The following is a 72089-nucleotide window of genomic DNA, read 5'->3' on the forward strand; positions in this document are numbered from 1 at the left end:
CTAATGTTAAGCTGACAAATCAACTTTTAGAGTCCTGGGAGACTTGGCAAAGCTATCAAGAGGCACAAAGGCTACTAATGCTTATGTCATACTTCTCAACTCTCACATTTTACCCAAGAGACATCACATTTTCTGGCTTAAAAAATTCTTGATTTTTTATATTCTCTTGGGCAAAATCAAAGCAGGCCCATTAATTCAATGAGCACACATATTTCTCTGCTTGATATTTTTCTCTACAAAACTCTCACTGTTCACTTTTTGAAGTAGAGAAGTATACTCTAGTTTGATACTGATGCTCTGAAGGATAAGAGTATTAGGAAACTCAGTATACAACAGGATCCCAGCCTCTGTCATTCATTGCATCACAGCATTCAGAACATGTAGAAACTCAAATGTAGGCGGAGAGACCACCATATACCACAATGCAACACTTAAAAGAAGGCTGTAGAGTATATTGCAATGAAGTGTTTCACTAATATGTATGAAATAGGCATGGCAAGTAGTGGTATAAGAACCTAGATACTATAGAATAGAGTACAGAGCAGTTTCACACTTAGGCACAAAATAATAGACAATTAGAAGTAACCCATAAAACATTTGCACTTATCTAGCAATATTCAGGTTCATCTCTTCACAGATGTTGGCATGGTCACACACACATTTGAGCAGCTCTGACATTCCATGTAGCAGAAGGCAGTCGTGTGGGAAGACAGACAGAGAGACAGATGTGACTTTATAAAAAGACACTGTACAATCATTATAAAACACTTTTCTCACAATTAGCCTAAATCTCTTCAGTCTCACAATCCTCAATTAAAGGCAAGTTGTTCAAATCTCTTGAAAACTATTGTGTTGTATTACTTGGAAAAATTAAAAGGATTTAATCATAAAGGCCTCAAACAGAGGAAGTCAGAAATGAGGGTTGCAACAACTTAAGGTTTAAAAGATGAACAAAGGAAAATGTATGGATCAGTCAGCCTAACATCAGTATCTGGTAAGATACTAGAACAAGTTATTAAACAATCAGCTTGCAAGCACCTAGAGGATAATAGGGTCATAAGGAATAGCCAGCATGGATTTGTCAAAAAACAATCATGCCAAACCAATCTAATTTCTTTCTTTGTTATGGTTACTGGTCTAGTGGAAAGGAAGAAAGCAGTAGATGTGAGAGATATTGATTTTAATAAAGCTTTTGACATAGTCCTACATGATATTCTCAAAAGCAAAGTAGACATAGGTGGCCAAGATGAAATTATTATAAAGTGGGTGCACATCTGGTTGAAAACAATAATTCAAAGAGTAGTTATCAATCATTCTCTGTCAAACTGGGCAGACTTATGTAGTGAGATACCAGAGGGGTCAGTTGTGGGTACATCACTATTCAGTATTTTCATATATTAATTAATGACCTGAATAATGGAGCAAAGAATATGCTTATAAAAATTTATGGATGACACCCACAGCTAGAAGAGGTTGCGAGCACGTTGGAGGACAGGATTAGAATTCAAAATGACCTTGACAAATTGGAGAGTTGGTCTGAAATAAAAAGACATGTGAAAAGTACTTCACTTATGGAGTAAAAATCAAATGCACGTTCAAAATGGGGAATAACTGGGTAGGTAGTTGTACTGCTGAAAAGGATCTGGGGGTTCAGTGAATCACATGTGGAACACGAGTCAATAACGTGATGTAGTTGCCAAAAGGGCTAGTATAATTCTGGGGTGTATTAACAACAGAAGTCTCATATGTAAGACACAGGAAGTAACTGTCTGCTTTTCTCGGCACTGGTGAGGTTTCAGCTGGAGTTTACTGTGTCCAGTTCTAGGCACCACACTTTAGAAAAAATGTTGACGAATTGGAAAATTCAAAGAGCAGCAAAAATATTAAAAGGTTTAAAAAACCTGAACTACGAAGAAAGATTAAAAAAACTGGATATGATTAGTCTTGAGAAAAGAAGCCTGAGGAGGGACCTGATGATAGTCTTCAAATATGTCAAAGGCTGTTATAAAGAGGACAGTGATCAATTGTTCTCCATGTCCACTGAAGGTAGGAGAAGGAATGGGCTTAATCCGCAGCAACGGAGATTTACATTAGATATTAGGAAAAGCTTTCTAACTATATACAGTAGGTCAGTGCTTCTCAAAGTTGGGCCACCACTTGTTCAGGGAAAGCCGCTGGCAGTCCAGGCCGGTTTGTTTACCTGCCGCGTCCACAGGTTCGGCTGATCGTGGCTTCCACTGGCCACGGTTCACCACTCCAGGCCAATGGGGGCTGCAGGAAGAGGCACCAGCCGAGGGATGTGCTGGCCACCGTTCCTGCAGCCCCAATTGGCTTGGAGCGGCGAACTGCGGCCAGTGGGATCTGCGACCAGCCGAACCTGCAGATGCGGCAGGTAAACAAATCAGCCTGGATCGCCAGGGGCTTTCCCTGAATAAGCATCGGACTGGCTTTGAGAAGCACTGCAGTAGGTAGTTAAGCACTGGAATAGGCTTCCAAGGGAGTCTGTGGAAACCCCATCATTGGAGGTTTTTAAGATGGATGAACCAACACCTGTCAGGGATGGTCTAGGTTTACATGGTCCTGCCTCAGTGCAGGGGCTGAACTTGATAACTTCTCGAGGTCCCTGTTAGCCTTACATTTATATGGTTTTATGAATCTATGACACACAAGACTGAGGCCAGTGATGATAAAGGATCTCACATGCATTAGTTAATAGATGGCAGAATAATGTCACACAGCCCATGCTCAATTAAAATTATATTCGAAGACACTGGTATGCAACTCCCTTTATGTGAAAAGGAGTTGTGCCTGTGCATCTGAGGGCAGAACCACCATTTCTTCTATCTATAACACATTTATGAACCAATCTGACATATCATATGTTTACATTAAATCATATTCCATAGGGCAATAATCTTGGTGCTACTTTAAGATGAGTGGTAAAGCTATGGTAGAAACATGCAACCAGTATTAAAAACTATATTCAGTTTCAAAACAAGCTATTCTTTTTTCATTCAACTTACTGATGATTTCTATAAAGAAAGAATGTAAGCCTAATACAATATTCTTTAGCAAATGCCTGAGCTGAAAATTCGAACCCAGATTCTAAGTTCAGGGATATTCAAATTCACTGTTTTCATTCACCCTCTAACAGAAATATATGTCATGTCATGTTCAGATCTGGATCCAAATTCAGTCTTTCTAAGCCTGAGACTGTTGGTTCGGTCCATGGTTTTAATTAAGATTTAACTCTAATATTACTGTAATGCAGAAAGAGGAATGATAAGAATAAGCAAGCAAGAGGAGTTGGGTTCAGATGTAAGAAAGAGCATAATTTCAAGGCTCTAGTGAAAATTTGGTGGGATGAGGAACATGAACGTCTAGGTATTTAAATACAGGAGGATGGAAATAAAATAAAGAGTTGGAATATGATATGGTGGAAAGCAATAACACACGTATCACACAGCAAATGAGAGAAGCTCAGGAAGGAATAGAATCATTACAGTGCAGTGAGAAGGGTTGTTAGTCACCTGGTTAATTGTAATCATCTATATAGGCAACCAAACATGGATGATGTATAGGAATCGGCCTTCCTTAAGGAACTAGAAAGAGCAGCTTATAAAGGGTTGGTAGCTGAAATACCATATAATTACTATTTGACTATTCAGAGACAGTAGAACAAAGGCTGGAAGGGGATTCCTTCAAATACTGGATACGAAATATTTGCATCAAATAGAAAGAGAACCAAGCAAGAAGGAAGCAATACTGATCTGAAGTCCTCCTGGAAGAAATTATTCATGACATGGCAGCAGATGCACTCTTAGGAGAAAGGGATCGCAGCGCAGAAAAATCAGTGCTGTTCAGGGGATCATGGGAATGAAAGGAGAGAGAAACTTTTTTAAAAAACATCTTTTTCAGGAAAAGAGTAAAGACAAATGCCATAGATTAGGCTTTGATTTTCAAATTGCAAGTAATAGATGAAAGATGTCAGTAGACAATTTTAAAGAGATATTCGTAAATGTCCAATAGAAATAAGTTTCTAAGTTACTGAGACCCTCTCAATTCATGTTGCCATTATAATGTTGGTACCTGTATTTCTGATTTTGTGTATTAAAAGGCATTTTCTAAACCCATTGGGTAAGTAGGCATATACAAAAGTCTTTTATGTCCTGGGGCCAGCATTTTTATAGTCTCTGGAAGGACTGTTCAGATAGAAATCTATATCTATGTGTGCCTGCTGCGTTAGTGATCATATGCTATGGCCTGTCTGTCATGGGAGATTATGGGGATACTGCAGGCAGGGGGCTACGGATCAGCCAGGATATGTACAAACTTCAAATTGCTGGCTACACCCCTGACTAAAGTCTACATAAATTATGTCCACCATGTTCTCATCATTTATTTCTTTTGTCATTCCTTCAAAGAACTCAGTCGCGTTTTGTCTGACAGGATTTATTCTTGGTAAAAACACTGCTGGTCTTTGCTTAATAACCCTTTTCTCCTATAAATACCCAGCCCTTTCATCCCTCATGATTGATTCTCATATCTTAACTTTCAGCAATATATCTGATGATAGTTATTGAAAAGCAAGTTTCATCTGCCAAAACAAGTAGGATGAATTTAGGTAGCCTTATGCTTAAAACATCTATGTATCTGTTTATCGTCTTCCAAGGTACAAACAACTCATCATTACAACAATTCCTATTGAAGAAGAAAAAGACGTTCAACAGTCAATCGATTTTAAGGGAGAATCCAGTGTCTGGAGATATCAGCTTGACTTTGTGGAACACAGAGAAAAACCTTTAGTGCAGATATTTTTCATTCATAAATCCATTTCCCACCTACCGTATCTGTGTATATAGGTACTCCAACTAACACGTATAAATGAATAATTAGCTTAAGTTATCACAGAGCTATTCTAATATTGGTTCTCAACAGCGGTTAAAATCTGCAAGATGTCCTGATTTACCTGAACTACAAGATTGCTGTTATGAACTTGAATTTAATCACTGACCTTGACATATTTTCTAGGCTTCATATTCTGTTATTTTGTCTCCTCACAGTCTAAACTATATAGCAAAATCATGACTTGGTACCTGCGGCTGATAATATACATTTGCATGCTTGTGTCTTCTCTAGAGTTGGCTAATGCAATTCCATATCAGCATTTCTTAGATCTCCCTGATGCATTGATCAGGAAACTTCAGTTAGTCTGGAATTCGGTTGCTGAAATTTTGACTGACACCATGCATGAAAATCACATTATCCTGGTTGTAAAAAACCTTCTCTGGCTACCTGTAAAGTACAGGATTATGTGTAAAGTCCTAGTTATTAACTTACAAGTTCTTAAATTGACTTGGTTTTGAATACCTCAGAGACATTCTGGAACCACACATTCCCAGTCGTTTTCTTTGGTCTCAGTCAATTGGATTAGTTCTTTTTGGCTGAAGACATTGAGCTATACGGCATTTTTAGTGTTTGCTCCCTCCTTATGGAATTCATTAACCATGGAGGTCAGACTAGCTGACTCTGTAACATGCTCTAAATCTAAACTTAATGGTACCTTTTCCAGATTGCTTACGACCATGTGTAAACTTTATATGATATGCTGTTTTTTCTTAGATTTTTGTATCAAGTATATGCATAAATGTGTAAATGTATTCTCAAATTGGGGTTTTTTTTACATATTTCAGAGTAACATTTAGTCTGGTCGTATGTTTTTGTGCTTCTTTTCCTCAGACAATGTACTGAAATTATGCTGAAAGTCAAAATCAACTTTATAATTTGCATATATTATTATGGCTACCTTTACCAACAATACTGCAAGGATCCAGAGAGAAAAAAACTTGGCAGATAAAAACTTAATGCTTAAGCAAGACATTCATAGTTTTGGAGGATATTTGACAATCTGATCTGGAGCAAAATTTCCAGGAATAAGAGCAGAGCACGTGAGAAGGAGAGAAACTAATTTTTAATCTTTCACTACAAAACTGTGGATACTCACTTTTTGAATATGTAGAGCTAAATTCTGCTCTCAGTTACATCAGTGCAAATTCAAACTAGCTCCATTAACTTCAATGAATTTACACCATAGTAAACAAGAGAATAATTTGGGTCTTAGATCAAATTAGGCTCTAATTTGAATAACTAATAAGACTGGATCAGACTATAATTATACTATACTAATAGACATACCGATGAACCCCTGTACAGCGTAATCAAGTTTACATTGATTATTCAAATTCCACAGTAGTACTGTATGCGAACACAGACCTGTCTTACTTTTACAATCTAAGAGAGTGATTGATGAAATGTACAAATCTAAAGCTATGTTGATTTGCTCCCCTTTGTCCCTACACCCCAGGCCTTGGGCAAGCGTCTAACCAGTTTGTGAGTGGGAATGATGCAATCCAGAGAAAGGCAGGAGTGCAGGTAATCCAGTCTATGGATATGTACCACCTACTGGTGTATCACAACAATACATGAATAACTCCATGTCCTGAGCTTGCATGCCAACACAGTTATGGGTATATGTCATCACTTTAAAAAAAATAAAAGCTAGTTCTATAGACTTGTAAGACATACTGATAAGTTTCCCTGGTTTGAATTAGGCTGAGTGGTTCATGATGGCGTAAGGAAGGGAAAGACATTTTAATAAAACCAGCCAAATCAAACCTCCTCTGCCAAATCAACTTTTCCCAGAATAGGTTGACAGGTCATTAAAAGCTGCACCATTGCTTTCTACATGTGACAAGGGTGCCTAGCACCTAGATTTAATGGAGCTCTAAGTAGCTATAGATAATTTATTCTAGGTATAGCTTTAAGTTCTGTTTTTCAGACAATAGAACTCCTACAAAAAAGTGGTTTTTATGCCAATCAAAACCAGCTGAAAGCTTGCCAAAGCCAAGATGTAATATAAGATGGCATTTAAGCCTCTCTCTGTCTTTTCTGTCTTTGGAGATATCATAAAATAAAAGAATTCATCAGGTAGTGTTTTCTTCATTATTCAACAGCACAATTCTGAAATGAAAAAGATAACTAGACATACAGTGCTGTCAATACATAGTTTATAAGATTTTGATTAATTAGCCATGGTAAAAGGTTTTTATATAGTCATAATTAATCTATATTTCAGGAAAAAAGGCAGACACTATACATATTTTAATATTTTTCCTGGTGATAGGTTTATCAAAATGGTTCTGGTATTTTGACGATCCTTCTGCACTTCTTTCTTTTAGGGACACCTTTCAAAGTGTCAAAGGGAGATCTAATAGCACAACTACCATTGACTTTACACCCAGCTAACACACCTCACACTGGGATCTCCTGCACCTCTGTTCCTGGTCCTTTCTAACAGCATCCTTCTGTTTTCAGTAACACTAGCCCTTATCCTTAAGACTCAGACTCAGACCCAAGGCAAAAACTATCACACACAGAATAATTTCACTGTCTAGGGATTTGTGAAACTGAGCAGATTACTCATTTGTGCTTGGGTGGGAGAAACAAATGTCCATCAGACACAGTGCAGCTTCTGTATACGCATTTTAATTATTAGTTTTCAAAGTGGTTCAACTCACTGATGATGCCACCTCATGCGACCTTATCTAATGCCCACTGAAGTCAGTAGGAGTCTTTCCATTGACTTCAATGTGTTCTGGGTCAGCCCTTTGATAATATTCTGGTGACACTGCAGACAGGACAATTATAAAGTGTGTCAAAAACCTGCTTCTTCTCTTGTTTTGACAGAAGCCATAGCAATAAACACTAGCTAAAGAAAATTGTTAAACCGCAGGATCCTAAATAATACCCATTTAATTTCTGTTTAAGCATATTGGCTGTAGCACTGCACAGAATGGTTTGGAGCTCTGAAAAATTCTACAATAGTTAAGATTCCTGAATAAATAATATCAATTAAGTGTTAGCATCTAATTATGTTAACTTATAGTAATTACCGATGCAATTATGAAATTGAAGATTAACCTGGAAATGTAGACTGGCTAATTTATTTTTATGATAGCTATACAGTAATAGCATGTGTAGAAGGACTTCTACAGACACAAGCACGGTAAGGGTTACTTTAACTCATATTTAGGAAGCAAGATAATTTTGCAACACTGAGAATATCTGGCTAGATTGCACCAGCATGCACATCTATCTCCAAACACCATGTTTAATTTTATTTTTTCATATTCTCATGTATCCTGCACAGAAATATTGGACAAAATGCAGAGACACCTTTGAGTATGCCATTTTTTATTAATCTTTAGTTTTTTCTTCCAAATGTTTAATCCTTTTTCTTTTACCTGCAGAAGCCAATTTCATTTTAAGTGACAAAAGAGAACATCTTTACTCTATTTTTATCACAGGCTGAAGCGGCGATGTTTTGATTTTGGCTTGGCAAAACCAAAGCTAGAGATAGTTTGCTTTCTGGCTGTATTTTATGTGAACCTTCAAAGTTCGAGGGTAGGGCCAATAAAAGATTCAATGTTTTGGACTCTCTCTGATTCTCATGAGAGATGGCTACAGTAAAAAGCAAAAATAGGGGCAAAACTCTTCTCTCAATTACCCTGGTGTAAATCAGGATTTCCTCCCAGGTTTACACTGTTGTAACAAAGAACAAAGTTTAGCCATGGAGCTCTGTTGTAAGTCATATGATGCATAAATAAGGGTCCAGTCCTGCAATTCTTACTCACGCAAGTAGTCTCATTGAAGTCAACATCAGTTAAGGCTTAAAGTATCTTTTATTTATAGTGCTACTTAAAATGAATATGATCCATTGAAATCTAACAAAAATAATAAATTATAGTTGTGCTGGGTTCATGAACATATCCAAGAAGTGACAAAGCAGTAAAGATTACCTCACATAGATAGATTATATATTATTTTTGTGTCACTTCCACTACTCTTTCTTTTACAACCAAAAGTATAAAAACCATGTGATTAGCCATGACACTTTGTGTTAGCTTTTACCCAGATAAATGTCAGATTTAGATAATCCTATGGGATCTACGCTGCAAACACTAAGTAACATGACTCTCTGAAGTTAAAAAAAAATATTATTGAGTTTCGATTTCCAAATTGTACACTGATGCAAGGATCGTGTGAAGGTGTGAGTTTGGCAACCCCCTCCATACATTTACTTTCTGAATCACTGAAGATCAAGTATGTGGTAAAGCTGATTGCATTATTCATTAAGCAAAGGATGCTGAGTGTACCTCTCTTACCCCTCTTTCTCTGTGATAGTATATTAACGACTCCAGTCTCATAGGAAAACATATTTGAAACCCATTGAATGATAAATATTGGATGCATGGCTGGCAAAGGAGAGGATTGATTTGGAAAGAGACATAGATACAATTTCTGGTCCCAACATGTGGGTTATTTAAATGACTGATTAATTATATTTATGAACTTAAGTATGTGTATCATGATTGTGAAATACCTAAAACATTTTCTATTGTAAAGATGAATCACTACAACTATATTGTCCACTAAGTCAAATTGTCAGTGCTCCAAATTTTGCCTTCATTTGTACCCAGGGAAGTCAAATATTTATAATGGCCTCTTAAGCCTGAATGTCCTTGGAAAGTGAAGAATCGCAAGCAGGTTTTTTTTTACTTCTCAGGGACCCAATATCCTTTTCAAAAAGAAGATTGCCTCTTCTGGAGTTAGATTTTGCCTTTAAGGCACAGCCTGTAGCAAGAGGTGGTGTTACACAACCCCCGAGGCTGGTCTGAGAGACACTGAGGAGCACCCCAGTGTTCAGAGAGGATAAGCACACTGCTATACCTTTCTGTGGGCTGGTGGCTCCTATGTCCTCACTCCACACTATGTTGCTGCAAACGGACCAGGCAGATTCTGGCCTCTGGCAATTTGGTTCTTTGGCTTTCAGTCCTGATCAGAACCAGGAACTAAACAGGTGCTAATAAATGAAAAATAATGAAATAAATTAAGAGAAATTGTCTAAACTCCACAAAAATGACTCATTTGAGCTTTGGGTGAAATCAGGTTGATTATTATTTAATTTGTACTGGATAGCCTATCCCTACATATAAAGGGCCTCAATATCATTATATCATACATCCTCATGAGCATCAAGTATTGTAATCATTCTCTGTTATTTGGCTGTTTAACCTGAATGTTTGAAATATGCATAACAAAAGGAGGCAGGCTTTCTAACTTGAAACAGAATCTGATGCTGGGAGAGAGAAGGTGTGGACAGAGGAGTGAGAACAGCAAATCGAGCCCAAGTACTATATTACCATGCCACTTCTCCCCCACCCATTCAATAACTGTGGGTCATTGATACTGAAATCTGGCTGTTGCTGTTGGTTAACTAACAAATGCAAAAATCATACACTTGCCTGCAAAATATTTACAGCTGCATGTTTGTTGCTGCTGATCCAACCATCTGCAGAATATACCAGCCAGTGAAAAAAGAAATCCACAGCATGGTTAAGAAACAACATTTTAATTTGCTGAGTTTTGTGCTACAACTAAGAACAGGCATTTGTTTTCAGGGCTGTTGGGAGAGAATACTGCTCTTTTGACCAACAGCTATGAACTCAAACTGGGACCCCCAACTGATTTTAGCATGCCTAAGATCCAAAAGGATTCTGACTCAAAGGCCTGAGCCCAATTCAATGAGTTTTGGATCAGGCTCCAAAAGAGAGAGAGGTTGAAAACAGCTAAATTGAAATATACCCACTATGCAGCTGTGGGCATCAAGTGGCATTCTGCACATTGTTCTGTTTTTATATTCCCTTTTGCTTTAGTGTGAGGGATTTTTACTGCCTTTTTTCCCATTTTTAATTTCTACATTGCAGTTTCCAAGGCTTCTCAGTTTTGCAAACTTTTTTTCAATGTAAACTTGCTCACCAATTTGATTTTCAAATTTCTCACAGCTCTCATGACACTGTGACCAAATGCTCGACCGGCGCCAGTGTTTTTGGCGCCCTAGGTGCACGGCCATTTCGCTGCCCTGCGCGCTGGTCCCTTGGCTCCAGTGGAGCTGCCGCAGGCTTGCCTGCGGAGGGTCCGCTGGTCCCGTGGCTCCGGTGGAACTGCCACAGGCGTGCCTGCGGGAGGTCCACAGGAGCCGCGGGTTACCATCGGACCCTCCGCAGGCACGCCTGTGGCAGGTCAACTGGAGCCACCTGCCGCCCCCCTGGCAAAATGCCACCCTCAATAATCCTGGTGCCCTAGGTGATTGCCTAGGTCGCCTAAATGGAAGCGCCGGCCCTGACCAAATGCACTCAGCATGCACACTCTACATGCTACTGTAATAATCTTTGTATGAAATACACCTAGTGAGGTGCCATTTGAAAGCTAATAACTCACTGGTCAATAATATCAGGGTGAAATGTACGTAGAAACATTATGTGTAATGTTATGAGATCTCCCCTATATGATGTTAAAGGCACATATTCAAACTCACTGTAGCCTCCATTCGGGAGAACTGGTCAAGCAGACCTGTCTTAAACAAAGGGATGTGTGTTTACCTCAATGTGCATATAAGCTGTAAACTGAGTTCTCAGGAAAATGCTTTTCAAAGGATGATTGAACTATAAAGGTGAGGAGCAAAAGCACCCAGGTTCTCTTCCTGTCCATCTCTCTCTTTTCAACTAAGAAGACAAAAGAAACAGCCATTGGACATTGGGAGCAGATCCTGACCTGAAACTTGGTTAGCAATGCTACTGAAAACCTGCGGTAAGAATTTCATCTTGAACCAAGTCTAGTTTAAGTTTAGTACTAGGAAGCATTTTATCTTTATTTTTCTTGTAACCATTTCTGACTTTAATGCCTTAATACTTGTACTCACTTAAAGCCTATCTCCTGGTAATTAAATAAACTTGTTTTATTCTTTTATCAAAACTAATCCAACAGGCCTAATATACCTGGTCTGTCCAGGTGAGGACTGGGCAGTGCAGAAAATATATATTTTTTTTGGGGGGGGGGAATCTGGGACTGGGAGTGTGTTGGGGTCACCCTGCATGTAGTAATCAAGGCTGCTGGATGACAGAGTGGCTGGGGTTTGCTGACTGGCCGCCGGGGTCAGAATTGCTGGACCAGAGCTGTGGGTGTGACCTACCTGCTGTTTGGCTGTTTGTGAGAAGCCCAGGTTGGGAGTCACAGCAGGAAGGCATTGTGAGTCATGCTAGGTTGCAGGGCAGGTGGTGACTCTTCATGGGTCTGGACTGCACCCCGGAATTCAGTCACCCTATTGGGCCTTATTATCAAGCTCTGAAGACTGTACATTTAACCTGCATCATTCAGATATCATTATAAAATATGGGATGGGGGGAAATATGATGTAACTATGAAAAATATGTAACCAGGTGCAGCAGAATTTTAGGGTGGAATTTTCAGAAGCACTCAGAGCTGACCTAGCAATGGTAAAACTCCCATTGACTTCAATGGGAGCAGAGATAATCCAATACTGAGAACTTCTGAAGATCCCAACTATTAAAAAGGAGAAAAAATGAGTATTTTAGATATTTATAATTCAAATAACTGAGGGTTCTTAAAGGGTGAGGAGAGAGATGTATCACTTCACCTCTCACAAACCGTATTCCTCCACTGAAAAACAAATCGGTCTAAGGGCCTGCGAAATGGAGGAAAAATAAATCAAATTAACTACAGGTGTTAATTTCAAATGGATTACTTAAACCACCTTGAAGCCCTGTGTGGATGCTCTTATTCAGAATTTAATTGGCCTCAATTTGATTTAGCTTTATTCACTTTGGAAGTTAAATTATGATGACCAGGATGGCACTCATTTCACCTTCTAGCCAGAAATAAAGGAAATATTTTCTAAAAGGCCTTTCAATTTATATCCATAAATTCTGCATATTCATCCAATTCCACACACAAAACCTACATTTTCATGTGCAAATTATCTAATTGCACATGGAAATTTGTGATTTGCATGACTAAAATTAGTGTGCGTGTGCAAGTGTAGCTCTTTCAAATGCAAATGGCTGCACATGTAAAATTAATAGGCGTAATTGTAAAGGCCCATTCAAAAAATTGAAGCCTAGCATATATGGCCTTCTATCAGAGGGTCACGCACAACTGTGGATGTGAATAGGGTGAATGGTCATTTCTCATGCAACTTTTTCATTGATAGGACTTGATCTGAATTGGCATGAAGTGGCACAGCCAGAACATAATACAGAATTGCTCCCTCATCTCTTTACACTAATTTCTGAAATGTCTTCATGCCACCACCACCCCACAACATGTCCCAAAGTTTCTAATGTACTAGCAAAGAAGATTAACAATTGCTCTACATTAACAGAGCTAGTCAGAAAATGATCACTTTTGTCACCTTTGTCCAGCTTGTCCTTGTTCGTCCCTCCTCAAACGCATGTCAACACCATACGATTCTATTTTGTTGCAAGCAGTTCTTTCCATTTTTGGCTAAAGAGTTTTGTCATGGGATCGGCCCAGAGCGTTTTCAGTCTGCCCAGTGGTTGCCTGTGGTCTCTGGGGATCCAGTCACTGATGTGGGTTGTCCACCTATTGTCTTGTCTGCGGACTACACGACCCACCCATCTTTGCTTTGCGTCGCACATTGCCTGCACTACACTGATCACCTCTGTATGCCTTCTGATCTCCTCATTCAGTATATGACCACAGAGCAATATCTTACACATTCACCTTTCCATTGCTCTCTGGGTGACAGAGAATTTTTCTTCCTCCGCTTTCGTCATTGACCAGCTTTCTGCTCCGTATATCATTGCTGGTAGAACAGTGGAGTTAAACAGCTCTTTCCTTTTCTTCGTGGGCAGTTCATCATTGATTAGAGACATCTTTATTTTGCTGTAACTTGCCCACCCAGCCTTTTGCCTTCTACTGCATTCCCCTTCAAATGAGTTGTCTCTGCTCAGCTGCTGACTCAAGTAAATATATTTGTCAACCTCCTCAATTTCATTCCCGTTTACAGTGATGATTCCTTCTGCGCAATGCTCATTCTACATCCACTTCATCTTCAGCGTGTTCACTTCCAGCGAAAGTGTTTGCAGTTGCTGTAGTTTGTTCTCTGCAAGCCACACAAAGCAGAAAATGATACTTTCTGCAAAAATTTCAAATGAAATGAAAAGAAATCATTTTCTGGAAAATTTCACAGGTATTTTCTGCAAAAATGTTCATTTAAAAAAAACAAAATATTTCAACCAGCTCTATCTATCAATGTAGTCTCAGCAGGATCTCACCTTCACTGCAACAAATGTACATATAAAGTGAATTGATCTACGTGTATAGCATCTATTATCTCAAATGATCTCTATGTGCTTTACAAATTTAACAAACAAGATCACTGCATCTGCTGCTGAAATTCAGCCATCTCTTTCTGAAACCTCAGTGCCTAACAACGCTACACAAATGTTTAGGACAAGAAGTGAAGAATCAGTGATCCAATCAAGTAGAATTAAGATAAGCAAAGTATAAATACTTAAATTGGAATTTGGGCAGGACACTGAGACTAGAAAACCTACTCTTATTATTAACATCACCATGCACTCTTTAATGGCCAGTATCCTTCTGCAGCACCATGCTTCACTGGATCAGTACTGATTCAGAATGAAAAATGCCACATAATGAATAATCAATATCACTTCCTTCAGTTTCTTGGTATTCCTAAGAGGTCTCTTGTCCAAGTGCTGACATAAAACTGTCCCTTCATACTATCAGAGGGGTAGCCGTGTTAGTTTGGATCTGTAAAAGCAGCAAAGAATCCTGTGGCACCTTATAGACTAATAGACGTTTAGGAGCATGACAGAGACTAACACCTACAAAATCTCCACCAAGCATTCTCAAAACTACAATACCCGCACGAGGAAATAAGGAAACAGATCAACAGAGCCAGACGTGTACCCAGAAGCCTCCTACTGCAAGACAAACCCAAGAAAGAAACCAACAGGACTCCACTGACCATCACATACAGCCCCCAGCTAAAACCCCTCCAATGCATCATCAAGGATCTACAACCCATCCTGGACAATGATCCCACACTTTCACAGGCCTTGGGTGGCAGGCCAGTCCTTGCCCACAGAAAACCTGCCAACCTGAAATATATTCTCACCAGTAACTGCACACCGCACCATAATAATTCTAGCTCAGGAACCAATCCATGCAACAAACCTCGATGCCAACTCTGCCCACATATCTACACCAGCGACACCATCACAGGACCTAACCAGATCAGCCACACCATCACTGGTTCATTCATCTGCACATCCACCAATGTAATATACGCCATCATATGCCAGCAATGCCCCTCTGCTATGTACATCGGCCAAATTGGACAGTCTCTACGGAAAAGGATAAATGGACACAAATCAGACATTAGGAATGGCAATATACAAAAACCTGTAGGAGAGCACTTCAACCTCCCTGGCCACACTATAGCAGACCTTAAGGTGGCCATCCTGCAGCAAAAAACTTCAGGACCAGACTTCAAAGAGAAACTGCTGAGCTTCAGTTCATCTGCAAATTTGACACCATCAGCTCAGGATTGAACAAAGACTGTGAATGGCTTGCCAACTACAGAACCAGTTTCTCCTCTCTTGGTTTTCACACCTCAACTACTAGAACAGGGCCTTATCCTCCCTGATTGAATTGACCTCGTTATCTCTAGCTTGCTTGCTAGCATATATATACCTGCCCCTGGATATTTCCACCACATGCATCTGAAGAAGTGGGTATTCATCCACGAAAGCTCATGCTCCAAAACGTTTGTTAGTCTATAAGGTGCCACAGGATTCTTTGCTGTCCCTTCATAGGTTGTGAAACAATTCTCTGCTGCACATAATATCCACTAGGTGCAGCAAAAGTGGAGACCTTCAAAGGAATCAGGTGCAGGTCCCCACTCCTGAGGGCAGTACGGGGCTGGTTCAGCTGCAGCATAGTTTGAGCAGCACTGAAGTTACTCCAAAAGATGCCCTCAATGCATTAGCCCTAAGGGGGTCATCCACAAGCTGGGGATGGTGTGCTAACCATGCCTCCTACACTCCTTGGCATGATCCCTGGGCTGGGGGCTAAAACGGAATTGGTGCAGGGCTGGCTATCAGTGATTTCCCTATAATAAGGAAATCTCCAGTTATCTGTTTTAAGCCCTCCATATGGCCCCTTTGAACAACCGGAGCATAACAAAGATGCCGTAACAGGACTCAGGCTTGCGCCCCGAATGTAAACACAACACAAGATTGTACAGCTGGAGGTTGTAGTATGTAGTGACATGCTTCAGCATTTTTGTTTTATTCAACTAGAAATTGTGTTTAGCCCTCCTGGTTACAGAAGAGCAAATGAAAGTTCCTGGATTGTTCCAAAAATGTAAAGCAGGATCAGCTGTAAAAGATGTTAAAGCAGCAGCATTTTCCTGAGAAGCAGCCAACTTAGAAGTGGAATATGGATCAGTGTCATCAAGAGCCGCAGCAAAAGCCGCGGAGGCAGCCTATGATGGGGCACTTCCCTTTTTCAACATTCTGAGACTGTATAGCACAGTCACATAGAAAATTTCTGTAGAAATATTTTCCCAGTTTTGTCCAGCTCTACAATACAGATTTACCCTCTCTAGTTGTTCCAGAGCTCAAGTTGCAGAATGAGAATGGGTGGATATAATATACAGAAGGTGTAATTTGATTTGCCTAAAATATAAAAAGAAATTATTCCCCCATTACTATATACAGAATATTGGTGGTGACAATCAGGATGTATTTATGTACGTTCAGATTTGTATATAGAGCAGACTGTAGTATTTACACAGTTACTATGATTACCTGAATAGTCTCATCCATAAGCTAACATGTTAGAATGCATTTATACAGAACTGTAAAAAAATGCGTATTTTTTTCCTTTTACTCTGTAATTATTACTGCAAAAGTTCATAGCTTCTTTCCAAGATCAAGGAGTTACATTTCTTCCTTTTAATTTACATGATGTAGACCAAGGTTTTAATTACATACATGGATTCTTGATATTCACTATCTCTTCAGGAATGTGCTTATTCTAAAAAAAGTTAAATAATCCAAATGTATTCCTTATACAGAAATAAAGCTTTTTTCTCCTTCTGTAAGAGAATTGCTGCTTTAAATAGTCTCTCAAGTTAGGAACAGAATGATTCTTTTATGTCTGTATTCAATTCATACTGATTAAGTATTTCATCCTCCTGCAATGTCACAAGAAATAAGGCCAACATTTTAAAACTGGAGTGTCTACAGTTAGGTTCCTAAATCCATACTGGACAGCTAAACAGGTTTCCTGATTTTCAGAAGTGCTAAGCGAGCACCTATTGATCTCAGTTACTCAAACTATTTTAATGGATTAAAGGGGTATTTTTTTAAAGACATACGTGGGAGTCAGGTACTCAACTGCTAATTAACTTTCAAAAAGAGTTAGGAAGCTATCTGTTCATTGAGTCTATGAAAACTCCCTCTAACATTAGGCACCAAAGTTTCAAAAATTTGGCCGTCTTTAAGCATCAGAAGGGCTGCAATCTTCATCGAGTTTTCTCTGGATGTGTAATCAATACAAAGAATAAAGCCTGTTCCCACCTTAGTGTTTCCCTCTGAGTAATACCATTTCTTATAACATATGGCAATTACCCATTCTTAGTACCATTTTTCAAACAACAATGAATAATCATTCGGTAGATATGTGCTCTTCTCTTATAATTAAAAAGCAATAGCCCTCTGAACAATTTTAAAATGTACTCTCAGGAATGGATTTAGCTAAACCCCACACAGAAACTGGTGCACAGTCCATATTTTGAGTGTTTCATTCCCTATACACACTGTAATAATACATAGCCATTGCATTTGGCAACTGCACACTTTTCTGGTGTTTAAACTTGAGCCATTTTGTGTCTGTATAAACCAAGATAAAGAAGAGCAAGGATCAAATTTACTCCTTTCATGGGATCAATGTGAATATCAATTTATTATTGCTATAAGACCATCATAGTGCATGACACTTTAGAGGCCACAGCCCTGAGGAACTGCCAGATGTTGGGACCAGACAAAAGGGGATGGATCACTTGATGATTGCCCTGTTCTGTTCATTCCTTTTAAAGCATCTGGAATTGGTCACTGTTGGAAGACAGGATATTGGGCTATATGGACCACTAGTCTGACCCAATATGGTCATTCTTATGTTCTTAGGGAAATTACATACATTCTCCTGTAGTTTTAACAGGATAGGTTTATCTTCCATCAGACTCTGCCCCCTATCAAACTGCACTCTCTCTATGGCTATAATCAAAGAACAGCCACCTGTCCACTGGGGAAGAGTTTAATACATGTCTACATGGATAATTTGTATTCTACATTTTTTAAGCAAAATACACAAAAATCCAATGTAATTCATTTTAAGAGTATATAACAATTAGGCCTTAACAGTTAGCTAACCCATTTTGTTCTAAAATTCAACAAACTCCAAGAGAATCTCTTTTTATACAATCTTTTGGATATGTCATTTGCCATTTATATTTGATGGCCTTAAGGAAAAAAGTTATAAAAAGGTATTAATGCAAGTAGATAATAAAGCGGCATTCTATAAATCTATAGCAGCTTACAGTAATCATTAAAGCATGCAAAACTCTTTCATCTATTCAAAAATATGCAGTGCACAGAATGCCTGCTAAGGTGCATGACAAGTCAGAGTTAAATATATATTAATAAATGAATTAGCTTCATAAATAATAGCCATAATGACATTTTAGGAGACAATAAGTCTGAGGATTGTCAGAAAATGGTTGATGTATGAGCTTCACGTCTCAGTGATTCTTCAAAATGAATAGGCTTTGCGAGATAGTTCAGATCCACGACCAGCCTATTTCCTTGAATAATTTACTTGTTGTCAATTTGTACAGCCACATTACACATGCAAATTGTGCTGCCTGTGCAAACACCACTTGGAGATGATAAAAACAAATTTACGAAGGCTATAGAGGAAGGATTTATTTCACTTTCTCGCCCAGGTCAAGCAATACATGTATCTGACGATTGTGTGTACCCAATTTTGTTGTAATTATATCAGCAAATTATTCTTTATAATCTTATTATTTTTAGCAGTCTCCTTGTGCTTGGGATAATTAGCTTTCTTCACTCAGTGTAAAAACAATTCAACTTGCCAGCTAGGCAGGGCACAGCTCCATTATCTGTTTTGGGTTTAAATTTATTCCCTATATTCTTGGACACTTTGTGTAAATTAAAAATTTCATAGTCCCTAATACTGTACACGCTGTTCATTCAGTGATGAATTAAGGTCCCTAAACCTCTACGTTTGCTATTAGATATCTCACCCACTTTATATGTTAATCTGTGCTAATGAATTCCACAACCCCTAGCCACAGCAAGATGACTAAAATTATTACCACTTACAGAGATATGCCTTTTTCATTTAAAGTTCAATTCAAATGGCTCCCATAAACAGTCTGCCACACAAAGATACCTCCTTTAAAGGAGAGTTACTTACCTGTAAGTAGAGTTCTCTGAAGGTAGTATTATCTTTGGCTACACATTCCTAAGTTACATGACCTCTGGTTTGTGGCACATGGAGAGTGGATTCATAGCTTGATAGTTGAGACTTTTTCTTCCAGACACTTCATTAGCTCTGCATCTTGTGTGCCTCCAAAGTTATTCATACCACACCCTGTCACATAACTGCTCATTCCTTTTAGAGGTAGGCTCTAAACCAAGCAGTTACAGCAAACAGGCTCCTAAAGGAGAGGAGTTTGGATTGACTGAACACCTATAAATTGTATTGCATTGAATGACTTACGGTTAAGTATTCTTTCTCTGAAGGCAAATATCTATGGAACAACACTCCTGGATACTTAAAACAAACACCGCACACAGAAGGGCAACTAGCAAAACAAACGTATTACTACATGTTGTAACATACCCATGGCCACATCTGGATGTCAGGTTGCTTATAGCATGGCTACTGGGAACTTCATAGTGAGAGTGGGGATAGAACTCCTGATTCTGATCCTAAAGGACAATAATCTTCTACAGTCTTCCCTACTAAAGGAGAATCTAGTTAGCAGTACAGGATCTCAGCTGGGCAACTGTGATCCCAACCAGCAGAGGGCACTGGTACACACAGAGACTGAACAGGTTCATTAAACTATCTTGAAAAACCCACTGTTATTTGTACAAGTGAAATCATGGCAGCACATTTTTGAGATACTTTATAAGTATCAAACTTGGCCCAGAAAACTGAATGTAGAACAAAAATAATGCTAACAAGATCAAGCTTCTAGTAATAATGCTTTCCACTTATACAGCTCCTTATATTTTCAAAGTGCAGTACAAACATTAATTAATTTCACATAACACCACTGGAAGGTAGCTAAAATAGTATTATTTGTTTCACAATCTGAAATAGAGAGAGGTTAAGTCACTTGCCCAACCTCCACATTATCAGTCTCAGATCCAGGAATTCTTGGTTGCCAGTCCCTCTATTTTCTCCTCTAAACTATGCTGATTAATATACAAGGAAAAACTCTTCTATAAAAGGTTAAGAAAACTACTCTCTGCCTCTTCCTCTGTAAAAACAATCTAAGATTATTATTATTTCATATAGTGACAGAGTTGGCTACTGGTAGAAGTCACCTTACCTTCTACTGCAAGAGTGGACAAAGTGCCTCCCAGACCCAAATAGGGTCTATGGACTCATGGCTCTAACAACCAACATATCAATTAATGGATCTACACTTAAGATTTTTAAAAAGGTATTTGAAATGTTATCATTTGTCTTACAATAACTGAACAGTCTCACATTTAATGTCATAGGGCCAATTTTTCACAGGGATTTAGATGTCCGAAGATGCCAATAGATGCCTACTGGGATTTACAAAAGCGCCTAAATAAATCAGGCACCTAATTCCCATTGAAAGTCATAGGAGTTACACAACTCACCAACTTTGATTCTTTTGAAAAGCCACCTAGATGTCTATCTGCAACTTGAGACACCTAAATATATTTGAAAAGCTAGCCTATACAGCCCTGTAAGATTAACTAACCTAATTAGATTATTATTGTTACTCATCATTTGTGTTACATGTGCACCTAAGGCTCCAATTGCAATCACAGTGTCATTGCGTTAGGTGCTGTATTAATACGTGGTCAGAGACAGCTTCTGACCCAAACAGCTTGCACTCGAAACAGACAAAAGAATTGCTAAACTAATTTTACAGATAGGGAACTAAGGTAAAAAGAGATTAAATAACTTGTTCAAGTCACACAGGAAGTCTGTGGCAAAGATGATAATTATGCATACGATTTAGTCACAGCAAAATTCACAGAATAATCATGGTAAAAATGTACAAAATTAGGGTATGATCATGGTGGGGCTGGCTGCCTGAGCCCTACCACCTGAGGCTGAAGCCGAAGGCCGAGAGGGGCTGAAGTCGAAGCCAAAGAAGTCACAGAGTTCTGTTGAAATCACAGAATCCATGACCTCTATGACCAAATCATATCCTTAATGATAACTGAATCTAGATATCTCAGTCCAGTGTTTAACCACAAAATCATTCTTTCTTTCTGGGTGTTAATAGTGCGCTACTAATTTTGAGAGGCCTGTTTATTCAGGACTGGATAAAACAATCTTACTCAAGTACCACTTCTTAAAAACACAGATGATAGGGAGAGAATGAACAATAAAATACAAGTTTCTGATACATACATATTACACAAGTACATATTAAATGAAGATATGGATAATCTTCTCCACAAAGATTGAAGGCTTGATACTGAACAGCTCAGTTGCAGAGTGCTTTGAGAATAAGCACAAGTGACAAAGTGATTAACAGAACAGAGTGCCTAAGCAAACCTGATCCTGAATTATACAGACCTCTACTAAGTGTATGTCTACACTACGAGATTATTCCAATTTTACATAAACCGGTTTTGTAAAACAGATTGTATAAAATCAAGTGCACACGGCCACACTAAGCACATTACTTTGGCGGTGTGCGTCCATGTACCGAGGCTAGCATTGATTTCCGGAGCGTTGCACTGTGGATAGCTATCCCGTAGCTATCCCATAGTTCCCGCAGTATCCCCCGCCCATTGGAATTCTGGGTTGAGATCCCAACGCATGATGGTGCAAAAACAGTGTCACGGGTGATTCTGGGTAAATGTCATCACTCATTCCTTCCTCCGTGAAAGCAACGGCAGACAAGCATTTCACACCCTTTTTCCCTGGGTTGCCATGGCAGACGCCATAGCATGGCAACCGTGGAGCCCGTTTTGCCTTTTGTCACTGTCACTGTATGTGTACTGGATGCCGCTGACAGAGGCGGTACTGCAGTGCTACACAGCAGCATTCATTTGCCATTGCAAAGTAGCAGAGACAGTTACCAGTCGTTCTGTACCGTCTGCTGTGCCATTGTAAATTGGCGATGAGATGACGGTTATCAGTCATTCTGTACCGTCTCCTGCTGTCATGGGTGCTCCTGGCTGGCCTCGCTGAGGTTGGCCGGGGGCGCAAAGACAAAAATGGGATTGACTCCTCGTGTCATTCCCTCCTTTATATTTTGTCTAAAAGTAGAGTCAGTCCTGCCTAGAATATGGAGCAAGTGTACTAGAGAACCAGTGTATCAGAAAGCACAGCTGCTCCGTGTCAGATGCTGCAGAAATGATGAGCTGCATGCCATTCTAGGGGGTGCCCCTGCAACAACCCCACCCGTTGCTTCCCTCCTCCCCCAACCTTCCTGGGCTACCATGGCAGTGTCCCCTCATTTGTGTGATGAAGTAATAAAGAGTGCAGGAATAAGAAATACTGAGTTTTTAGTGAGATAAAATGAGGGGGAGGCAGCCTCCAGCTGCTATGATAGTCCAAGCAGGACATTAAACGGTGTGCGGGAAAGGGGCCCAGCATCCTGCTGCTATGATAATCCAGGCAGTACAGAATCTTTTCTTTAGACATGAAAGGGGTGGGGCTGATGGAACTCATCCCCCAGTTGCTGTGATGAGGACGGTTACCAGCCGTTCTGTACCATCTACCAGGAATGACTGGGAGTCATTCCTATTTTTACCCAGGCGTCCCCGGCCGACCTCTCCTGAGGCCAGCCAGGAGCACTCACAGGATGATGAGGACAGCTATCAGTCCTTTTGTATGGTACCATCTGCCACCGGGGAGGGGAGGGGAGGGGATGCTGCTATTCATTGTCGCAGCACCGCGTCTACCAGCAGCATGCAGTAGACATAGGGTGACATATAAAAAAGTCAAGAAATGATTTTTTTTTCCCTTTTCTTTCACGGGGGGGGGGGAGGAGGGGTGGTAAATTGACGACATATACCCTGAACCACCCGGGAAAATGTTTTTGACCCTTCAGGCATTGGGAGCTCAGCCAAGAATGCAAATACTTTTTGAAGACTGCGGGAACTGTGGGATAGCTGGAGTCCTCAGTACCCCCTCCCTCCCTCCATGAGCGTCCATTTGATTCTTTGGCTTTCCGTTACGCTTGTCACACAGCACTGTGGTGTGGACTCTGTCTATCATAGCCTGGAGATTTTTTCATATGCTTTCTCATTTCGTCTTCTGTAACGGAGCTCTGATAGAACAGATTTGTCTCCCCATACAGTGATCAGATCCAGTATCTCCCGTACGGTCCATGCTGGAGCTCTTTTTGGATTTGGGACTGCATCACCACCCGCGCTGATCAGAGCTCCATGCTGGGCAAACAGGAAATAAAATTCAAAAGTTCACGAGGCTTTTCCTGTCTACCTGGCCAGTGCATCCAAGTTCGGATTGCTGTCCTGAGCAGTCACAATGGTGCACTGTGGGATACCGCCCAGAGGCCAATACCATCAATTTGCGGCCACACTAACCCTAATCCGATATGCTAATACGGATTTCAGCGCTACTTCTCTCGTCGGGGAGGAGTACAGAAATCGGTTTAAAGAGCCCTTTATATCGCTATAAAGGGCCTTGTTGTGTGGATGGGTGCAGCGTTAAATCGGTTTAACGCTGCTAAAATCGGTTTAAACGTGTAATGTAGACCAGGCCTAAGAGGCCACAAAAGTTACTCTTGCCAAGTAGTGAGAGTAAGTGCTTCTTCTTAGCGTATGCTCAACGTGCCTCAGGTGGCATATGATCAGAATTTATCACTGAATTTGGTCTGCTGGTTAGAGTTGCCAGGTGTCCGGTTTTTGACTGGAATGCCTCGTCAAAAAGGGACCCTGGCAGCTCCAGTCAGCACTGCCAACCAGGCCATTAAAAGTCTGGTCAGCAGTGCTGCAGGACTAAGGCAGGCTAGTCCTTACCTGTCCTGGCACCACGCTGCACCCCAGAAGTGGCCAGCAGGTCTGGCTCCTAGGCAGGGGACCACGGAGCTCCATGTGCTGTCCCTGCCTCAAGCACCGGCTCCACACTCCCATTGGCTGGGAACCAATGGGAGCCGGGGGGGGCAGTGCTTATGTGTGATTGCAGTGCATGGAGCCTCCTGACCCCCTTGCCTAGGAGCTGGACCTGCTGGCCACTTCTGGAGTGCAGCGTGGAGCCAGGACAGGCAGGGAGCCTGCCTTAGCCCTGCTGTGCCACTGGCCGGGAGTTGCCCGAGGTAAGCCCATGTCCAACCTCCTGCCCCAGCCCAGAGCCCCCTCCCACACCCTCAAGCCCTCATCCCAGAGCCCGCACCCCCAACCCAGAGCCCATACCTCCTCCTGCATCCCTACCCCCTGCCTCAACCCGCAGCTCCCTCCCACACGCCGAATCCCTCAGCCTCACTGCACAGCTTGGAGCCCCCTCCTGCACCCCAAACCCCTCATCCCCAGCCCCAACCCAGAGCCTGCACCCACAACCAGAGCCCTCACCCCCTCCCAAACCCCAACCCCCTCCTCCAGCCCAGTGGAAGTGAGTGAGAGTGGGGGAGAGTGAGCCACCAAGGGAAGGGGAGTGTAGAGAGGGGGCGGTGCCTTGGGGAAGGGGTGAGATTAGGGTGTTTGGTTTTGTGCAATTAGAAAGTTAGCAACCCTACTATTGGTTGGATCATTCACTTCTCTGGCCCAGGTTAGGTGCTGACTGGGAGCGTGACGTGAACGCTGATCCATGCTCCCTAAGGGCTAAAAGCACATAGCAAAGCATCTCATGCTGTATGCTGAGGATTATATTTAAGAGCATGTTTTCACAGAATGCCTGTTCTCTCTTATATCACTCCTTTTTCGCCCTAAGTCTTTGAGAAGATGGGAGCAGGCATGCAAGGGGATTTAGACTGACTTGCTTTTGTTCAGTGCAAAAGACAGTGTCTAGTGCATAATTTAATTGCAACCACATGTAATCGTGGCACACACTTGTGCTGGAGGGCAACAACCTTGTGTTCACTACCACACACTATGGCCCTAATCTAAAACTCTCTGAAAACCATGGGAGTCTTTCCATTGACTTCTACAGCTTTAGACCAGGACCCATGCAAGGGTTTGCAGGATCAAAGCCTTACTATCAGTGCTGTAGAGAGGACTCACATTACAAGACATCATTATTATTAGAAAATATATTATCCAATATTTACTCTGATGTGCTATTTTTGTGAGATTTCCATTTATTGTCCCTATGAAGTTTCCTAGGGTCTTTGTTTAGCAAGAATTGGATTTTGTTTCTTATATGGCTCTGTATGTTAAAAAAACCTGTGATCCCTTTTCACTGCTTTTAAATGCCTATTTGAGTGTAACTATTTTAAAGAATTAACAAAAAGTTTTTAAAAAGCTGTGTATATAGAAAAAGTGCAGAAAAAATTAGAAGTCATTTCACTGACTTTGCATCTTTCTTTAAAATCAAACTACTATTACTTTTGACAGTATTTTATTTATTAAAAAATAATCATGTTAGAAAATTTCCCATTAGGTCAACAAAAATAAATACAAGGTAAATACTATATTCTCACAATGACTGTGATCTGTTAATACAATAGGGTCTCTTCACAATACGTTTAAACAAAAATTCAGTTCTTGATCATTTCAATTTATTTGCAATATACTGTCTACAAAGGAGAAAATGTACTATGTTTTCATATTTGTGAAAAGTTTCTTAGGTCCATTCCCCATTTCCTATTGTCATCAACAACAGCTAGTAATATGTAATTTATATTATACATACACCTTTTTTGTATATATAATTAACTATCTTTTGTGGAAATAAGTGCATATGTGATCAGTCAGGAACATTTACTTCCATACAACTCTACGCACCTCTTGTAAAACAATCAAAACAACTTGGCTATATCTTTATGACCATAAAAATATTTCCCTGCAAATGGACTCTTAATGAATTTTTCAAATAATTTACAAAAATAATATTGCCCCAATGCTAATAAACCCTCTTATCATGTTATTACTGTTTCGAGCAAATGTTTAAGAAAAGAGCGTGACAGTTATTGCTGTCCCATGCAGTTTCTTTGGGGACCATATTATATTGGGTTTGTATGTCATCATGGGCCACAGACTGTGTGCAGCTACTGCAGGAAGGGTTGCCTCAGCTCCTCTAGGAATTAATAATAGTGGGAGGAGATTAAGGTGAATCACTCAGATTGTAAACACCTTCAGAGAGGTACCACCCAGTACACACGCAGCCCATCAGGGTAATCTGTTGGCGGGCCGCAAGACAGTGTCTACATTGACTGTCCACAGGCATGGCCACCTACAGCTCCCAGCGGCCGCGGTTCACAGTTCCCAGCCAATGGGAGCTGCAGGAAGCAGTGCGGGCAACAGAGCTGGTATGCAATTCCACCTATGTTATATCTGAAGCAACACAAATGGCATTTTGAACTACAAACTGGACATCTATACGAATAATCCATCCTGGTAGGGTGTAGGTATGTAAATAGGGTTTTAAAATAGTAACCTTTTAACTGATTAAAATTCTATTGGTTAAACAGTTAACCATTAAGGAGTTCACATAGGCAGGGAATTAGGAGTGGTGTATGGGGGGCGTGGCAGCACTCCCATGTTTTATGCAGAGATCTGCTGCTTCCACACACCCAGGTTCCCGGCTGCCAGCCCAGGCGCAGGGTTCTGCTGCCTTCCTGGGCCCGGCATTCCGGCCGCCAGCCCTGGGACCCGGGACGTCACAGCCACTGGCCCAGCACCAGGCACTCCACTGCAGCTCCATGCCCAGGGTATCAGCTGCCAGTATGTTAGCCCTGAGACTCCGCTGCCGCCGGCCCAGCACCACGGGTCCCGTCTGCCAGCCCGGGTGCAGGGCTCTTCTGCCTCCGTGGGTCCAGCATCCCGGCCACAGCACTCCATGACCGTCAGCCCCAGGACTCCACTGCTGCCCCGTGCCCGGGACCCCAGGAGTGGGGGGCAGAGGAGTTTAATTGTTAACAGAACCCTATAAGAATGTGCTTATCTGTTAACTGGATAACCAGTTAAACTTTTACATCCAAAATCAGAGTATGCAGTGGAGCAACAGCAGCCATATCCTCTTCTCAAGCAGTCAAATAGAAGTTGTGAGACCATTTCAAACTATCAAAATCATAGTGTGGACTAATGTACAGTAGTACCAAATTACAAATATTTTATATTACACTAGAATATATAGCTGAGTATCCAACAAAGACTGTCCAACAAGAAAGATGGACTCCTCAGGCTGCTGTCATAAAGTAGTTTGACTTTATAAAATAAAGCCAATGATCCTGTCTCCTGTACATGTTTTTTGTATTTATCAGTACAGTTTCTTATATGATGAATCTCATATTAACGTCATTACATACTAGTATTTTCTTCAATGGAAAGAATAATCCCTTATTTATGACATTTATTAAATGATCACAACTGGTCCTAAGAGTAACACTGCATCTGAAAATATCACCACCAGCAGGTAAGGAAAACAAAGGGAACAAAGATAAAGAGAAGTTGCCGTGACACCTGCAAATTTAAATGAGGGGCCTAAAATGACTGAAATTATGCATTATGCAGCACATTGCAATTGCTCTAGACCTTCCTTCTACAATTCATTAGATTACTTTTTCAAGCAATAGCATCAAAAATTGTTTAGACTACAGTTTAATTACTGGTGTTTTACTAGCTTTATGTTCCATGGGAATCTCACAGGCATTCATAAAAGGCGTTGTTTGGCAGGTCTCCAGGACAGGAATTTAAGTGACAAAGGAAGTTAGATCAGTTGACTAAAAGAAAATAAATCAGATGACATGAACATTTGGTTGACAAGGACTAGAAAACTGGTAGGAGAGAAAATACCAGAGGAACTGGAATCTGAAGCAAGTTTTGGACAAAACATCAGCCCCCTTTGATTTTAAAGTACAGATAGGTATAAACAGGCATACAATAGCAGTATTAGTGTGGCATGGCTGTGCTCCCTGCCCTTTCTTCCCATATCAGAAGATGGGCAGAAATAACTTGCAGGACACATGAAGCAGCCAAGAAGGGAAGCATTCTGCAATAATCCTCTTGTAACTCTAACAGTCAATGACCTATGGAACATACATATTGCAGGTTTGGGGAGGGTAAAGGATGGGTAATAGCTTGAATAAGGCGCAGTAGTTGCAATCTGCTGCCTAGCTATGGCTTTTCCCTGATGTGTAAAAGGTGGCCTGAATTTGTTCCAGTGAGGTGAAGGTATATTTAGAGCTGGCCTGAATTTTGGCTTCCTTATTTGAAGATAGAATTAATTTGCAGCCACAAAATGAATTGCAGATGTAAATCTAAGTACCCAGTTTATGGCTGCAATTAGTGCAACTATTAAGACTTGTACCTTAAACTGAATTGTGGATACAAATGTGGGGACAATAATTCTGCAGACACAAATTGTGCTGAGAAATGAGAGGCTATCCCTCTGAAAACTTACCCCTAAAATGTCAGCCATATGAATCTAGCAGGCTATAAAAGTGTCATATGTGTAGCTCTTAGAAGTTTTCTCACATTAGCGGGTATTAGGAAAGAATATAGGCTGGTGGCCTATCACATCTGTCAAGAATAAAAGACAACGAATAGTCAATATCAATAAATTCGGTTATCAGTAACTGTTTACTTGTATGAACAATTAGATTCAATTAGTAAATGTAAATGAAATATAACTCCTAAAAATGATTTTCCCAGATGAGAGAAAAAAGGTATTCACAAACTGAGTGTGAATTTACATGTAGTTCATGAAAAAGTGATTGTTTACACAGTTAAATATATTGAATCTGAGGTGCAAAATGAGGGCACAAAGAAAAATAAGAAACCTGAATATTTGTTTTACATCTCAATATAAAGCATGTTGGTATGCCCTTCAGATATGGGTCTGATCCTGCAAACCCTGACTCACTTAAGTAGTCCTTGCAAAAATGAGCAGCTCCATTAAGTCAATGATGTAAGAACTGTTCATATGTCAGGGTTTGCAATATCAGGCTATTATTAGCATTTACGTTGCACTATTCTCCCCTCCCACCAAACAATATTTTTAAAAAATGTGCTCCTCCTTTTCTGTCTGTGGTGCTTCCCAGGATTACCCAGAGTTGTGGAGACACCTCGCTACCACCTACCCTTAGAGTGAAGAAGCCTGGTCTGTACCTGCCCTGACTCTTTCAGCCACAGGCAACACAAGCACTCTCCTCTCAGCCTATAGGGTCTCCACTCTCCCTTGTGGAGATTAGTGATAGGCACACTCCAACCCCCGAGTTCCCAGAGCATACCCCTGCAGTGTCCAGTCTTTTATCCACTGGACACTCACAGAATTACCAGACCCATGCACTGCTGCTTACTAATTACACCTTACAACACAGCAACGCTTAACACACAACATGTATATTTGTTTATAGCGAATGCAAGTATAAGTTTATTTAACAGAGATTCATATGATAGCAAACAGAAATACTGGAACCTAAGGGTTAAATATAAAATAAAATCATACCACACAATCTAGAGCTTAAACTCAAGATGCCCTCTTATCTAACAAAGTACTGCTTACTCCAAGTCTTTCTCATGCTGTTTTTGAACCAGGATGGCTGAGACTCTTCTTTCTAAGGTCAAGCCTGCTGTCAGCTTGCCTCCCCCAATGAAGCATGTGAAGTCAACTTTCCGCACACCCTGCTATACCGGACCTGTCCTTTGTTCTTCACTTCTTACACAGAGTTCCGCATCCATTTATCTCTTCCTGTTAATTTTGCTTTTGACATCCCCAATGTCTTATTAGCATTTGACTCAGTATGGAAATACACTCTCATTGTAACACGATACACAATAGTCAACCACAGAGATAAGCATCTCCAATCTTCTGTCTGCTGGAACCTGACTTAAGGCATGCTAACTCTTATTGACCTACTTTTAACTACAAGGCCTTAGGAACATAATTTCCAGTATAAACATATCTGCATATATATATTTCACAAAGATTATGATGATCAGTGTGACACAGGCTTTCAATGGAAATGTAACACGACAGTCTTTGGTGAGCTAGAACATAAATATCACACCCAAGGAATCCCTGTAACCCTTATGCACCCCAGTACCCAATGCCAGTTGGCATCAAGAAGTTCTTGGGTCACATTGTCCCAATAACTAAATTGTTTATCCATATCTCGGTGAAGATTTAAAATAAAATGGTATTTAGGCTCCTAACATCCATTGAAATGTCAATTTCACTGGATGTTAGGAACCTAAATACCTTTTTGGATCTGTCCTCACTACAGTCATAAGTCAATTTGATATCAAGTGTGCAACCATTCAATGTGGAGAAAATGTTGCTTCCAAATCTTCTCAAGTCACTTCAACCATATTACCTTTCCATCTTTTAGTCACAGTGTTCTAACAGTGATGCCAGCCTCAATATCCCTTTTATCTCTTCATCCCTCTTTGCCTTCTCCCATGCCGCTCTCTTCACAGGAAATACCTTGCCTGAACCTCTTCACCACGCCATATTCAAATCCCTCCTAAACGCCCACTTCTGCTGTTACCCATGAAAACTAAAGAGTAAGAAAAAGTTAAAATAAAGCGTAACAGAACTTTCCAAGCGAGTATGTGCCTTAGTGAATACCATGTGCAGTCATGTATCTTTTATTATTTCCCTTTCAAACATCTGGCAGACTCAGATTCCTGGATCAGAATCCTAGATTTGCTCCTCAGAAAAAATCACATCTACAGACTTTTTTGGAGCTAGCTAGGGAAAACTGAGGCTCTGACCTGCAACTTGTTCTACACAGAACATATTGCAGGATTAGGGCTTAAATTCTTTGAGATTTCCTTTTTCTGCATGATTTGTTTATGGTGGCTGCTTCTTGATGTTTTAAAAGGATTTTTTTTTCAGCCTTGAGAAGTAAAGTACAATTCCTTTGAGATGATTAGGCAAATGTTTCCTAGTGGAAATATTTGAATAATTTGATATTGTGCAATTTTAATTAATGGAAAGATACCTAGAGTTTGGGATGGATGCTTATTTAATGTTTGTCTACAGTAACCAACATCCCTGGGATGTTTTTGCCTGGAGGGACAGTCATGACTCTGACTGAATCCATCTTACAAGGCATTAAAACATCCTGATACCTCTCCAGGAGTGATGCAGGCAGTGATGCTGATAACTTCACAACACAAATCTCCCCACAATGTACTCACTGTGCTCGCTGGTAACACACCTCCCTATTACTTCCCTAGAGCAGAGAAGCAGCAAAGAATCCTGTGGCACCTTATAGACTAACAGACGTTTTGGAGCATGAGCTTTCATGTGTGAATACCCACTTCGTCAGATGCATGTAGTGGCAATTTCCAGGGGCAGGTATATATATGCAGGCAAGCTAGAGATAGTGAGGTTAGTTCAATCAGGGAGGATGAGGCCCTGTTCTAGCAGTTGAGGTGTGAAAACCAAGGGAGGAGAAACTGGTTTTGCAGTTGGCAAGCCATTCACAGTCTTTGTTTAATCCTGAGCAGAGAAGTGTCCCAGTTATTAGTGTGCTTTGTAGCAGGGAATTTATGGGGGGCAATTTTGTGCATGCTGGACACTCACCAGGGAGTTTTAATCAGTCTAGCCCACGCTGTGCTGCACGTTGGGCTACTCACATTTGCTACCCTTGCCTGTCAACCGCCCTTCTCTCCAAATCGTCCCATGCCATGCTGAGGTAGATCCCACGGGATCGCCAAATGAGGGAGCCTCTCCCTGCCTCTAAAGTGAGGGTGTCACTCATTTCCTCTCCCTATAATACAAATTTCCCAAATGAGCATCTCCTAGTCGCACCCTGCCCCCAGCGGGTGTCTGTCTTCGCCCCAGTGGGAGCCTCTCTCCTCCAAGGCGCCCCCCAATAAAGGAGTGCCTCAGCCCCAACCCTTCCCGGCAATGGTGGAGAAACCTCCCCCCGCCGAGGATGGAATCTCTCGCCTCTCCCTCTCCGAAGACCGGGCCCGCCTCTCGCTGCTTGGATATCAGCCCAGCCAAAACCAGGCCCAAGCCGGTTGGCATGGAGACCACGGCGAGCGGAGGGAGGCGGGTCGGGCCAGCAGCAAAGAAGCAGCTGATTGGCTGGCGGAAAGGTGCCCAATAGCAGGGTAAGATGTTAATGAAGCTTCAAGATGGCGGCGAGGTAAACACGGTGGGTGAGTGGCTCCCGCGGTGGTAGCTGGGTGTAGGGGCCGCTGGGTAGTGGGGGGTGCTGGGTGAGGAGCGCGGTGGCGGTAGTGGAGGGGTAGGGGGTGAGGAGTGGGGTGGCAGTAGTGCAGGGGGGCTGGGCGGCAGGGGGTGGGGGGTGTTGGGTGAGGAGTGGGGTGGCAGTAGCTGTCAGAGGGGGCTGGGTTGGTAGTTGGGGGGAGGGGCAGGGGGTGTTTTTGCATTCCAGGAGGGTGGAGGTTTTAAGAGTTTGGGGAGGAGGGAAGGGCACTTTGGGGGAGGGGTGGGGTAGTGGACCGTGGAGGGGGATGGGACAGGAGAAGAGTGGAGCTAGTTTTGTCTTTGGGTGGGCAGAGCAGGTTAGGTAGGTGGGGAGGGGAGGGCAGGGCAGGACTGGGATTTCATGGCAGTCCTGGATGTGAGGTTCATAGTTGCATATCAAAGTGCTAGGACACTGCTGGGACCCGTGGTAAATGTCTCATAGACTCATAGACTCTAGAACTGGAAGGGACCTCGAGAGGTCATCGAGTCCAGTCCCCTGCCCTCATGGCAGGACCAAATACTGTCTAGACCATCCCTAATAAACATTTTTCTAACCTACTCTTAAATATCTCCAGAGATGGAGATTCCACAGCTTCCCTAGGCAATTTATTCCAGTGTTTAACTACCGTGACAGTTAGGAACTTTTTCCTAATGTCCAACCTAAATCTCGCTTGCTGCAGTTTAAGTCCGAGAGGTTCTGGTTGAACCTGTAAACTTCTCCTAAAACCCCACCTAGCATGAGCCCTCTTTCGCTTCTGGGGGAGACTTGCCTTAAAAAGAATCCAAAAAAAAGAAGGCCCCTTTCCCTCTTTTCCTATTTACCTCTTCCAAAGTAAGCCTGATTTGGACTGTAAATCAAATCCAAACAACTTTTGAGAGTGCAGGGTGGGTGGTGCTGTCCGAGGTAGCAGTTGCAGGAGGAGATGAGCATGAGAATAATAAGCTTGTCATACTCTTCATTGAGAGACTCTGGGGGAATCATGTTAACTTGTACCTATAAATATCTACTTAAGTTGGGGTTTGGCTTTTTAAAAAGTTACTAAGTCATACCATTGTTAGATTCAAACGAAACAGCACAATGTTATATTTTTCAGTCCAATTCAATGCTGACATAAGCTGTACAAATGTTGCCAAATTGTGTTAAAAGGCAAATAAATCAGCCACTCCCATAGGTATCTTAGAAGTAGGTAACATCTACCTAGGATCGCCTGTGCACTTCCTGCCTTTGGGTATTGATCCTTTGTGGCCTTTTGTCAGAATTGTCCATTTCTGATCAAATAGCAGGTGGCTAAAACAGGGACTTCTTTCTTTCTCCCATGTGGCATGGTCAGGCACAGGTTTTTTTTCCTCTTTACTTTTTTTTTTTTTTTTTTCCCCCCTTCCAGACCAAGTCTCTCCACTGGGAGGAAGTCACTTAATTAGTTTTAAGATAAATTTGAAATTGTCTGATGCAGATTTTGCTCTGTTATACTAGTGTAAATCTAAAATAACTTTCTTATAATCAAGATTTACAGTGGTGCAGCAAAATAGAATCTGGTCTTGTGCCACTCATGATTTACGTTTTTGTGTTGCATAATTCAGTGAAACACTTAGGACCAAATTTCCAAGTGTGTGTGTGCAAAACCAAACAAGCACTTTTGGAGACACTTGACTTACAGTTCCAGGGTACAGACACACCTGACTGTACACACTTCAAAAGCATCTAGATCCTAGTATGTGTCTCCAAAGTGGTTTTTTAAATACTCATTTATGCACTTTCACAACCCTTTGATAATTGTGTTCTCTAGATTCAGGCAGTATGACTTACTGCATTTAAAAAAAATCTTGAGTTACAATTTTTCTATCCTTTATATTAAAAAACGAGTTTTAAAATTATAGGAGAGCAAAAAGACCATTGTGTAAACTGTCCTCTCTCTACAAGTGTTAAGACATTCTGCATTAATTCTAATAAGCTTGTCTAAACCACTTAAAACATCTAATGGAAGTAAGATTATTTTTTGCTTTTTCCTCTTGTCAAGAGCGTTTACAATATTTGTAATGCCATAATTCATTATTTCTAATTCTCTGCATCCACAGAGAAAATTGAAACTGGGTAAATTCGTATGAAGTGTATGTCTTCACAAAGATTTTTTTGCTGTTTTGCTCTAGTTTTTGGACTGAAAGATGTGGAGTGGGCTGTTGCCTCCTGGTGTGAATGAAAGTGATGTTGACTTGAGTTCTGATGATGGAGACCCAGTGGATGGCCCTTTATCTTGCTCCAAGGAAGATAAAGGAGATGAGGATGTCAAAGGAGTTCAGGTTTCTGATTTTCAGACAAATAGACCTGAGAGTATCATTGAAAGTAAATCCATTCCTATAGCAGTGGCAGATGGAGAAAATGAATGTCAAGAATGCCCTTCTGGAGTTTCTTTAAAAATGTGGAATGTGGGTATTATTAGTTGTCTTCAAATGACCAGTGCAAAAGTGTAACATGTTCAGTGTTGTGTGGCTAATTTTTATTTAAGTGAAGGGGCATACAATGTGTAGGATAAAATAAAGCAATCTGAATAAAATGTAAACTGCCATGACCCATTGGAACCAATTTTAACCTAACAAGCCGCTAAGAGGAATTTTTTTTTTAATGTAAATTTTACTTTTGCTTTCTTTACAGACTGGTAAATTAAAGCCCAGGGGAGAAAAATAATATAGCACAACCACTACTTCTTACAAAGTTTTCTGTTCACTTCAGAGTCTGAGCACCTGAACTTCTTTGCAACTAGCTTCTGTATTTTTAAAGATTTGTAATTCTGCATATTATCCAATATCCAATCTGAGTATTTAAGATGTACTCAACAAAAAAATGTGTCTTTCAGTTTCATGTAAACCCTGCCATTCAGTATGAAGTTGGGTTACAAGACCTTATTCATTTTCTTTGATCTGTACATGTTTCTTATGGGGAAAGAAAAGATTGGAGAATTCATACTTATGAGCTGACCGGTGTACACTGATATTTCATAGTGGGCCTCTAATTCTGAATAAGGGTTGCAAAAACCTAGTCGCTCATCTGTCTCCATAGCTTAGATAGCCAGTCATTTAAGAGGTCTGTTCCTGTCTTTCTTGGACATTCACCCATTATCAAAACTGACCTCAGAGGACTTTATGAACATGCTCACTGTTGCACCTTTAATGCGTTTCAAGTTAGTTGTGTACCTTATAATGAAAATTGGGGTGCAGTTCTGAAGAATCATGGGGACTAAAAGAAGGAGTGGGGCAGAAAGTCAGAGATAATATTGTGATATGAAGATCAGAGTCTGTTGTGTGTAACCTTTGCAACTTAGTACCAACAGAATTGAACATGCACTATATAAGAACCTTCGTATAGTAAGAATTAGAATTTTGGGTAACTTTTTTAGTACACTTTTTGATCTAAAAAAATTCTGAGTTTGTTTTTTCCTCTTGTAGAAATTTCAGGAGCTGCAGAAGAAAAACTTTGAAATGAAAGTCCAAACAAATCAGGGAAACAGGGGAAAAAAGAGAAAACATTGCAGAAAAGGTATTTAATTTAACTATAGAATTAATGCCAAATGCATTTTGATTTACTAAAGTGAGTTGGAAAAAACTATTTTTTCAAGAATTACAGTGAAAGACCAGGCTGGAGGGCACCATTGATGCCAATGTTCTGTTCCTGTGAACCAGAGACTTTTATTGTGTGACTATGTTATGGAAACAGCATAGATTTATATTTGTGCCACTTGCAAGGAAATTCAACTTGTAAACATTCTTCAATTAATATTGATTTATCAGGATTACCAGTTAGCTAAAATTTATTTCAGTAATCCAATGACTTACTGTTGCTTTAGCTTTCTAAATACAGATACAGTATAAAGTTCTTATGAAAACTCTTGCTACTGAGCATAATCCTGTTGCTTTAAAAGCATTTTAGAAAGTAGGCAGTATGGCACCAATCCTACTAACGGAGTCTGTGTAAATGGGGTTCCATTAACTTCTTGGAACTCTGTATGGGGGATCTCTTGGTACCTTAGGTCTTAAAGATTACTTAGTAATAACCTACACATTAATCTTGAACTAGTCCCTTTTAATGATTTCTACCAGACGTTTGTGAATGTCTTCAAAAAATATATTTGATTTCTTTATTTTTTCTTTTCAGAAAAACTGAAAAAGAGCAAAAAAGAAGTGATTGAAAGGTATAAAGTCAATATAATTATCTGAAGTATGTTTGTAAAGGGACATTGCCCGAAAGAATGAGTACAAAACTTGACTAACCTTAGGGCCACATACTGTCTTTGGACATCTGTAAGCAGTTTCCAAGTCAATCATAGTCTTGGATAGTCAGTGGTCGAATTTGACCCCTAAAATTATTCAGTGGGGAAATTTCTTGATTTAAAAAAAAAATTGACTTGGGTAGAAATTAAAATAGGAGAGGAGGGATTTAATTTATTATTACTTAACCCATAGCTATGGCGACTTGCCCTCAATTGCGCTACTTGTATGTGTAGTTACATGCGAAATTAAGTGCAGGTTTGGGGCCTTGCATGACTCAAGTACAGATATTGTGAAGCAAACAAAAGGAGCTGTTAATTTTGTTGCTATTAGAAAGTTGAGTAGGGGGTATTTTCTACCAAATGGGAGAACAAAGAATTTTTTTTTCTGGCTTTTAAAAGGTTATTAAAAACAATGGAGAGTTTAAAATATGTAGCTGATAATGTTAACTTTTATTAATATTTTAACTGAATAATCAGTTTAATTTATTCTGTGCTTAGTACCAAGTTGTGTTTGTCTGTTTTTCAGTCAGCAATCTTCAAATGAAGGTCAGTGGAAGGAACTCTCACAATACTTTGGAATTAATGATAGGTTTGAATCTCTTGTGAGCAACAGGGCTGCCCAAAAGGTGATTGCTATTCATAGTTTCTTAGACCTATGATGACAATGATATATTATGGCAAAACTAAAATCCAGCTATTATAGAATAAGCAAAAAAGTTGGGTGAAAGTGAGTAAATAATCATAGACCTCTATTAGAGAGAGAGAATTCTATGTAACACTTGTAATATGATCTACTAGTTAGACATCACATGCAATTTATAGATATTATTTATACCAAAGAATTGCTACACTTTATGTTGATACAATATCCCTGAGTATCTCCTTCTATTTCTTTTTTTTTTTTCTCTGTGATATACATAGAGATAAGTTCACATCTGATTTGGCTAGGGTAAATTTCTTTTAATTTTAAAATACTTCAGCTGATACTTTTAATTGAAAACAATGGAATTGTCTTGAGGTACAGGCGTTAGTTATCTAAAAGTGATACTTCACTGGAAGTAGTCTTTTGGATTATTAAGACATTTATGTTATTAAAATGTATTAACACGGCCAATAATTCTCTTAGCAATTTCTGGCACTAATTATTATTGATTGTCATAGTAATGTCTCATTTTCAAAACCCATTTATCTTTGTAAGTTATGTTCTTTATGGCAGTGATTCTCAATCTTTTCAGACAGCTGTACCCCGTTCAGGAGACTGATTTGTCTTGCGTACTCCTGTTTTACCTCACTTAAAAATTCCTTGCCAACAAAATCAGTACAAACTAAAATTTCATACAGGCAGTTACTTTATACTTTTGTATATATACACTGAAAAAGTACAATATTTATATTTCAGTTGATTTATTTTATAATTTTCATTTTTACCATGTAAAGCAAGCAATTTTTCAGTAATACTGTGCCGTGACACTTTTGTATTTTTATGTAGCCTGTTGTAAAACTAGGTAAATATCTAGATGACATTATACCCCCTGGAAGACCTCTGTGTACCTGCAGGTGTACATGTACCTCTGGTTGAGAACCACTGCTTTATGACATTATTTGCTCATTGATGTTTCTAGCCAAGGTTTAAGTAATTTTTATAAAACCACATCACATTTTCTAGGTTACATATCCCAAGCAAAGTGACTTTGATCACTGTTTTCTGAGTCCTAATTCTAGGCAAACATCTGCTCATAGTTCTCCTTAACTGAAACCACAGTCTTGCACTGAATTCCTCAGGTTAGACCTGGATAATGGAGGGCCTTGGCCAGCAAAATGTGGAAGCTCTCCAACTGTGATGATTAGATGAATTGTTTTTGTTAGTGCTGGCAAACTGTTAATTCTATCTATTAATTTCATAAGGCATCAAACGGAATTGACTGCCACCACAACTTTGAATTATTTTATTACATTTTTGTTCTTCTCTGCTTACGTCTTCAGTGTATGAAAATGAAAGAAAAAATCCTCTTAACAATATATCTCAGTAGTAACATGTAATATTTTCATTTACCATTACATCTTTAAAACAAAGTAGGTTAGTTGGCCAGCTATGACATATTACTGTACTTTAACAATATTTAAATCCAATCAAGAAATAGAAGTCTCCTTTTTGATTTAGAAAAAGGGTTCTTTGGTGGAATTTTTAAACAAAATCTCCTTGTGGACATCTGTCATGGATCCATAGGTCTGATGCTCTGGAACAGTCCCTGGAAGGGCCTCTTTCAGGGGGCCGGGTTCCCCCCATCCCCTAACGGATTCACTTCTTCACTAGAGTAAGTCATTTGGCTTTACTGCCTCCTTAGACTGAACCTCAGAGCCTTCAGCACCCCTGCTTCATGCGGTGAGCTCCCTTAAGCAAGTCCGCCTGAGCTAGAAACCTGAGAGAAACTTGTACACCTAAAAGGAGTAATGCATCCTCACCTTCGGCATCTGTAGAGACTCTCAGCCGGTGTTGCAAAACCAGTAAGGTTTATTAGATGTTTGGAACACAGCACAGAAAGTCCTTGGTCAGCACAGAGAATGGAAAGTTACAGCATGGTCCATCATGATCAGCCCAGAGCCCTATGACCCCTCTTTTGTCCCTGTTCGAGAGTCTCAGGCTTCCAGCAGCCAACTCTTAACAGCCCCTCACTTGGCCATTCCTCAGTCCTTTTTTCTTGTTCCCTGGGCAAACACGGCTGGTTTCCTGCAGAGGGGTGGGCCATCCATGGTTGTTAGTTGCTAGATACCAAATGTCCAGGCAATTGGACTCTCCATACACCAGCGAGCCTTGCCCGAGACAGCATGTGTCAGTTACACCTGTATCTCTGGATCTCTGCACAGAATAAGCAACCTTCTCCTGCCATACAGCATATAAGGGAAACCAAGGCACGCACAATCAGTCATACAAAATATTACAGAAAATTCCTACTCTGGCACAACCTCAGTTCCACTCCTATATTCCTTCAGAAATATTACAATTGGAATCTTCAACAAATACAAACCTACAATTTTTTTAAAGAGCACAGATGTATTTTATATGTGTTTTTTTTAAATGTTCATTGGTCATCCTTAATTTACAAACATTAACTTTAGACAAGTTAGAATTTGCCTCTGTCATTAGGACACTTTTTTACATTTTTTAAATTTCTGAATACAAGAAAAAAAAAACATTTCTTTCCTTTCATACCATGATTATTTGAAGACTTGGATTTAGTAGTACAGCAAAGTGGCATGGTGCCAGAATTCAGTTTTGAGATAAAGATAAGATCTAAGAACTGCAAAGATACAGTGGTAATTGCCATTCTTCATGTTACCTGACACATACACTTCGTTTTATTTAGGAAGGCTTCAGGGATGGAATAGATAAGCCATATCTTGAGATGAAATTTTCTTGTGACAGGTATAAACTAGTCCATATATTTTTTTTAACTACAGTATTTACCGTACACATAAGGTGGAGCTAATACAATGATTTGTGCTCAGTCAGCCTTTCAGTGACTACTTAATGATACTATCCATTACAGTGCTTAGACAAATGTGATTTGTTTTACATGGAAATTACAGACGTGTGAAATAAATATAATTCTGTTAAACAGATGTTTAAAATGTACGCGAAGAGTTCTCTCTATAAATCCTATTTCCCCTTCATTTTGTCCTGAAGATGTTTGCCATTCTTTTTTTCTTTCCCAGTCTGGTCTTGAAGTCAGCATAGACAAGTCTTTGACTGAAGGGGATATTGAGAGAGCTGAGGAACTGAGTAATAGATTAGCCACTCGTGAGGTAAGTTGACCTAGTTAAATACTACCTCTTAGAACTCTTTTAACTTTGTGTATCTAGTCATAATTCGTTATAATTTAACCAATATTGTAAAAGATTATTCCTGGCATCTTTTCCTTTTGCTGCTGCTTACACAGGCTTCTTTCAGCCCCGACCTATTATAGCCACAGGTGTAACTTTAGGACTGTTTGGACAATGATATCTGTATTTTCAATGACTCGAGCAATGTCTATCACAAGAAGACCTGAACACACAACCCCCAAAAGGATTGGTCTCAGACAAACAAGTTATTGTGGAGCCACATTAGTAACTCCATAGTTATGTCTATAAATAGTTTTCTGTAATAATCCTAAAATTTGAACCTTCTTCCACACCAGTTTCTCAAAAAATTTCAGATGGAAAGTAACTTTCTTATTAACATTCCGTACCTCATACTTGGCCTCTCTTTCCCATCTTAACAAAATTTATCCTCTAGCAAACTGGATGAGAGAGCTCAGAGATATAGCTATGTAATAAAAGGGGTTTGTTTGTTTTTTGTTTTGGAATAATTGTAATTATTTTTGTTTTAAGAACATATCTCAAAATTAGGTTGGTCCAGAAACTTCACATCTTTTATTACATTGTTTGCAATGGTAGCTAGTGTGTCTGAGTAATTGTATGGCAGGCAGGTGACTATTTGTAGAATTAACTTATTGACTTTGGGTACATCTATACTACCCGCGGGATCTGCGGGTCGTGTTCGATGTATCGGGGATTGCTTTATCGCGCCTTATCTGTACGCGATAAATTGATCCACTAATCAACGCCCGTACTCCACCTCAGCAGGAGGAGTAAGCGGAGCCAGTCGACTTGCCGCCATGAGGACGGCCAGGTAAGTCGAACTAAGATGCTTCTACTTCAGCTACCTGAAGATACCTGAAATGCATCATTTCCTCATCTCCTCTAAATTGGTTAGAGTACAGCAATCAATAAAACATGCTGAGATTTCTGTTCAAATTTTTTGACTACAAATGCAAATTAGTATGAAAAGTTACAAGTTTTTGTACCATTTATGATATACTCTTATCTGAATTGGATAACTGTTGTAACTGGGCAAGGCCTACTAAAGTTAAAGAAATGAGTGTGTAATCTTGAGATATGCAAGTTGGAACGTAGGAATGATGATTGGAAGACGTTTGGAGCTATGTGAGGCCAGAATATGGAGTGACTGCTGAGTCAAAACTAAATGGGGCTGCAGTAGAGAATTTCCAGTAAATTTTGGCTATCATCAGGATCAGTGTCAGTTGAACCCATTTTTGTTTCTGGTTGTCATGGATGTGATAGGAGAATAAATGAAGGGAGCCACCTTGGAACATGCCATTCACTGATGACTTAGTGATGTGTGGAAGATTGTGAGGCCCTGCAGGCCAGTTTTGAATAGTGGCAATGTAGTTTTGAGCAAGGTGGATTTAGAGTGAATGTTGGTAAGACCAAGGCTTTGATCACTGAGGGAGAAGGACTCTTCATAAAGGCAGAGAGCTTGGAAGAGTGAAAGAATTTAAATACCTAAGATCAATGGTTGTTGATGATGGTGCCCTGCTGAGTGAAGCCTGGCATCATACTAAAGCTGCTTGGTGCAAATGGTGAGAGCCGACCCCAGTTCTGTGTGACAAAAAGAGGCCAATAAAGTTAAAAGATGAATGTATAAAACTGGAATTGGACCTGTCTTAATGTATAGAATAGAGATTTGGCCAACCACAACAAAGTAAATCAGTATGCTCTCCACCACAGAAATGAAGATGTGGTGGTCAATGGTTGGACACTCCATGTGAAATCATGTTGTAAGGGGCCTAATTCAAGTTGCTCCAATTGAACCCAAGTTGGGGGAGGCTAGGCTATGTTGGTGTAGTCATATCCAGCGGCAGCTTGAGCATTGTATCAGTAGGATGGCTCTTGCAGTGATTGTGGATGGAAGATGACCTGGGGGAGACAAAAGATTCAATACATGAGCCAAATATCAGTGGACCTCAGACCAATCTGTATGAAAGCCTGGCATACAGTGTTGAATTTTGGAAGAAGGCTAGAGAAGTCGCTGACCTCAAATTGGGAAATGACAAGAAAGAAGATGATCATTATCTGAATTGAGTAGACATGGGATTGTACAACACCTAGCATATTGGGTGCTATCATTACATATTATTTCTGGTACCTTAGCTCAAGATTGTTGACTTTATAGTATTAGCAGGTTCTAAAATCAAGAATACATTTGAAACAATGTTAGTGTTCATAACCTTCATTCCATTTTGGTTAAGGTGGTTAGTCTGAATAAATAATACATTGTGAGAGAAGGAAAATACGAATGATCATGGTTCTGATGTTACAGTGCATTTCATGCAGGCAGTCTCCCAGTAACTTCAGTGGGACTTTACACAGATGCAGGGATTTGCCTATGCAAAACTCATTGCAAGATTGGTTCTTCTTTTGTGACACAAAAAGAATCTGCATGGATTAAGGTGGGTCTCCATAATTGTGGGAGCCGGGGGGAAGTGCTCTCTTTTGTTCTAGTGAAATCATTCATGTAGTAATTGATTGCATAAAGAGCCAAAGAGAGGGTGCAGTTATGGGAGCAGCTGAGTCAGAACACTATTGTCTCATAGACCAGGTACAGACTAATACAACACAATTGCTTTTACATTTTTAAATATTGATACAAACATCCATGTGATGGTCTCCCATCCCATTCTGAAATGTTTTTTTAAAAAAAAATCCTTGTTTTTGTAAAATGCTGCTTTTTTTATAGAAAGTGAATTAATTCTAAAAAATTACCCAATTTTTTCAGTCTACACAATTTAAGCGGTAATGTTACTTTTCTTCTCACCTCCAAATGTTGTAAGCATCAGGAAATGGTTGAGCCAAACAGAGAAAAAGATATTGACTGTGTACCCATGAAGGGGGGCAAAAAACGAGTTGAACTGCTGTTTGTATGTAAGAAACTGCATTATTTTACATTTTATTTCTCTTAATTATTATTTCTGAGAAGTGTTGAATGAGGATATCAATAATAAGCTGATTCTATTTGGGGTACAGTCCCCTTGCAGCCCTGTGGAATGTGTGTTCAGTGGGTGGGTGTTTTTTTGGAAATCAGGTGTATAGATTTTTTTAATCAGCACCATTTTCTTTCTCAAGAAGCAGTGACTGGAACCTGCTGATAAAGCCTTTGCTTTGAGGCACAGATCCCAGAGTTCTTAAAGCTGTTTCCTGCTTTAATAAGTGAAACTAATTTTTGATGTATAACATTTATAAGCCTGTGAAACTGATAGGGCAGCATCAGTACTTAGAAAAATGAAGCCAAAAATAAAGAGATGACTGGGAGTAGGCAATGAAAGCATGCCATAAAAAAGCTGGGGAATGCCAAAATCATGCTGTCGATGTGCTATCATTATGACACAGTGAGGGATGATTTTTTTGAAATCTGATTCTCTTAGAATCTGAGTGATGACTTACAGAATGTACATAATCTAGAGACTAGCTGGGTGGATGACTGAAATTCACATCCCTGAAACCCAAATGATACTGTAGCAAGAGTTTGTCTCTCTTTCCTTGCTTTTTTGTTTTATTTTTATGTAACACTTGTTGCAGGGTATTTGGGGGCACACATTGTCATGTTGTAGGATAAGGAGTAAGTTTGGAAGCTGGATATTGTCTGTATTTCTTTGATGAAAATACACCTGTCAAGGAATGGATTGCTGTCTCAATAGATATTTTTCATAGCACTGTGCACACAATTTTCTTTGGGCTTTTAAGCCTGGTTGCTGAGTTGTTGTGGGCTAGCAACTGAATGAATGTGGAACAAATAAAATCTGATTGGTTTCATCATGGGGCAAAATTCTCCAAGGTGTCTCAATTACTATCCTTAAGTCAAAACAGATTCAGATCTTTTCCAAGATAGCATGGACCTTATAAATTCTAATTTTCAGTACTAAAATGTAGAATTGTTTACAATATCAAATATGATTTTCTTTTAGTAAACTTTTTTTAGTTCTACAGTGTACATGGCAAATTTTCTAGATCAAAATTAGCGTGTGTATTGTGGCAATTGTAGAGTGAATCATGTTAAGGTAAGGTGTTTCTGAGCTTGGAATTTGGTATGCTAGTGCATGTGCTAGGAAAATAAGCAAGAGAAAGTAAAATTGTATGTAACTCTTATTGATCAAAATAATATAAAATATTTTTTTAACTTATGGAGTAGGAAGTATGGAAGTACGGAAGTGCACAACTCCAGTTCTGAAGTTGTGCACAAGTAGACCCATGCACAGAAACACATAGACTTCAATGCATCTCCTCAAACAGACCCACTGATGTTCACTCACAAGTGACTATGCATGAATCTGATTGTAAGATTGTGGACTACATGTATAACCTCCCTTGATGCAGCTACATGAAACTAATTATTATCAGAAATGTAGTAAGTATCTGGCTGGTGAAATTCACCCCAATCCCTGCACAAAGATTTCTACAAAGAAACCACAGAAACTCTGTATGGTTTGGAGTAATGAACACACTCATTTTATGGTTATTATTCCACTTTATAGGCTGGAATAGTGATGGCAGTTCCTTTGAACATCTTTTGAGAGAGATCTGAGGGCTAGTGGATATTTGTAAATGTAGAATCCATGGGCCCTGCATTCAGCAAGTCCTCTTTCTGATTCTTTTGCCCACCATGGATCTCTAGTAGTTCAGTGATTCTTGGACAGATTCTCCACTATTGAATGAATTTCATTCTGAGAGAGTATTCTTCATAGAATATACTACTGCAGAGGCTCAGCCTCATCTGTGTGGGTTATATATTTCTAAATCTAAAAAAGCACACAACAATTAGATTTATCTAGGGTTTTTAAACACACTGTCCAGCACTGGAAAACACTTCTGCAAAGCATGCATCTTCCAAGAAACTTACTTTAATTACTATGTTAAGAATGGATAGTTTTAATTTTCTTACAATTTGCACAATATAAATATTCACAGTTAAAGTGTATTTTATTTAATCCAAGTGCTATCTTTATCATATCCTAATCTAAGACTATAAGCATTAGCAAAGTGCTCCATGTTTTAAAGCTCAGCTGCTTGAATGTAGAAATGAGTACCTAAGGCCATAGCTGCAACATCGTATGCTTAATGATAACTTGTTAAAACTGAGAGATATCAAGAAAAGTATTGAATATTTATATAGGAGTTATCCAAAGAGCCTTGAATCTTTTTTAGAATGGATATTGTTGCAAGAACGAAGTTAGCATGGTCAGCTTTGCAATTTTTGTATAGAAATTCCATGGATTTTATAAAACATTGTTTGGTGGTGGTATATATAATATGCTAACCACTCTTGCTTCGGTAGCAAGCTTTGAACACATACCTAATATAACTGAGAATCCTTCTAATAAACAGACATTTTTTAATGAAGTAGACTTCATTCTAACATAGACGGTTACCTTAAATTGCAATGTGAATGGTTCACTTACAGTACTTGTTGGACTTTCCAGGCACTCCTTTAAATAAGTCAATACTGAGAACTTAGAACACTATATTGACTCTGAATAACACTAAATGTACAACCTATGTAAGAGTTATGACTCAAATTACTTAGTAATATCACATCAGTGTAAACAACGTAATTCGTTAAAGATATTCAGATTTCCTTTACATGCTTACATATGTTGAGATGTGAATACATATGTAAGGCTGTGGCTATTTAATTCTTTGTAAACTTGTTCTATAATAGATTTTGCATGACCTGAAAAGAGATCTTTTCAGTAGTTCACCCTGAAAATACTTTACATTGTTCTTGGAGTGATCCATATTTTCTTTAATGTTGTCATGCTCAAATGTTTTGTTCTGTCTCTGGAAACAGAGCGCAGGTTTCTGTATGGCTCTAATAGTCCTGAGAATTATTCTGGCAAAAATTCAAACTTTTCATTTCACTTGTGATTATTGTGTAGCTATTGCTGCATAGGTGCCACATTGTCTAAGAGTGCATTAGCCTGAGGGCAGTAACTTGAACACAATAAAATTATCTTGACTACATTAGATTTATCTGTCAAAAGAAACCTTAAAAATATTATGTAATTTAGAGGACTAAATTACTGAAGCAGTTGTCAGTCTTTAAATAACCTGTTTTGACAGCACTATTCCTATGTGTTTAGCTTAGAGGCTTCTGGCATTTTGGTGAGAAGTTTCAAAAGCTATAATTTACAAGTAAACTCTGCATTATTGTAATAAAACTTAAATAAAATATATGCATTATAATCAAATTAATTAACCAGACATTGGGATACCATTCTCATCTCCCAACAGAGCTATTCTGTTGAGCTTTCTATCGACCCTGATTGTGACACATCATTTTTTGACCACTTGCTAATAATTGTTAATTAAATTGTCCTCATTTGAAAGCAACATTTAGATTTGGGAGCACATGAGCTAGGTTCCTGAAACTATCTCTGTATTTTAAAATTTGACCTTATTGATAAAGAAATAGTGTATAGCTTATGGCTGCCAAGTCATACAAACGTCCCTCTGTTAGATATATACAGGGTAAATTAATCACATGGGGAAATGGCTACTCTACTACCACTACTATGAATGGAGTTATAGTTCTAAATTTATTTACCGTATTCAAAATTTACTATAATATGTGTAGGTACCCAAAGTGGTTGCAACAAATTTAAAGACTATAATTGCACAGCAGTTAACTTAGGCTTCATTTATATTAAAAGACCTGGAAAAAAGAAGAGTAGATTTTATTTTGTCTTGGTGAAGGGTATTTTTCCCCCCTAACATTTTAGTTGAGATGCTTCCAAATATCTTTCTTCATTAAGATTGTTTTCTTTTAACCTTTGCTATATGACAGGGTTATCACCTAGAATTACATTCTTATGCTCCTCTAATTATGTATATCTTTTCTTAACAAACCTTAAAAAAAAGATTTCAGATGTTACAAGTCTAATTAAAGAGACAGACAAAGCCAAGTTTATAGTGTAGATTTTTTCTGCAGTTCAATTAATCAGCATGTTTTCTCTTTTAATTAAAACCATTTTAGTAAATTAAAGCCCACAGCAAAACACATATATAATTTGTTTGTAATTAGCTCTTAATTGGTGGTAGTTGAAGCTTAGCACCCTTGGTTTCTTTCTTCATGATTGCCATTTTATTAGCAGCCAGTCATTAATTAATCTTTTTTTCTAATTAGCTTATAAAACTGTTGATGGCACATTATTGTAAATGTGATTTTAAGTTCAAAGCTTGTTAATAAGCTTTCTTACTTAGAAGAACAGAGATAAAGAAATTGCTGAAAACAGTACTACAGTTCTTTTTTTTTTAAACTGCCTTTCTTATAAGGGGACTCTGTAAAGCATCTAACAGCTTATAGTTAATTTTTAATGCTGTTTTCTCATGAATGGAAGAAGTTACTTGTATATAAATGTTTAAATCTAGAAGAGAGCTTAAATATTAGAATGTTTTTCTGTTCTTGCTACATTAATGTCATCTGAATATAAGTCGATGTTTTAATATACTGCATAAAAAAACAAAGGTATTACGAACTATTTTACAGTGAAAATTGAGCACATCACTGCAAAATCCATTCAATATTCTTGTTTGCTTTATATATTTCATATTCGTCAGCAGTGAATAACATTCCATAACATAAAAGGAGAAAATCATTGCTAAAGGCAAAGCCTGAAATAACTAGATTCATATTTGATGAGAAACTGTAATACTGTATTAAAAGGCTGTTTGGCTTCTCTGGTATGACCATAGGATGCTTCAAGACCTGTTTGAATAAAGATGTTTTGTAAAAGCCTCTGTGGGTTTAGCATTTTGTAGATCACACCTAAATATGACATTTCTGGAGCAGTTCTTGAATCTGCTATCTCATTACTCGTATCATAGAGAGTTTGTATTTTAAATATGACTTCTCATTTAATGAAAGGTCTCTGCTGAATAGTATTCCAAATTAAATATCTCAAGATTTTCTGGAAAGTTTTCTGTAAGTTATAGTAAATGTCTGTTGCATCTCAGTAAAAATGTTTTCTGTCTTGCCGCCTGAACTTTACATTCGATTTCAACTTCAGCCATTTCTTTGCTTGTTTTAAAAGTGTTTTATGATGCTGTGCAAGAAACACTAGAAAGGGATAGCTGACAAGGAAAAAATTAAAAATTGGATAAAAAGTAAATGAATAATGTCATATTACTAAAAAGATGAGAGGCTAATTTGTGCCGACTTTTTGCTAATTTTGTTCAAGCTTCAAAATGAGGAGCTGTCACCCGTTCTGTGTAGCACTGATGACAGTGCCAATGATCCATGAAATAAGCTGCCGCTGGCTTTGTTCTGATAAGAATGAACAAATCTGCACAATGTACGGCTCCCAGAATCTCATTTTCATACTTGCATGCAGGCTAAAAGAAATAAGCTGTTTGCAGGCTTGATTAATCAGACATTTGAGGGTTTTTTGTCTCTTTGATCTCTTTCGTCTCCTAGGTAACTTGCTTGACATTAATGTTGAGCTTGAGTAAAGACAATCAGGAATTGTAGACCAAACTGATATAAAAATTAAAGACCTTAACACTTTAAGTACTCAAGTAATGGTTCCGCTTTACTTCAGAAAACATCTGTTTTCATTTAATTAAAGAACAAAAGAGAATGGCATAAATATTTTTCATAGAAACCTGTTATTCCATACAAAGTTAAAGTATGATAATTGGTATTTTTAAATAAATGCCTTGAAACTATTTAAAAAGAGGGAAAGCTTTAGAAATTTGTCACAAGGTAACAATTTCAGATAAGTAAAATTTTATGAAAAATGATGGATAAGAAGTTTGCATTTATGCTACATTAAGCTGATAGAGTAAAATATTTGAAATGATTATCGGTGAATTTTAATATGAAAAGATTTTGCCTCATGGAAACTGAGTTGATTAAAAAGTTTGTCTTAAAAAAATCTGTACTATATTACAAGGATGAGCCATTATATCTGCTTTACTGCCCAACATGATTTACACACTTTAAACCTGTAAAATTGAAAGGAATTTAAAAAAAAAATGTCGCAGTGCGTTTGCTTGAGGTTATGCAGACGCTTTTACAAATCTTCCAAGTGGCTGTAAAGATGAATGCCTCAAGGGTCTAGCCAGGGCCCTGCTTTTCCAACCAGCTAAAGCCCTTATCTTAAATCCAAGCAAAGTACCATTAATCTTTTTGAAAGACCTTTTATGGCTTTTAATATATCCCAAATTAGAACATTTTACACCCTTGGTTCCTGAAATATGGTGATAAAAAGCCTTTAGAGCTTAATTTTCCTTACTGCGTGCTCTGACCAATTTGCAGTTCTTTGTGATAATGTTTAGACACCTTAATTAAAATGCAGCAAAATATTGGATGTTCTATATGGAAAATGCTGATACTTTGGCTGCACAAGAAATTGTTGTATATATTTTTATTCATGTTTGTTTTCTTCTTAGAACATTGTATTTTGTTGAGTTATCTGATGACCCAAAATGTTTGTCCTTTTTTTTTTTTTTAAACGTAAAATCCATTGACCAAGCTTTTAAGGATTTCTTCTGGGAGGGGAAGTGAAGATGTACGTCTGGGTGTGGATGGGTGTAGAAGATGCTTAATTTGAATAAAATGTTTGTGTATATTAAAACACATTTGTTTTTATGTTTTGCAGACTAGGCTTTATGTTGCTCTAAAGTGATAGCATTAATATGGCAGAACATTTATTTCTCCCTTTTCCACATATACTACAGAGGATCTTATTATTCCATTTTATTTCCATACTTTCAAAGATGGAAATATTCATTCTGCCTTCACAGAAACAGACTAAGATTTTTTTGAATACATTTATAGACATCAGTTTATGTAAGATTGTGTTTATATTGATGTTAAAAAGGCCCGCTAGAATATATTTTAAGTGTATACTTGTTAAGGAATAACTCTTATTTAATTCATTGTACCAGAATGTAAAATTCAATCAAAAAAAGACATATTTAAAGGCACAGTTCTTCTGCTGTGAATTCATTGTCTTAGTCCTCTGCTCTATTTATGAAGTTAATAAAATTATTGTGCTTTGTCACATAAATACTCATTTAGTGCATTAAAGGAATACAGGTAGAATTTCAGTTTCTACTGTAACTTCAGGAATTTGTTAGTTCATTAAATCTGGATTATTTATAAACATTGCAGGGGGGAGGGATAGCTCAGTGGTTTGAGCATTGACCTACTAAACCCAAGGGTTGTGAGTTCAATCCTGGAGGGGGCCACTTAGGGATCTGAGGCAAAATCAGTACTTGGTCCTGCTAGTGAAGGCAGGGGGCTGGACTCAATGACCTTTCAAGGTCCCCTTCCAGTTCTGAGATAGGTATATCTCCATATATATTTTAAGGTATTTAATTTTTTATAGCAAAAATGTTAATGCTTGTAAATTATACTTAAATATTAAATTGCTGTGTGTCAGTAACAGAATGTTATACTTTAGTTAGTCTTCATGTGATATGCTTTGTGACTAACTTCAGATTTTATCATTCAGATGTCAGTCTGTTGAATTACTGGATTATGTTAATTTTTGTTAATCAAGTATCAGAGGGTAGCCGTGTTAGTCTGGATCTGTAAAAGCAGCAAAGAATCCTGTGGCACCTTATAGACTAACAGAGGTTTTGGAGCATGAGCTTTCGTGGGTGAATACCCACTTCCTCAGATGCATGTAATGGAAATATCCAGGGGCAGGTATATATATGTGTGCTAGCAAGCAAGCTAGAGATAACGAGGTCAGTTCAATCAGGGAGGATGAGGCCCTGTTCTAGCAGTTGAGGTGTGAAAACCAAGAGAGGAGAAACTGGTTCTGTAATTGGCAAGCCATTCACAGTCTTTGTTCAATCCTGAGCTGATGGTGTCAAATTTGCAGATGAACTGAAGCTCAGCAGTTTCTCTTTGAAGTCTGGTCCTGAAGTTTTTTTGCTGCAGGATGGCCACCTTAAGGTCTGCTATAGTGTGGCCAGGGAGGTTGAAGTGCTCTCCTACAGGTTTTTGTATATTGCCATTCCTAATGTCTGATTTGTGTCCATTTATCCTTTTCCGTAGAGACTGTCCAGTTTAGCCGATGTACATAGCAGAGGGGCATTGCTGGCATATGATGGCGTATATTACATTGGTGGATGTGCAGGTGAATGAACCAGTGATGGTGTGGCTGATCTGGTTAGGTCCTGTGATGGTGTCGCTGGTGTAGATATGTGGGCAGAGTTGGCATCGAGGTTTGTTGCATGGATTGGTTCCTGAGCAAGAGTTATTATGGTGTGGTGTGCAGTTGCTGGTGAGAATATGTTTCAGGTTGGCAGGTTGTCTGTGGGCAAGGATTGGCCTGCCACCCAAGGCCTGTGAAAGTGTGGGATCATTGTCCAGGATGGGTTGTAGATCCTTGATGATGCGTTGGAGGGGTTTTAGCTGGGGGCTGTATGTGATGGCCAGTGGAGTCCTGTTGGTTTCTCTCTTGGGTTTGTCTTGCAGTAGGAGGCTTCTGGGTACACGTCTGGCTCTGTTGATCTGTTTCCTTATTTCCTCGTGCGGGTATTGTAGTTTAGAGAATGCTTGGTGGAGCTTTTGTAGGTGTTGGTCTCTGTCTGAGGGGTTAGAGCAGATGCGGTTGTACCTCAGTGCTTGGCTGTAGACAATGGATCGTGTGATGTGCCCGGGATGGAAGCTGGAGGCATGAAGGTAGGCATAGCGGTCGGTGGGTTTTCGATATAGGGTGGTGGTAATGTGACCATCACTTATTTGCACCGTGGTGTCAAGAAAGTGGACCTCCCGTGTAGATTGGTCCAGGCTGAGGTTGATGGTCTACAACCCATCCTGGATCTACAACCTGGATCTACATCCTGGATCAAGGATCTACAACCCATCCTGGACAATGATCCCACACTTTCACAGGCCTTGGGTGGCAGGCCAATCCTTGCCCACAGACAACCTGCCAACCTGAAACATATTCTCACCAGCAACTGCACACCACACCATAATAACTCTTGCTCAGGAACCAATCCATGCAACAAACCTCGATGCCAACTCTGCCCACATATCTACACCAGCGACACCATCACAGGACCTAACCAGATCAGCCACACCATCACTGGTTCATTCACCTGCACATCCACCAATGTAATATACGCCATCATATGCCAGCAATGCCCCTCTGCTATGTACATCGGCCAAACTGGACAGTCTCTACGGAAAAGGATAAATGGACACAAATCAGACATTAGGAATGGCAATATACAAAAACCTGTAGGAGAGCACTTCAACCTCCCTGGCCACACTATAGCAGACCTTAAGGTGGCCATCCTGCAGCAAAAAAACTTCAGGACCAGACTTCAAAGAGAAACTGCTGAGCTTCAGTTCATCTGCAAATTTGACACCATCAGCTCAGGATTGAACAAAGACTGTGAATGGCTTGCCAATTACAGAACCAGTTTCTCCTCTCTTGGTTTTCACACCTCAACTGCTAGAACAGGGCCTCATCCTCCCTGATTGAACTGACCTCGTTATCTCTAGCTTGCTTGCTAGCACACATATATATACCTGCCCCTGGATATTTCCATTACATGCATCTGAGGAAGTGGGTATTCACCCACGAAAGCTCATGCTCCAAAACCTCTGTTAGTCTATAAGGTGCCACAGGATTCTTTGCTGCTTTTGTTAATCAAAACATCATTCTATGGCTAATGATGTAAAATATTGGCTGATCACATGATTGATTTGATGCGTCAGGAGGACTCCAGCAGGACATATTTGTGACCCTTAAAAAGTACAAAAGCTAGATTAGAGAAATGTTTAGCTTTAGACTTTCTAAGGAATTAGTGTAATACTCAATGCTCACTTTTTAGCTATTTATTATTTGTATGCTAGAAATGCCTAGGGCCTCAATCAGTTATCAAGAACCTCTGTTGTGCTAGGTGCTGTACAAAGAAATAACCAGGCAGTCCCTGCCTCAGAGAGCTCACCACTTAGGTTAAGGAGAAGACACAACAGGTGGGTGAGTGAAACAGAAAAACGGATGAGTGCGAGCGTGGGAAACAAGATGAAAATAAAAAAAACGAGTAATAGGCAGTAGGTTCAACTCACCAGCTGTTAGTGTTTCGTATGCAGTCTTTATAACATACAGGTACCAGTATTTCACTGGTGAAACAACATCAGCATGCCACAGTCAGCCTTCCTTTTCAGATTATATTTATAAATGCTGTATTCTGTGGGTTTGATTCATGGCCTTAAGAAGTACAATTTTCACAGAAGTAAATTGCAGCCCTACCTGCATAGGGACAACAGACTGAGCTCTCTGTGTCTTGCCTTGACTAATGCAATTTCCAGTCCTTGCACCCTGATAGCTTTTTTCGATGCTTTTGTTTGCCATCTCGGTTGTGTAAGGCAGTCTTCAACTGGAAGGATGCTCATTGACTTCAGGCTTTGGATAGTGCCTTGAGTGAGTTACTGCTGCAAGAAGCAGCAACTTGTTCTAATGTGTTCTAGCAGTCTTGGCCAAATGAGTTTTCTGGTTGTCAGGAACAATAGGAGTAATTTTGAGAAGAAATTCTTCCATGACATTATATTTTTGCTGGCATTATTTAACATCATGCACAATATCACAAAATTTAATTAAAATGAGGAGAAAGTTAGTAATGTTCAGTAATGGAAATCTTCGAAATTGGCAATTTCAGAATTGTTGTCTGGCGTTACTCCGTCTTGTCTTTTCTCTGACATATACCATGGTATCAATTCAATTCCCCTTGGGTGAAAAAGTTTGTAAATACATAAATACAATGGCATCCAACTTACATCCTGTCAAAAGTTTATTTGAATAACATGCATGTTTATTACCTAAATAATGATAATCTAGAGTCTGATAATATGAAGATCATCTTAACCTATTGCAAATGATTTCTAAATACATTATTTCAGTCAACTTCTCAGGAGAACATGGCAACCATTTAACAGTGTGTAGTAGCTCTAGATAGTTTAGGATGGAAATGAAGAACACTTCAACAATTGGAACTGTAGGCAGATACAATATAATTTTCTAAATTCGCATTTTGGCCAGGACGCTGGTAATATCCTCACTACCTCCATTCCTGCAAAAAGTGCTATGGAAGTTTTTAATCTCCACACATGGGCAAGAGTTAGAGCCATGCTGGGGCACTGGTTCAGTAATGTTCTAAAAAGGGTATTACTGAAACATATCACTACTATTTCCTGCAGCATGGTGGGTTTTCCCTGAAGGCCTTCTACTTGATATTGGTAAGGCCTGACACTATTTATCTGAGAAGATCAGCTTGACATGTTATGGGAATACATTGTTTGGTTCTGATAAATCTGTTGAAGATCAAATTACACATTCTAACTTTTTTTCCAAGATTGATTTCCATAATACTATGCATTCTGAAAATTGTGATCTGCACAACACAATGTTTCACTGAAAGGAATTTTCTGTTGTCTTTACTGACTTAGAGTATGTCATGCAAGCAACTAACAAGATGAAAGTAGAGTTGGTCTGAACATTTTCAAAACATTTTTCATCAAAAAGTACTGTTTATCAAGTTAAACCATAAGGCGTCTGAGGTCCACAGTAGGCAAAAGAGGGAGAGACATGAACCAAATACCTAATTTTCTTGATCAAAAAGCCAGTGATTCAACACAGTTCCATTTTGCAAAATGTTCAAAAGATTTTCTTCCAGTTAGTGTAAAAAAAAAAAAAAACCAAAAAAACCCCAAATTTTGAAACCTCAGATTATCATGAAATGCAGTTGTCATTCTCTGACCAGCTCGAGTTGTAAAATAAAGCAGCTCCTTTCTGTCTCTTTCACCTGCACCATCTTAAACACTACTTGAGCCAAATTCATACCTAGGATTAGTGGAAATAATTCCCACTGAGTCACTGGAAATTGGACACATTTATAGCAGGATACCAAACCTGTGCATGTTACACTGCTGTCAGTTATTCTTTCCTGATCAACTTATGTATCTAACATGTCTCTGGCACTTCTGTCACTAGTGAATTTGACCCCTAGATTGAAACATACACTGAATACTGAAACAGGCAAAGCAATGGCTAAAATGCCAAGTTTTTATTACTTAAAAAAAACTGTCTAGATTTGTTGGCTACAAACTTTGCAGATCTAAAACTTTCTTGTCATTTTAGTTCATGTGATTATATGAATAATTTTCATTCTTTAACATGATGTATTAGACAAAAAACTAGACCAAGGAGGGAGCTGATGCTCTAGTAATTCCCAATACATTAGCCTAAAATCCAGCCTTTACCAGTTCTAAAGTGCTTTAAATTCCATATGTGAAAGGTACTGTATGTGAGGAAATAGTAATTTTTTGAATTTACAAGTATACCATCTGTTGGATGGGTGGGATTACTCAGAGCCTTGAGGACCCCTACTGTTCTTGCCCACCATTCTTAACACTGCCATCTTTCTGGCTGATGAGGGTGTGGAGGTGGGGAACAGATCAGAATAATTGCTCCTTCAGTTCTAGTTGTCTTTTTGGACTGAAGCACACAGGGTAAAATGGATCATCTGTCTCTCCCATAGAAAATCTGGTCCTGTTCAGTCCTGTGGGTACATCTGTCCGTCTGATTTTTCAAAAGTTATCGTAACTCATGTTAGCCCATGGAAAAGAGTCTAAAACTAAATAACTCATCGATAGGCTTCATGTTTGATGTAAACCATTTGCTTCTGTTGACTTTTCTTTCTGTTCCTTCTCAACCCTTCTTAGCTCGGCGTGAAAATTGCTAAAGCTGTTGCTTGTCGCAACTTTGTAAAAGCCAAGCAAGATACGGAGGCTTCCCAAGAAGCTCGAAAGAAAAAGAAGCTTGCCTGGGGGTGCGTCATTTGAGTACAATATTCAGTATTTGTGGTTTTGTTGGCACTAAATGGATTCAATAGAATCTCAGTTAAATGTTTTCTTACTTCAAATAGACTTGTGCTGATCCTTGTTGTTTTAGTTTAACCTGATTTTTTTTTCCTGAATAGTGAATCAGACTAAATATGTAGTTGTTACCATAACTGATAAGTTGTTCTAATGTTTATTTTGCCTTTTTGTAATTATTAGGGTACTAAAAACCAAATTCTGATTTTTTTTTCCTTGAGGTTAAATGTTTTCTCTTGAAAACTCCCAAATATCATTGTAGTGACACCTAACATGGTTTTGTGCTTTGTTTCAGATTTGAAGCGAAGAAAAGATGGGAAACAAAAAGCAACATGGGATACATGTAGTTCTGTCTTGATCACATCTGAAAGCAAAGCTGTTTTAAAATATAATAATTGGGGGTTTAATACAGTACATGCTGCCTCTTTTATGCTTGCATAACTAAATCTTGAACAGTTAAGCAAGGTTGATAGTAGTTTAAAAAAACTAAGCAAAACCTGTTTGTTTACTTATTTCCTGTAATTCTGTTAGATTTCAATATCTTGTTTCAAATTCCTGTTAAAATTGTAGTGGGAATAGATATTTTATTATTGCACACAGAAACTTAACATTCCACTCGTTCTCCAAATTGAGAAAATTCTGTATAACACATCTCAGTCTGAAGAATTGTGGAGCCTGGTCAAGAGTCCCATAAAACTGGACCCAAATATTCAGTGTAGTAAGGTTCTGTTAGGTGGTTATGACTTTTATAATGATAAAATATTCATGTCAGTGATCCATGGGTGTGGGAAAAGGGACAGGTTCTTCATTTAAAAAAAAAAATCAATATCTTATCAATTATACATCTGATCTACTAAGTAGTACAGATCTTATCACAGTATTGTTTTGAGGCTGCTCTTTGAACCATTTGGATACAAGATACTAGTTGATTGAGTTGAAGATATACCATGAAATGCCTGAAGAATATCAGAATATTGACTTTTGTGACCTTACCCAATGCTCCTTTTATTTAGTTGTATTAAGTTATGAAAATAATTTTAAATTAAGCTATTGTCTATACTACTAAAAGTATCTTGTCTTTGTATTATTTATTTATGTGGCTAAATGAATCGCAACAGAAAATTTTAGTCTGAGAGTTTGTGAAGCGCAATGCTTAGATTCATTGGGTGGATCTAGTATGCCCCATGTCCTGGAACCACCATCTTGAAAACCCTTCCAGTTTATCCTTCACCACTTACTTCACATGTATTCAAGTTTTAATATCCCTATCTTGTCAATTGGACAAAATGTAGAAATAGGAGTCTTGAAAATATCTAAGTGGAGTTGATCAACTTACACTCGAATATCAAATATCTAAGTGGAGTTGATCAACTTACACTCGAATATCAAATGCAAATTTTATTCAGTGCCAAATGTTTTATAAAATAATTATTCTTTGAATGCTGATGTTGTAAGTAACAAGAGTTGTTAATGTTTTCTCAAAATCATTCACAGTGAAAAGTAAGGACACATTCAAGACTAGCAATAACTTTTTTCCCTGAAGCTTTTGCATATATGTTTAGTCATCAAAATGCCTGAAATGAATTGGGAATGTAAACGTCAGTTGTTGTTAAACAAGATTAATATGTTTCAGGCCAAAGGTTTGGTATTAACATAATGGTGATTTACTATTTAAGAACTTCAGGCTAAAACAACTTGCCAAAGAATAGTACTTTGAAGGTTTACGGCACCAATTCTAAGACCTAAGGTTTGTAGTCTAACATGGAATAGGGCATTTTTTGGTAGCCCTCGAGATATTAGATATTTTTTTTCTCCCCCCCCCCAGCAGAACATTGTACTTTCATAAAAATGAGAGTTTGCAATATGGTAATCCTAGAGTTAGCTGTAATTAGTTATGATGACAGAGTTAAAGACAACTGCCAAGACTATAAACCAGGTGGGTAAACAGGTTTCTGAAACAGAACATCATAAAATTCAAACTGTATTTTAAATACATGTACCTTTTTTGGAAGAACCACTGGCATGAGGAAAGGAAGCAAGTGGTATGTAGTCTTCATATTATTTACTTTATATATGCATTAAATTTACAAATTTACAAATGTATAGTGTGTGTATGTATCTATATTTTTCCCACATGGAATAACATTACATTTAAGACATTTATGGCTTATGAAAATGGGAAAATGCCATAGTTGTTCATTGGCACACCTAGAAAAATACTATATAAAGAATTTTTTTCTGAATTTCAAATGTACCAGAATTCTACAAAACGTCCTATCTGAAAATTCAGATGGAATCATTTTTACTGTGTATAGCTTGTTTATTTTTTTAAACAGATGGTAAATAAATGTTAGGAAAAAGATGGCCTTTGTATGTGCTATACACTGAAAAAAAACAAATGATGCTAATTATCCTCTGCCCTGAAAAGAGATTAATATGATACACATTTTGGTACTTTAATAAAATTACCTCTTTTAATAACTGAAAAAGAAGTGGTGCAAACTTCAGCTTAATAGTAACTGATCTAGTTAATAAATTGTTGATATATGTGCATCACACCAGAAGGAACAGTACTCTTATTTGATCTGAAAATATAATAGTCAAAAAATAAAAGTTAAGGGTTTTTTGTGTTTGAGAAATCACTGTTTTATATTCTTCTCAACAGTGCTCTGTGCATGTAATATTTTTCACTTTTAAAATAACTAATTAGTCTTATTGTAGACCATTAATAATGTAATTAATTATTTAGGAAGTATGCAGAACATTTCCTTTAACTTACTCGTGTGATGAATTAAAAATGATCACATTTTAAGTATTTTGGTGTTCTTAAAGCCTTCGTTTATTAGTGTGTGTAAATTAGCAGAATTAAATTCTGTTCAAAAAGATGTTAAAGATTTAATTAACACAGTGAAAAAATATGAAAAGCTTAATACTGCAAGATTGTATGTATTCAGATCTCTATCATCTTAAGCAGGTAATAGCACCTTTTTTTCGGGGGAGGGGGTGTTGAACCTCCTAAAAGACTGGTGTGAGTCATAGGCATTTTACATTAGACTTTTTCCACTGTTGTTCCCAGGATATGAGAGACACAAGTCATGTGAGGTAATGTCTTCTATTGGGCCAACATCTGTTGGTGGAAGAGGCAAGCGTTTGAGCTTCACAGAGCTCTTCAAGTCTTCTGTGAAGCTTGAAAGCTTGTCTGTTCCACCAAAAGAAGTTGGTCCAATAAAAGATATTACTTCACCCACCTTGACTCCCCTCCGCACCCCCCACAGTATAGCTCTGTGTTTTGGCCAAACAGGCAAAACTGCATTCTAAACTGTTGTTCATTTTCTCTTCCTTCCTTTCCCAAACAAAATGTTTTGAGCAACACTTTACTGCTTATACATTTCTGAAGTCTTGTTTTCAACTACAATCAGCCGGGGGAAGAGTAGCAAATATAACAGGAGGACTCTGAAGAAACACGTAGAGCAGCATTTTTATGTAGACCCTTAACACTGCTCCTGTTAAAATGAAGTATATGTACAAAAAATGTATGTTTTGTTTAAGGTTAGATTAGCAGAAAAAAATGTGTTCCCCATCATTTCATCACTCACTGTAATAAAACCACCAGGACTATTAATATCCAAACATCCCAGATCCATCTGCCCTTTGACCTTTTCAAAAGCCTGGGAAAACAGTGACCAGTACATGCCTATTGTGATGGACTTGAGCTCAATCTGTTTTGCTTAACAAAGAGGACGTTAAGGGCTGACTTGATCACAGTTTTTAAGTCCCTACATGGGGAACAAATATTTAATAAGGCTCTTCAGTCTAGCAGAGAAAGGTATAACACAAGGTTTCCAAACTTGATTGCAGCTTGTCCAGGGTAAGCCCCAGGCGGGCTGCGAGATGCTTTGTTTAACTGAGCATCCGCAAGCATAGCCGCTTGCAGCTCCCAGTGGCCACAGTTTGCTGTTCCCGGCCAGTGGGAGCTGCAGGAAGCGGTGTGGGCCTGGCCAGCATCTAGGAAGCAAACTGCCTAATCAACTTACCCCAAGAAGTGTTGAAGGACCCAAACCTCTGAAGCAATTTTGCACCCTTTTCCCTACCAAAACTCCATATCCTCAGTTGCGACAGTGACTCTAAGTCCTCTTTGGCACCCTGAGAGTCATTTGAAAAGGTGTAGCTGCATTCCCAAGTGTGACTGTCCAGCATAAACAGCAAAGATCATTTTGAAAATGGAAATACTCTTCCACAGATAAACCAGAACAATTCTTAGTGTTACAGTAAGACCTCAGGGCACCCAGTCATGGATCATACCCCTGTTGTGCTAATCACTGTGCAAACACATACCCAATAGCTAATCCCTGCACCAAAGATTTTACATTGTAGGATAAGAAACCTCTCAATCATTCACCTCTTGTGGATATCTCAACCTTAAAGATGGGATCTGGTGACCCTCTACCTGTGACCCCTTTCCAACATTTCACTCCCACTGTACTGAGATTTTGCAATTGGCGCCTCAATCACATCTCACCTTATAAATTTCTCATCCCCTTGGAAATCATTGTCCTTCCTCCACCCATTTTCTCCCACAAAATACATCTGGCACTAGTCCAAACCCATGTATCTCATCTCCATTGTGTTCTGATGTCTAATAAGAACAAAATTTTGTCTTTTGATTCCAGTAATAGTGCAACTTCAAAGAGGGTGCATTTTATCATCTTAAACATCATACCAATACAGGTAGCACTACACTCCTGCACTCCTAAAATCAGTCAGTGGCTGCAGAGACAAATAAAAAAAATGCATATAGGGATGTAATAGATTTAATAGTTTCTTGCCTGCAACTATAATCTGCAACTATAATCTGTAACATCATTTTCAAATTAGAAAGTGCTGCCTTTTTTGGTTTGATTCTGTTGGATAAATTTCAAAGATAAATATGGTGTGTAATAAGTCTTTGCAACCTCTAATTTGTGAAGGAGTGTCTGTCCAGTTAATACTTGTTCTTTGAAGCAAGGGGTTTTGAAATAGATGAAATCTGTACTGTAATTACTGATATCTATTTCCTATTCATGTATGGGGGTTTTTGGCATTTGATCAGGAAATTTTAATGTATTGCTTAATCTCAGAGCATTCCTCAAATTCGAAAGTATTAACGTGATGGGAAGTGTACTGTCCTGAATGGCCAAAGCAAAACCAGAATACATTCTCTCTTGAAATGACACAGGTACAGGTAAATCACCAATAAATGTACTGTTTTTCAGATACCTCTGCATCTGTTACTACTTAATAATATACTTTATACTTACATAGCACTTTATGTGCAGGATGTTCAGAGCACTCAAACAACTAAACCTCAAACACCCATGTGAAATAGGAAGTGGCTGTCTTCATTTAACAGAGGGAGAGACTAAAAAGAGGCAAACAGAGATTAAGTGATTTACACAAGGTCAAACAGCAAGCAACCCACAGAGCAGAAAATAGCACATATGTCTTCAAGCTCCAAGGCCTGTACTCTAACCAATAGACTATGCTACTGTTTATTTGGAAATTACATTGATAAAAGATTTTTAAAGACACAAATGGCATTTTGGTCATGGGGAGTTAGGAGCCTAATTGCCATCTCTGGTTTTGAAAAATTATGTTTTTGCTGAAAATGCTTTAAAAACTTGGAAATTGAAAAGAAATATTCCAAAGATGACAGGAGAAAACACAAGTCCCAGTTTCCTTCCAGCTGAGGCAGACGTCTGTGCCATTTATGATGCATTGAGAAGGTCAAAATTGTTGCACGTTAACATTTTAGCTTGTTTTTCAACTTTCAGGTTTTATTTTCCCTGTTTTCTAGAGGTTTCCTTGGAACTGTGGCGGACTAGAGCTTTCCCAGAGTCCTGAATCTAACAGTGTTTCCCCTAGCTGTTTGTTCTGCCATTTGAGCTAAATAGATACTCTAACAAAAACAAACAGCTAAATAATAAAAATCCCCACCTCTGTCAGTGGCACAGGTTTTACATATATCTTCATCATGCACGTTCTCCAGTCACCTTTCTCAGGGATGTTTTTACACTTTTAACAGTGAAAAGACTCTTTGAGGAAGGCAACCTCACACCAGGATGTTGGTTTAGTTCTGTATTGACTCATCATCTGCTGCTTCAGAATGTGCATTTTCCTTGGAGGGCTCCTGGCTAGGCCTGGTACTGCTTAGCTTACAAGAATGACCAGCTCTTAGGCCAATGTAACATGACTGTACACTGAAATTATCTTTTTCTTTTCTAACCGTGTTCTTTTATACTACTGCAGTATGTGTATTAGAATGTGTACTACTCTTCTACAACCCAACGTTAACTGTAACTGCATGGATAATGTGGAAGGAGAGAAAAATTAGTGAAAATTATCAGCTTATTCATTTGATTTTTATCAGATTCTTATTCTTAAAACAAGCTGTCTTCTGTGTGATGGCAAAATATGAGGAATCTTTATTCTTCCTTTTTGGCAGTCTATTTGACACAACCTCTATACACACAGCTTCTCTCCCCATAGTTGGGGTTGTGGGATATCTTTAATTCTGGAAGGTATTTACAATTAGAATTTAACAGTCTTTTCATTTAGGGGACTAGCTGCTGACACAGAGAGGAGGTGTGGCCATGTTTGGCCCCAAAATGTTATTGGACCCTCGCCAAGACAAATGACTAGCTGCTAACCCCCAGCCATGTGATTCCACTTGAACTACTCAGCTGAACAAGGAAGATCCAGCTTTGAAGATTGTCCCCTTTTTTGCTTTGGGTCATTGTAAACAAAAGTTCGTCATTTTAAGAGCTTGAGAACATTTCTGTAGTAGTTTTAGGATTTTTGTCACCTGTTGGATTATTGAGACTAACCTGAACTTTAGAAAGATTTTGGAGAACCAGTAATCAGTTGCTAACTCAACATTCTGGATGCCTCTTGTGAACTGAAAATATTCCTATGGTAACCAGGGCAATGAATTCACTTGAATATTGCACTTATTCCCCTCCTATACAACTAAATAAATTACCTTTTTCATAATGATATTCCAAGTGAGTTACCAACTCCAGAAGGGAACTAACAAACTATGGCTTCAAATCAAGTAAAGAAAAGAGTGAAGTCATGTAAGTGACTTGCATGGAGCCAAGACAGGTGAACATCAAGGGCCAGCTCCTAAACCAGGTTTCTAATGTTTAAGGACCTTGGGGACTGGTTAGCAGCAAATGGAGAAATCAACAGAGAACTGCAAGCAAGGCTGCTGAGTGGGGAAAGTCTGGCACAAGGCAGGTGCAGTGGTTTATGATAAAGAGATGTCCAGATTACTTAAGAGACAACTATACCAAACCATGTGAGACCACTTCTGTTCAGGTCAGAGACATGGGCAACCAAAAAGAAGCAATTGAGAAGAGTTGAAGCTGTTGAAATGAGATGTTTAGGGCAGTGAGGGGATGATTTTGCTAGATCACATATGGAATGATGTCATCAAGAGTAAGAAAAAGGCCTGTGGTATCAGAGAGAAGTTGCAAGAGAGGAGACCAACATGGTATGGTCATGTTCAACAGATTGATGAAGGGGATTCTGTTAGGAGGGCATTTGAGACTAGAGTTTGTAGGCAAAGAACTAGAATACACTCAAGAAAATGATGGATAGATGGCGAATGTGAGGATGGAATGAGGGTATGGATATGGAACAAGTGTTGTACCACCATGCCTAGAAAAGACTGATCAAGTGATCCAACTCAACCTAGCTGGTAAAAGGGGAAGAAGTTATCAGTGTGATGGGTTGGACCACTCACCCCCTTTCAGGGTGCCACTAGATGTGCTCGGATCCCACTGAGCCTGCCTGTCCTACCAGCCTGGGTTTCCCTTACTCTGTGCTGCTGTGACATGCTCTCAAGCCCCTTTCCAGCACACCCACGGGTAGGGACACATCTAGCTGTAGAATCTCAGTCTGCGATCAGATCTCTGAGAGAGGACTCAGCTAGAGGAATGCCCAGCATTCCTGTACAAACACCCTCTGGAGTGTAAACCCAAAATTATAATGTCTTGTACCATATAGAGAGCTATATAGCATAAGTTCATAAAAATCACCCTTCCTCAATGTGGAGGATGATATGCACAGCTCTTTGTCCCTTCTCCCCCAGTTATGAATTGCACAAACTGGGTTTTGGAATAAACAAAAAATAAATTTAACAACTACAAAAAGTAAATTTAAGTTTTTATAAGGGATAGCAAACAACCAAGCAGACTACTGAGCAAATAAAACAAAACACACAAAGGAAGCTTAATACGCTAAGGGTATGGCTACACTTCACATTTCAAAGAGCTGCCGCGGCAGGGCTTTGAAGTGTGAGTGTGGGCGGAGCGCCAGCACTGCACATAAACCACATCCCTTACGGGTGTAGCTTGCAGCACTGGGAGTCGCGCTCCCAGCGCTGCGGCACTGATTACACCGAGGCTTTACAGCGCTGTATCTTGCAGCGCTCGGGGGTGTTTTTTCACACTCCTGAGCATGAAAGTTGCAGTGCTGTAAAACGCCAGTGTAGCCATGGCCTAAAGAAACAGGTTACAAATAGTAATTTCTCACCATAAATGTTGTTTTAGGCAGGTTGCAGAGTTTCTGCAGTTCAGAGTTCGTTATTTCTCTTCACAGGCTAGACCCTTGCCTCAGCCTGGACTCAACTCTTTCCTTTCCCCAGCTTAATTCCTTTGTTTCTTCAGGTGTTTTTGGCAGTCTTCCTTCTTGGGTGGGGAGGCAGTGGAGAAGAGCCAAGATTAACTCACTTCCCACCCAGCCTTAAATAGAATTTATAAGGCTGAAATCCATTGTCTCCAGTGGAAAAATACCAGCAATGTCCAATGTCGTACTCCGTACCAGGTGACATTGTTACCCGGGGTTCTTTCAACCCAAAGCTCTTGGTAATTTTACTCTGTGTGAGGAAGTGTCAGGAAATAAATCAAGGGAGACACGGCCATCCGACCGATAGGTGTCTGGCACAAACAGAACAACACGAGTGCTTTCATTTAAAGCTAAACTTAGTCTCAAGCACTTACACACGTCCACAACAAGTTAGTAAAACACCCTCAACCTTTGATAATTACCAAAGCTGAGTGTGTCTTTCAAGTGATACAGCAGCAGCCCGTCTGCCACTGGGGAACACAAGATGCATCCAGAGGGCGAGTATCAGAGGGGTAGCCGTGTTAGTCTGGATCTGTAAAAGCAGCAAAGAGTCCTGTGGTACCTTATAGACTAACAGACGTTTTGGAGTATGAGCAAGCTAGCGATAATGAGGTAGTTCAATCAGGGAGGATGAGGCCCTGTTCTAGCAGTTGAGGTGTGAAAACCAAGGGAGGAGAAACTGGTTTTGTAATTAGCAAGCCATTCACAGTCTTTGTTTAATCCTGAGCTGATGGTGGACGTGCAGGTTCAGGTGAATGAACCGGTGATGGTGTGGCTGATCTGATTAGGTCCTGTGATGGTGTAATATATGCCATCATATGCCAGCAATGCCCCTCTGCTATGTACATCGGCCAAACTGGACAGTCGCTATAGAAAAGGATAAACGGACACAAATCAGATATTAGGAATGGCAATATACAAAACCCTGTAGGAGAACACTTCAACCTCCCTGGCCACACTATAGCAGACCTTAAGGTGGCCATCCTGCAGCAAAAAAACTTCAGGACCAGACTTCAAAGAGAAACTGCTGAGCTTCAGTTCATCTGCAAATTTGACACCATCAGCTCAGGATTAAACAAAGACTGTGAATGGCTTGCCTGCATATATATATATATATATATATATATATATATATCTGCCCCTGGAAATTTCCACTACATGCATCTGACGAAGTGGGTATTCACCCACGAAAGCTCATGCTCCAAAATGTCTGTTAGTCTATAAGGTGCCACAGAACCCAGAGGGAGAGGTCAGTCCCAAAACGAGTCCCCCCGTCTCAAGCTTTTTCCCCTTATTTATACATTAATAATTAAAGAAACCTTGTTAAGTAAGCAGTTTCAAGCAAGAGGTTCCTTCTGATTATTGATCAACCAGGTGTGGGTTTTTCCAGAACTTGAAGGCTTGAGACCTCAACAGACATTCGTGAGGCATATTCGACTTTTTGAAAACACATGTATCAGCAATTTTAACATGATTCTTATCAGGAAGGATGCGGGGTCAAGCTGCCCTTTCGGTGGCACCCTAAATCCCCCCTCCCCTCCTGCTTTGGGCAAGCTGAGACTTGCTTTTAACAGCTTGCTGACTAGGCTGTCTTTAACAATAAGCATAGTGGTTTCAGGCACTTTACTGGTTTTCCAAAGTCTCCCCGTGCAACATCATCACATGATCTTGCAGTGTTGAAGCAATCATGAGACGAGGTTTATTTGTAACATCCCCAGGAAGGAACTCCAGGAAGATGAGAGATCAGCATCTTCAAAGAACCATTGTCTTTCCTAAGGGCCCATCCAGGCTGATTGCATACTGTCTAGTGGGTATTTCACAGGTGTAATCATAGTTGTAGTTGTTACATAGTCAATAGTCCTAACTTCAGATATAGAAATGATACATGTATACAAATAGGATAATCATATTCAGTAAAAGATAACCTTTCCAGTGATGCTTTACATGACCAATCTTGCATAAAACACATCTTAGTTATGCCATATTCATAGCATAACAATATTTCTATGAAGAATATGGGGTGTAGCATCACAATCAGCTCCTGAAGCTTCTCTTTCTGTAATGGACCAAGTTTCCAAGAAAACCTTGAAATAAGTAGGTATAATATGCTATATACAACTGTGAATAGCCACAGAAAATTGGAATATTGGCATCTTGAATTATTCAGGTTTTTAATTACCATCAAATAATTTAGCATGGTGCTTTCATTTTTCCCAGAGTTAATGACAGAATGTTGAGAAGCAGCTTGTTAGCAAATGTTCTCTGTGTTATGTGCTGGAGGAGCACACAAGTGGAAAACAGGCATTTTCAATATGAATACTCTTATTTTCTTCACTGAAATATGTTCATAAAATGTCCTCTGCACTTACCATGGCAATGCCAGAGCTGCTTTTTGCCAAAATATAGACATGACATCACAGAATGCTTTTTTTGTTAAGGAAAAAAATACAACTGCTTCTTTGCTTTTTTACAATGATTTTTCAGTGTGTTTATTTTGATAAATTTCATTTGTAAGTAAGCTTTGCTTATTTAGGTCACTGTTCGATTTTTTTTAAAGGGCAGCCCATATAAAGGATTTAGCCATATACGGCTAAAAAATGTTGTTCTAAATCCCATTATACTGCTATGTTCTTCTGTATTATGAGTGGGATTTTCAAAAAAGCTCAGTATTGGTCTAACTCTGCTCCCATAGAAGTCAACTTCCACTGACTTTAGTAGCAGGGTGAAGCTAATACTGCACACTTTTGAAAATCCTACCTTACATTACCAGCATTGCAGATCACTAACTAATAATGGATAAACATACAAATATTTTTTTTAAAACCTTCTTTTCCTCTCTGACACATTAGGTGATGCTACAATCCAGGATTCTGATGCCTGAATACATCACCATGAATGTGACTGTGATACCTATGTGAAATCACTAAGTGCCAGATTTTTCTGCCTGCACTCATGTTGAGTATTCCCTTACTTCTGAGTAGTCCCACTGGAATTGGCAAGGATGACAGAATCTGGCCTTAAAAGAATAAAGCAGGAGACAAGGGCCCAGATTTTTAAAGGTATTTGGGCATTAGTCTACTCAGCATTGCAAAGCTTAAAGGTATATCTGCACTGCATAGTAAACCTGAGTCCATGTGACCCACACCTGCAGACTTGTTCTTTCCAAGCTTGTGCTTGAACATGCACGTTGCATTGCTGCATGAGCCTGAGATCTGTGTTAGCATGTCCATACTGTGGTACACAGATATGGGTCAGATTCTGTGGTTGCTGTGTGTGTATCCCAGGATTCTTAGCATCCTTGCTAGCTGTAGCCACTCTAGAGCTTGGTTCATGATGTATTGTGGGAGAACTTGTCCTTGGCACTTGACTGGAAATGCTCTTAGATTGCCAAAACATCGAGTTGAACTGGTTTTTTTTTAGATGTATCTGCTCTCTGCAACTGATGGAAGACTGTTTTCACTTTCACTGCTGTTTCAGGCATCAGGTAGTGCACTGGTGAGACATTGGTGGATATTTTGGAGGCAGAGGGGGGTACAGCCATGGCATCTGTGACCCAGCTGGTGCAGCTCATGCCTCTTGCCATCACTGTAGTTTCCCCATAGGCGGACTGGCACTTCTGGAACAGGGCCAAATGTGCATGCAAAAAGAATTTTGCATGAAGAAGTAGACACTCCTGGAGCTTGCCTACAGTGATGAGACATATGCATGAGGGAGGCCATGCCACTCCAGAAGTGGGTCACTATAGCCATCTGGAAGCTGGCTACTCAAGACTGTTTTACAGGTCTGTTGCAAACCAGTATAGTCTTGGTAAGTCAACTGTGAGTGTTGTGGAGGTTTTTGAAGCAATCAGAACTGTGATTACTCAAAGGAGGTTGGCATAAATGATGTTCCTGAAATAATTGCTGTCTTGGAGACAATGGGGTTCCCAACCTGCACTGGGGCTCTCAATGGCCCATAATTTGATCTCCACAAGGAGCACATGAGTACATGAACCATCAAGGGTACTATACCATTGTTCTTCAGGTCTTAGTTGACCATGGAGGCAAGTTCATGTATGCCAACATGGGATGTACTGGCAAAGTGAATGATGCCAGGATTTCTTGACTATCAGGATTTTACCTTCATAGACAAGCTGGGGCATTATTTTCTCCATGTGTTATTGTTATACGTGGGATTCTGTATGCCCTGTTCTGTCATGACACTTGTATCCTGATTTCAGAGACCCTAGCAAAAGAAATGAGGGAGGGATAGTTCAGTGGTTTGATCATTGGCCTGCTAAATGCAGGGTTGTGAGTTCAATCCCTTGAAGCCATTTAGGGATTTGAGGCAAAAATGTCAGGGACAGTATTTGGTCCTGCTGGGAAGGCAGCAGATGGGACTCATTGACCCTTTAAGGTCCCTGCCAGCTCCATAAGATAGGTATATTTCCATGTTAAATTAATTACAGTTCAGATACACACTTAGGAGCTCTAAGATGGTGGTGGAATGCACATTTGGCCAACTGAAGTCCAGATGGCACTGCCTTCAGAACTGTTTGGATGCCCACATCACCAATGCTGTCCATTTTGCCATGTTCACTGCACAATGTCTGCAAGGCAAAAAGTGAAACATTTCACAAGGAGTGGATTCAAAACAACACTGGATTACAGGAACAGTGCATGCAACCAAAAAGCACATTACTGGGCAGGAGTCACACCTGCAACAGAAATCAGGGATGCCTTGTGCACCCATAGAATGGATTTGCAGGGTGATGTGGATGTGGGAGAATGACATAATATAGTTATGTTGCACTTAAATTATCCCACACTTATCAAGCAATTTCTGGGGCTAATGCAGTTTAGGAATGTTATGAAAACTTCATGTACCTCCACAGCCAACCTCAGAATTGTCCAAAGGCTGCATAGGTTTCAGGACATGGTAGCATGCAGGGTCCTCAGCATGTAGGGCAGGAGCCTGCAGCCTGGTGGTTATGAGATTGAGAGAAAAGCTCCTGCTGCTGTGCTTCCTCAACCTCCAGTTATGATCCAGGAACTGTGTGGCCATTCTGTCCTCATGCTGAGTGGCTTCGTTCTCCCTCTACAACCTCCTCTCCTCCATCTCTCCTTGGTAATCAAGCTGTTCATCAGCCTTGGCTGATATCCCGCATCATTTTGTCCCTGACTCTCGTCATTCTCACACATTAGTTGACAGTCCACTCCCCTTGGTTCCTAGTCTGTGCCCAACAGAAGTGGGAGGGCCTGCTAAGAAAAATGAAAGAGCACATCATTGTCTGACCATCAGGAAAAAAGAGATTTCTGCCCTTTTCTGGGAGGTATGTCACTTCAGGGTCACAGGGTGATACTTTTTATCACTTGTTTTTATACTTTATTCATGACTGGTTCAGAAGCTCCAGCAAGCCATCTTTCAAGGCAAGCAAGACGTTATGGTAGGACATTTCAGCATGAGTGTCAGGGGATGGATCACTTGATTACCTGTTCTGTTCATTCCCTCTGGGGCACCTGGCACTGGCCACTGTCGGAAGACAGGATACTGGGCTAGATGGACCTTTTGTCTGGCCCAGTATGGCCATTCTTATGTTCTTATGATTAACATACCAAAATAACTTCAAATCAAATATAAATCTCAACAATTTATTTCCCCAGGGGGGTTGGGGGATTCTTATGTGGAGGTGAGAACTTCTATTCCAGGCTAGCCATCTATGAAAACCAGATTTTTCAGTGGCTGGTGAGAGACCAACAAATCTTCAAATGGAGTAGGCTTGTGAGCAACATAGGTGATCATAATAAGTATGCCCTGCCCTGGAATTTAACCCATTATCTAGAGTTCCTACTCCATGAGAAGTTCACACACATCACCAGCCAGGAAAGGGCAAAATTTCATGGCCAAATCAATAAGATGCTGATATAGGATGGAGACACATTACAACCCCCCTTACAACCACTCTGCATTCCTGCACAGGTCAGACAGGCAGCTCACGCCCAATTACACCCGCCACTACTATCTAGATTGATAATACGGAAGCTCTGGTCTAAATGCATCTATTGCTCCCATTTGGATTTACAACACAGGCATCCCAGGACACTTCAGTGGTGCTGCGAAGTGTCTATTTTAAATCCGATCTGGTGAGGTGCAGGTAGTTGGGCTGAGATGGCTAAATGCAACAAAGACAACTCTGGTTTGCAAGCATAACTTGGGAATTAGAAGTAGTGGAGTAGGCAAGAAATATATGAAATTGAGGTTTTAATAAAAATATTATTTTGAAATTTCTGGCTTCTGAATCCAAGACTTGACTAACCTTAATGTAATTGGTGATGAGTGAAGTTATGAAGGTCTCTTCTCCACCACCACAATTCAGACTTGTGTTCGTTCTTAATAGCCTCCCTACTTTTTTTTAAAATCTCTGATTCTCAGCCCACACAAATCAATGAAAGTTAGAAGCCTAAATTCCTTTGAGGAGCTGGGCCTTAGTTCATAAAATGTTCCAGGAATATTGGCCGACGTACTGCCAGTATATCCAGTATAGATATTTGCAGTTTTGAACTCACAGCTACAATAGAATATTTTAAAGCATCTATGCTGAAGATGTGATTTCTGTGGTGGGAGGAAAACAGAATACTAAAAATTGGGAAAAATCTCAGAAAAGGAATCAAGACCAGAAAAAGCCAGAAGGAGAGAGACAGAGGCAGAAGGCAGCAGAGGCTCAGCTATTGTTATAGCTCCTTTGATGGCAATGGAGCCATGAGAATTTTCCCCAACTGAGTATCTGTCCTAGAGTCTTTGTAAATATATGGGGACTGTTTTATATGAATTCAAAAAATGATTTACACATCTTTAAAGTT

The 72089-nt window shown here is 39.4% G+C and overlaps 1 protein-coding gene across 4 annotated transcripts; it reads left to right on the forward strand.

Moving 5' to 3' along the window:
• The first annotated feature begins 32468 nt into the window (after positions 1-32468).
• FAM204A (family with sequence similarity 204 member A) lies at positions 32469-58023 on the forward strand. Of its 4 annotated transcripts, none has more exons than XM_050959066.1 (8): positions 32469-32524; positions 34729-35004; positions 36022-36112; positions 36728-36764; positions 37369-37468; positions 40557-40646; positions 56431-56537; positions 56879-58023. In XM_050959066.1, exons 2-8 carry the CDS (start codon positions 34744-34746, stop codon positions 56928-56930), a joined length of 738 nt encoding a protein of 245 aa, XP_050815023.1. In that variant the 5' UTR covers positions 32469-32524; positions 34729-34743; the 3' UTR covers positions 56931-58023. The 4 variants fall into 4 exon arrangements, with proteins under 4 accessions (XP_050815023.1, XP_050815024.1, XP_050815025.1 ...); XM_050959067.1 differs by having other exon boundaries at positions 32481-32528; XM_050959068.1 differs by having other exon boundaries at positions 32491-32515; positions 34729-34878.
• Positions 58024-72089: the final 14066 nt, after the last annotated feature.

This window comes from Gopherus flavomarginatus, chromosome 6 (genome assembly GCF_025201925.1).
Source record: "Gopherus flavomarginatus isolate rGopFla2 chromosome 6, rGopFla2.mat.asm, whole genome shotgun sequence".
Lineage (NCBI taxonomy): Eukaryota > Metazoa > Chordata > Testudines > Testudinidae > Gopherus > Gopherus flavomarginatus.

Coding starts and splice junctions, on each gene's coding strand:
- FAM204A (XM_050959066.1), top strand. CDS start 34,744: ATGTGGAGTGGGCTGTTGCCTCCTGGTGTGAATGAAAGTGATGTTGAC. Junction 35,005..36,021: donor TTTCTTTAAAAATGTGGAAT/GTGGGTATTATT, acceptor TTCCTCTTGTAG/AAATTTCAGGAGCTGCAGAA. Junction 36,113..36,727: donor GAGAAAACATTGCAGAAAAG/GTATTTAATTTA, acceptor TTTTCTTTTCAG/AAAAACTGAAAAAGAGCAAA.